Source organism: Numenius arquata, chromosome 29 (genome assembly GCF_964106895.1).
Source record: "Numenius arquata chromosome 29, bNumArq3.hap1.1, whole genome shotgun sequence".
NCBI lineage: Eukaryota > Metazoa > Chordata > Aves > Charadriiformes > Scolopacidae > Numenius > Numenius arquata.
This window is the reverse complement of record NC_133604.1, coordinates 634,347-702,104: the sequence shown is the minus strand read 5'-3', so window position 1 is coordinate 702,104 and position 67,758 is coordinate 634,347. Positions and strand designations below refer to the sequence as shown.

The following is a 67,758-nucleotide window of genomic DNA, read 5'->3' as shown; positions in this document are numbered from 1 at the left end:
AAGCAGCTCCCAGGGTCCCGGGAAGAGTCGTGTTGTGTCCTGCTCCTGAGCGCAGCCCTCAGCGCCTCATCCCATTCAATTCTAATTTCGTGACTCAGAGCGTTAGGCTTTGGTAAGAGGTCTGGGGGGGTGGGGTGGGAGGGGGGAGCTCCCTCACTCCGTTACTTTCTTGCCTGCAAACAATGCATTTTTCAGCGCCTCGCCGTAGCCTAGGTGTGTTTGACAAGGCAAGTTGCTGCAAGGCACGTCAAGTTCTGAATTCCCGTGCCAAGTTTTCCAAGCAGATAAAAGAGGAGGCTCCCAAGCTCTCCCATCACAGGGGTTTCTGTCTCCGTTGCCCTCTGCTCTTTTCCTGCCGCGCAGCTTTTATTCACCAGCCTAATTTTCCGCCCCCCCTCTCTCCTGCTCTTTGCATTTCCATTTGAACAAGCCACCATGAGTCGGATCTCTTTCAGATCATCTACCGGAGGGGGCATGAGGGGCTTTAGCTCAGGCTCTGCTATCGTAGGAGGTGGCAGTGGTACCAGAAGCAGTTTCAGCTCCGTCTCCGTCTCCAGAGTTGGAGGAGGAAGAGCCGGAGGTGGAGGAGGCTTCGGAGCTGGTGGTGGCTTCGGCAGCAGAAGTCTCTATAACCTAGGTGGAAGCAAAAGAATTTCCTACAGCTCAGTCGGTGGAGGTCTACGGAGCGGAGCCGCTGGTGGATATGGCTTTGGTGGAGGAGCTGGCTTTGGTCTTGGCTATAGTGGTGGAGCAGGCGCTGGTTTTGGCTTAGGAGGAGCTGGTGGTGGTGGTGGTGGCTATGGGCTGGGCAGCGGATTTGGGCTGGGAGGTCCTGGATTTGGTGGTCGAGGTGGCCCTGGGTTCCCTGTTTGCCCACCTGGTGGCATCCACGAAGTGACTGTCAACCAGAGCCTCCTGGCACCCCTCAAGCTGGACATCGACCCTGAAATCCAGAAGGTGCGAACACAGGAGCGGGAGCAAATCAAGACCCTCAACAATAAATTTGCCTCCTTCATCGACAAGGTGAGAATTTGGTCTTAAACATCAAGCCACGCTTGTTTGCAGCCGCCTCGGGAAAGAACAACAGGAAGAACCTTCCTTTGGATCTAGGGGCTTGTCTGAACTAATCCCAGCTGACAAACGGTGTGGGTTTGGCTGAAAACTAACTGTCTTATGTTGCCTCTTTGAAAGGATAATTTTTTTTTCAGTGCCTTATTTTATTAAAAAATTAAATCCCCCTCCTCCCTGTAAGAAACATCCTGGGGGCTGGATGGGCCTTCTACTGGTTGTGAAACGGCAAAGCCCTGCACAACTCAATGGGATAACACCAGTTTAACCCAGTAAGGTGGGCTGAGCATCTAGTAGAGGGGCAGAAACACCTAAAATTGCAAATACAGGTGTGGGGCATGCTTAATGGCGCTTGAAAAAATCTCACTTAACATCTCCACTGCTTTTGATACTTTTGAGAATCTGGTGCCCTAAATTAGGAAGATCCTGATAATTCCCCCCCCCATCTTCTCAGTGTCTCTTGAACTCTTCTCTCTGTGTTGAGTGATCTCTCCTTTTCCTGGTTTCTTGTGCATCGTTCGCATGGGCTTCAGCACGTGCTGGTCTGTGTTCCTTCCCCAGGTGCGCTTTTTGGAACAGCAGAACAAAGTGCTGGAGACCAAGTGGAGCCTCCTGCAAGAGCAAGGGCACACTGTCACCAGGAAGTCCCTGGATCCCCTCTTCGAAGCCTACATCAACAACCTCAGGAGGCAGCTGGACAGTCTCATGGGAGAGAGGGGACGTTTGGACTCTGAACTGAGGAACATGCAGGACATGGTGGAGGACTTCAAGAACAAGTAAGAAACTGTGAGCCACAGTGTGGGTGATTAACGGAGGGGGAAAATCACAGAATCACATGGGGTTGGAAGGGACCTCTGGAGATCATCTAGTCCAACCCCCCTGCCAAAGCAGGTCCACCCAGAGCAGGTTGCACAGGAACTTGTCCAGGTGGGTTTTGAATGTCTCCAGAGAAGGAGACTCCACCACCTCCCTGGGCAGCCTATAAATCAGGGCAGGGGGTTCATGCTGGATGGTCCACAGCTGGTGTTGGCACTGGGTTCCTCATCCAGTTTGTAAAATGAGTAAAAGCAAAATTTAGTCCCAGAATTACCTCTGGTTATGTCAGGGTTCTTATGCGCAGGGTCAGAATTCATGCTGTAACGGAGGCGATGGTCTGATCCCATGAGTCTCCCACAATAACACACCTGGGGACAGGAAAAACCTGTGATGATTATAATGGACATGCAAAAAGGGAATGAAACCCAGCGATAACCTGCCAGCTCCCCAAAATCCCCCGTTTCCCTTTTTGCAAAGGAGATCCTGGCCCTTCCAGAGGGCTCTGGGCAACGCACCTCTGCTCGCCCTGGCCCAGCGCTGAGCCGTGAGAGATGCTCAGCTCCTCTCGCTGACCCTCCTCAAAGAAACCGCCTTCCCCAGGGAGGGAATTAACCCCCACCAGAGATGGGGTGTCCAGAGTAGGTGGGAGGAATCGATCTAAGGACACGCCGGTTGGCGTCTGATGACAATAAGGGACATTTCGATGGAATTTTTAGGGCAAGGCCGTTCGTTTTCAGTTGGCCAAAGTCTGGTGAGATCAATCTTTCCCTTATTCAACCAGATCTGGCCAAATGCAAATTTGAGAAAAACACCCCGGAGGCCTGAAATACGTTTCTATTAGAGAGTTAAGCATGTGAAGAGACAGGTTTGGGGTTTTTTTTTTGGGAGGGAAGGACAGGGAGACAGCCCTTAGAGCTGACGGGATGGACAGACACAGCTTCTGGTGTTTGGTATTTGGGTGCATTTCAGCTCCTGATACGTATTGTAGGCTCTTAGAAATACTGATTAGGTCAAAAATGGTGAACGATATTGTCTGGATTTTGGATTTTGGAGCGACTGCCTCAGAAAGAGAATGCCTTTTTTTTTTTTTTCAAGTTTAGAGTCGGTTTAGAGATGGTTCCCAGTCCACTGGCTAATTTCCACTTCTTTCTGTGCCCGCTCGGAGATCCGTCTGCGGGGACGTTGCTGCCAATATTGGACTGGCATGAACCTGCCTCCAAGATCCAGGTCTTTGCCTCAAGAGCCTACATGTTTTGTCTACTTTCTAGCGAAGCCCTGCCCTGATTATCTGATGAGAGGATGTTGCTCAGAGCCATAAAAAGTTCCACAGAAACATAGTCTGAGGCGCAATGATCTGCTCTTGCACAATGAGGGCTGAAGATTCACAGACCTTTTTTTTTCTTTTTAATTAAATGCTGCAGCGGGTTGTTCAGAAGCCGTTAGCATTATTATAATATCAAATATCAAATTGTTACATCATTATATGTTTGTAGGAATTGCAGTGCAGCTTTGCTGAAAGCCTTTTGTGGAATTTTTCTTTGGACAAAGGTCACCAAGATTTTCTGCTCCTGCTTCCTACTAAAATGGGCTCTGATCCCTTGTGAGCTTGACTTTTCAGGGCAGTGATTAAAATCCATTAATTTTAGCTGGGATTACTCACCCCATGGGGTCTTGTGGGTTCAGGGTGAGGAATCATTTTCTCTGCGTCTGCTCTGGACTGTGAAGAGGTGGGAGTAAGGGACATACCTGTGACCCACAAGTGATGGCTTGGGGCTGGAGTGGCCCCATCTCTGCTTACCGTGCTGCCTTTGCTCTTCGTTCCCACCCAAACCCTCCCACTCGTTTATCCCAACAGATACGAAGATGAGATCAACCGGCGCACCGGTGCAGAGAACGAGTTTGTGGTGCTCAAGAAGGTGAGTGAACTGGGAGTTATGGGACAGGCAACAAAATTAACTTGGCAGGCACCCAGTCCAAGCAAAGCTGATGGGAGCTGGGGTTTTCCAACCCCATCGCTGGGTCAGGCTGCAATTCGGGCATGTCTAGGAGTAGGTATGGGCTGCGTCCTCCTGAGGCCACGAATGGGCATGACCTTCTCCATCCAATGGAGCTCCCCTCCAGCAGATACCTCCTCTGGTGGCAGTTGCAGGTCATCTGGCCTCTTGTGGCTCAGTTCAACTGTCTCGGGTCACACCCCCGGGAGTCAGAGCTTCACCTTCTGCCCAAGAACCTGGGTTTGGCTCACAAAAAATGTCGAACATTACATTAAAAAACCCCAAACCCCCTTGATCATAGCAATATGAAACCAAGCCTAAAGAATAACAGACCTGGAAGAAGAGTGATGGTCCCCCTGGTGTCCAGAAGCCCCTTTTGGTCTGTGGTTTCATCACAAGTCTTTGGCTTTCTTTTCTTTAGGATGTGGATGGTGCTTATATGAACAAGGTGGAGCTGCAGGCCAAAGCAGATGCACTGGCAGATGAAATCAACTTCCTGAGAGCTCTCTACGAAGCGGTAAGTAGTCAGTTGTCCCGGCGATAGCGTCCCCCACAGCTCCTTTCCGTACAGCTCTCCATGCCCAGGAGCTCCAGCCACCATGCTCAGTGCTGTGCACGTTGAAAGAGAAGGTGGTCACTGTCTTTTTAATATCATAATGCAGGCAGAAGATAGAAAAGGGTAGAAAGGTAGAAAAAGAGCAGGGGAAAATACGAGTAAATGGCTTGGCAGAAAGGGCACCCAAGGCACCTCTTGTCTCATGATTTCCACCCCAGATGCCAGACCATCAACTCAATTTTTTTTGCATCTTCTGCAGGAGTTGTCCCAGATGCAGCAGCAAGTATCCGACACCTCCGTGGTCCTGTCCATGGACAACAACCGTAACTTGGACCTCAACAGCATCATCGCTGAGGTCAAAGCGCAGTACGAGGACATCGCCAACCGCAGCCGGGCGGAGGCCGAGGCTTGGTACCAAAACAAGGTGGGTAACCAGAAGGACAGACTGATTTCGGCGACTCATGGGGCATCACACTGGCTGATGGGGGGCAGGACTAGAGGAGGAAAGATCCAGAATGGAAGGATCCATTGCACCAGAGATGAATTTATCTTTCTGTGCATGTTGCAATAGGCTCTTGCGTACAGATCCCCACCATGGGCTTGTGGACCACTACGCTTGACCAGCCTTATGTTCCTCACGATGAAACCAAGGGAGAAGATGCTTAAGTGCTTTAAGAGCCTTGACCCCAGGCTCACAAAGAGTGCCTGCTAGATCTGGCCTTAAACAAAGAGCACTCTCCTTTCTCTTCCAGGTTCTTAATAATAGGTGACAACCCAGAGGTGCTCTGCGCAATGCAATAGTTGCCTTCTTGGCATATATTAATAATTAAGGGCAAATGCTGTTATCCCACGGGCAGGTTGCTCAGAGGAATGTTGTCCCCCGCACCTTAACCTGCACCCAGACCTGCACTTTGTGCCCCGAAGTCCCCTTGCCCTTCCCTGAGCCCCGTAGTATCTAACCAGCGCTCTCCTCCTTTCTCCACATCAGTATGAGGAGCTCCAGGTCTCCGCTGGCCGCCACGGGGACGACCTGCGCAACACCAAGATAGAAATTTCGGAGATCAACCGGATGGTGCAGAGGCTGCGCAACGAGATTGAGAGCGTGAAGAAACAGGTAGGAGGGGGTGCTTCTCCATGGTGGGGGACAAGCGGGAGGTGACAGTGGCCAGGCATGGCACAAAGAGCCAGCTCCTGGCACTTAAGCAGGGCTGGAAGACCAGGCTTTCCCCCCTGCATGAAAGAGGGCACAGTCACCTCTGACTCTGCCCACCAGAGAAGCTCTCTCAGTGCGAGGGTGTGCTGTGACAGCCCCCCTTCTTGCTGGGGAAGCAAGTTGTGAGCTACTAAGCCACCCTCAACAAAGGTGGGTGGCAAAACAGAAAGATGTAGATGTCTCTCCTTTTCTTGGGGGACAGGATCATAGGATCATAGAATCATAGAATTGTCTAGGTTGGAAGGGACCTTTAAGATCATGTAGTCCAACCATCAACCTAACTCTGATAAAAACCATCACTAAACCATGTCTCTAAATGGATTATAGCTGCAGCTCCCCAGTTGCCCACCCCATGGCACCTTCCCAATGGCCCATCAGGAGCTCTCAGTGCCATGCTGAGAGCCACCAGCCAGTATCTAAAATACCATAGCAATACTCCAGAGAGCAGTTTGGGGTAGCTCAACTTAAACAACTACCTGTTTCCCTTGTTTTCAGTGTGCCAACCTCCAAGCTGCCATCGCCGAGGCAGAGGAGCGTGGAGAGATGGCCCTCAAAGATGCCAAAGCCAAACTGTCTGAGCTGGAAGATGCTCTGCAGAAGGCCAAGGCTGACCTGGCCCGGCAGCTCCGCGAGTACCAGGAGCTGATGAACGTCAAGCTGGCCCTGGACATCGAGATTGCGACCTACAGGAAGCTGCTGGAGGGCGAGGAGAGCAGGTGAGGACAAGCACACGGACCTGTTGGGTGCTGCTCTTCAGAGCAGGGCACATCTCCTTGGGCTCAAAGAGCTCACCTCAGCGGGCTGGAGGACCCAGCTGGTAAAGATGTAAAAGAGCAAACAAGGGCAGCAAGAGGAATACTTTAAATTATAAGCTTTCTAGGAAAAGATGAGTTTCTCCAGCTCTTGAACCTGGTGCACTATGAAAAATGAGCAATACCACCTTTCACCTGTGATGCAGACACACCCCACCAGCAGATAGTCCCTCCTGAAGGCCACAAAAGTCTAATTAGATGGTCCCAGTGGCTCATGTTGCATCTTTTCTGTCCTTTGCCATTATTACTTACTTTCCCCCTTCCCAACAGACTCGCCGGAGAGGGCGTCGGAGCCGTGAGCGTCTGTAAGTATCTCCCCCCCACCTTCCACCCTGGTGGTGCCGGTCCCCCCACCTCGGGCAGGACCCTACAGCAGGTGTTTGCTGTTGTCTCCCCATAGCCGTGGTCAGCAGCTCCAGCGGGATGGGCTACGGCGGCGGGAGCTGCCTGGGCATGGGCGGAGGTCTCGGCATGGGAGGCGGCGGTCTCGGCATGGGAGGCGGTGGTGGCGGCTACAGCATGAGCAGCAGCAGTGGTGGCTGCTTCGGAGGAGGCAGCGGAGGCTTCGGAGGAGGCAGCGGAGGCTTCGGCGGGGGGCTCAGCTACGGCGGAGGCAGCACCTTCAGCTCCGGGAGCAGCCGAGGGGTCAGCAGCAGCACGGGAGGCAGCATGAGGATCGTTTCCAAGACCACCACCAGCAAAAAGACCATCAGATAAGGATGCAAGGATGACGGCGTGTTCCCTGCCTTCCGAAAAAGCAAGTGCTGCCCTACGAAATCAATGGTGTAAATAGCTGCGCTAGAGCCTCTCCTTCCTCCGTCCTTCACCCTCCACCTTTGGGGCAGCGGGGGGAGACCAGGACCCCACCGCGAGTATCTGGAGCACCTTTGGCTAAAGCATAGGTTGTAACAGGTCATCGACAGGGCTTTGGAGAGCCCTTTGGATCCCCGTGGTGGCCCTTTCAGCACGGTCCTCGTTCTTCCCTTGTTCTCCCCCAGGAGTCATGCATCTAAAGTCAAATGGGAGCACTTTGTTGAACGGGGACAGCCGTGCTTGGCCATGCACCTTCCTTTTGCTCCTCCTAAAACAAGGGTGACAGCCTTGTGAAACCACAGTCCGGGGTCCTCAACCACCACGATGCTCTAAAAGCCTCTGCCATGTGTTACAACATCCAAATGTGGTTTGTTTATTTTTTTCTGCAACTCAAGATTTTATTTTCCAGCCCCTTCTGTTTTCTCAGGCACCTGTGGGAAAGGTTATTGCTTTCTGTGTATACGAATGGCCACACTGATTTCTAGCTCCTTGTCCTCACGGCTACAGCCTCTTCACTCTCAGACCTCACCCTACTGTATGGTCCAATAAAAAGCATTTGTCATTTTTAAAAAAAAATCTGCTGCTTTTTGGCTTTTTCTTCTCTGCTGACCTGGGTAGCGATGCGTGCTGTGCCCCAGCCGCGGTGGGGACTCTCCGTAGGCAGGTCATGAGAAAGGACCATCACCTTGAGGAAAAAAGCCCCTCAGTTTTAGGACTCTAGCCTGGGGAGGGTGGAAAGAAGGGTGGGATGGATGGAGAACTGAGGCACGGGGAGGAAAAGCTGTCTCAGGGCAGAGCTGGGTGAATCCCACTGCGGTGGTTGACTGCAAAGCTGCCCTTTCTGCCCATCACAGGAGCAAGAATGGGCAGGAAAGTGGGAAAAGGAAGGTGATTCCCACAGGTTTAGCTGGGATTCATGAGTTCACGTGTGGAACAGAGCTCAGTCCGGCCATTAGTTAACCGGAGGAAATCTTACGGCAGAGAACGTAAGATTTTGGAGAAGGCACGTCTCTCTCAGCACCGAGAACGGCCTCAAACAGGGAGGGGAACGGAGCAGCCCAACATCGCCCTAACCAGAAAGAGCAACCAGAGGGGGCAAAGAGGGGGGCACACAGTGAAAAGTGGCCAATTTCTGCCCAGGGAGTGTTCACACATCGAGGTTTCCCTGGCACATGCAAATATCTCACTTCATATCCCAGCTGCTCCCCTGGAAGGGCTGTTTTGGGGTCTCAGCTTCATTTTGAATGAATCCGAGGTCTTCTGAGCTCCCAGCCCCTCAGTTCCCACCCAGCCCCCCTGGGGCAGTTTCAAAGCTCTGCCTGGGCAGAGGGTTTCAGCCGGGGTCCCACGCTGTCTCCAGGCTCCCTCCCATGGATCCATGGGTATCCCCCGGCTTTTGCATCCTGCGAAGCTGTAGGACCAGGCACCAACCCATTGGGAAGCACAGAGAGAGGTGGGAACCCAGCCCCAAAGGCAGGAGCTGGAGCATGACCCAAGAGTGAGGAAAGGGGCCAGGGCAGGAGGGCAGCAGATGAGGAAGGGCCCACAGCCTGTTGAGGATGGTGGTCCCAAAAAGTACCAGGTTGTTGTCCACCAACCCACTCCTCAACCCCTGCAAACTCCAACTGGGGTGCACCCAGGCAGGACCCCAGGGAGTGAGAAGAGGGGGGGGCACCAGCCACCTCTGCAAGGCAAAAGCAGCTTGTGCACGGTGTGATGGAGTGCTCCCCGTGGGGAAACACCTCCGCGCTCCTCACCCTGCACACCCATCACGCTGCGCAGAGGCGTGCAAACACCGGCCAACCCAGCATGGTGTCTCCAGCAGGTGGGGACCCAGAGCAAGAGAAAGGCTTGGTGCCGCCCTGCCAGTGCTGGAAGCCCCGATGGTCCCACCATGGGCTGGGGCTGGGGCTCACACCCACAAGTGTCCTCCCTCTAGAGCATATGGTTGGACTCAATGGTCATGGTTGGACTTAATGACCTGAAAGGTCCCACCCAACCAAGAATTCTATGACTCTATGATCATGGTTGGACCAGAGGAGGTTTTGTGAAGGGTGAATAGGTTGGGCTTCATCCATTTAACAGTTTTCAAGCATCTGACCATGTTTCTTAGGCTGTCTTAAGGAAACAGAGTGAAGCTTGCAAAGCATTTGGAACAGGCAGGGCATCCCAACTGGGCAATTGCTGCAAAACTGTATTTTGTTCTGTCATGTGTTTTTTTTGTTTGTTTGTTTTTTAATTATTGAAAATGTCAAAAGTAAGTTTGGTTCGGTTTTTTATCAGAATTGTGGACAACACCTTGCTGTGCCATCAGCTGCATCAACACGCGGGTCAACACCAACACCGAACCCTCCATGAACCTTCTGTGAGCCACACTCCCAATCCCCATCCCTGCAGTACCTGGGCATCGTCGAGCCTCCATCAAGGCCAAGACTGTTGTCAGGTCCTTCTCCTGCCATCTGAGGGTGAGGATGCTACCAAGGCAAAACCAGCACTGAGGAGCCATCGGTCCCTTCTCTGTTTCCACGGGAGTGCTTTAAGAGGCCACCCTGGCACCTCTTCTCCATCAGCAGATGCAAAAATTCATCTTCTAGTTACCTTCTCCTGATCTGAAGACCTGGAAAATTCAAGTCAGACTTGACAAGTAATTTTTGCTGAGAACTTAAATCTTAGTTGAAATTTTTTTTAAAAAAAAAAAGGGTATTTCATTTCAACGGGAATGACCCTGTCCCTGGAATGCTGCAACATCTGCCCTTAATGCTTCCCAAATGAGACTTTGCAGCTTTTTGACTCAAAAGCAGAATCTTCATCAAAGAAAATGATTTTGTTTTAATTTGCAAACGGTTCACACAGCCTGAAAATGAAATAAGACACAAAATGGCTGCGGGGAAGGTAAGACGGGACGCAGCAAAACCAGCAGCAGAATGGTATTCCCAACTATGTCTGAGCGTTGGGATTTAAACAGGGCAGTGATATCCCCTTGCCCGGAGCAGCCGGTGGATGGCAGTGGGGACCTCCGGGCTCATATGGGGTGCTATATCGCACTGCATGGCAAATAAACATGAGATCCCATAAAATTGGTGCCCCACAACTGGATACACTTTCCAGGACATATGAATAATCCTTGTTTATCTCACCGGCTCTGGGACTGGGGTTGTGCGGATCCAGTTTGTTTAACAGGGAGAAACCAAACTTCCCAGAAGTTCTTTGCAAGGGAATTGGAACCAGGAGCAGAGCTTGACGCTGGATGGAGCTGGGGGACAGGCCACGTGTGAGCACAGAGCTGGTCCCAAATAATTTGGGGTTTTCCAGCAACTTCCAGGGCTGTGTTTTCTTTATCGGGAGAAAAGACGTCCCCTGGGGCCATGAGAAAGGAAGGGATGCTCTGGTACTGCTGCGATAACCTTCGGTGTTGGAAGGTCTCACTTTCCACGTGGAGGTCACAGCCCCAGCAGCTCTATTTGGGCATTAGAGATGGGCTCAGAAAGCACTACAAGGCAATTTGGGATATTTAGGTTTCTCTGGGCACCACCATCTAAGCACCAGTGCTGCACGCAGAGCAGGATAAAGGAATTATCAGCTAATGCCCACCTACGGCCAGAGGCTCCTTCAAGATGCTACAAGCCACAGGGGGAAATGAGATCTCCCCGCTCCGCATCCAACAACAGCAATAATGAAGGCGAAGTTATTCCAAAACCCTGGGCTGCATCGGTGTCTCTGCACTAGCCCAGAAAACAATTATCTGGGGAAAGCAGGTCACACCTACACTTCAAAGCCATCTCGTCGTTAGAGCTGACTGGCCTCCAGATACCGCCGGGAACAGGCTCAAAGGGCTGCAACACCCAGCGCCGGGCAACACCTATGGGAAAGCTTCTGAGGAGCCCATCCTAATTCATCCCTTCGGGAAATGAGATTCATGGACACTCACCTCCCGCTCCGGAGGTCTCTCGGAGGTCCCCATCCCTGTAGCACTGGGATGCTGTGAACTGCGTGGTCCCCCATGGAAAAAGCCCAGGGTGACCAGCAGGACTTCATTAACTTGGGATGAAATAGTAAATTACGGTCAAAATGAGTAGGGTTTGAATTTAGGTTAGCAGCCCAAGTTTAACCCAAAGGCTTTAATTTAAGCAATTAACCTAAATTACAGCCTTGACTTTACTGATAATTAAACTGAGATTAGGTAGCACAGGTGAACCAACCCAAGTTAGTAAGACGTGCTCTTATTTCACAAATACATGAATTTTTGCAAACAAAACACACAGAGGCACTTCTAAAAATCTGAGAAAGGGCACCCATCCTCAGACAAAGGCTTTCAAGGTGGATGCTGGGGAGGAGCTGCAGTGCCAAGGGATGGAGAGGAGGTGAGGAAAAGCTGCTGGAGGTATCTCCTGGTCAATGGCTACACAGAAAATGCTTCAGATTTCTCACTGAAGGGGCTGGAGTTGCCTTTATTGCCCTGAAAGGGTCAGAACTCACATTCCCACTCTCGAAGGAGAGTTATTACCTTGATACCAGCACGACGTCAGAACCAAACCCAGTCAAAGCTTTCCTCCCAGGTTTAGAGTGTTGTGCGAAGGGATTTCCTGCCTCTTGGCCTGGGACCTGCACCCTCTGCTCAGCCCGGAAGGGAGAAACGAGGAGGAGAAGGGAAGGAAAAGGCTTCGGAGCTGGCTCAGCCTCACAGATGGTCTCTGCCACATCAGGGGGGCTCTCACCCGGCGGGACCTGCCCCAACACGGCTCCCTTTGTTGGATGAGGAGGAAAAAACTACAGCCTCAGCGAGGGCAAGCATTATCCTCTGGTAGAGGAGGAAAAGGCCGTATCAGAGCAAGGTATCTGCACCAGAGCAGCAAATTCATTACATGCCTGGAGCTGCAGGGTGCACGGGAGGCACTCCCCCCGGGAGCTACCTGGAAACCCTGTGTTTCATCAACAGAGCAGGGTGGGGGCCCCCCCCTTGTCATCATCCCATACCCCAAACCTGTAGCTACAGCTCCTTTGTGCTCACAGCTCTGCCTTTTGTAATTATGTCTCAAATTCCTTCCAGATGAGTGACAACCACATCACCTCCACCCTGGTGCAAATGTGAAATGGAAAGAAATTAATTTCTTTTTACTTGGTTGGAGGAGCTGTATTATTACTATTATTAACAATGGACTCCAACGCAGTTGGCGTACTCTTTAGCCAAAAAAGACAAGTTTCATATGTAAAAGGAGCCTGAGGGGAAAAAGGAAAGTACTGACGCATCAGGCTGTTAGTAACCAAGGGTGGGTTTCAGCCTGGCCAACTCTGCACAGCCTGAGTCAGCCTTCTCCCTACCCACCTCCTGCTGGGGAAGGTAGAAAGACGTCTCCATGGGCTCCTCCATCCATCTCCCTCAAGATGGGAGAGTCTGCCATTGGGTGGCCATCTCCACTGATGACACAAGAACGCAGAAAAACTTTCAGGTAGAGTTGTGTGAGACGGAAAACACCCGAGAGAGCAATTCCCAAAGGGGCCACGGATATTCAAGAAGGCTGGAAATGTCCATCTGCCTTTGAATATCTTGCTCTCTGGGACTTGCATCCATATGAATCAAGCAGCCCATGTAGGGGGGAAACCAATCTCATGCATTCGAGCCATGACGTCTGTCAATTGGTGGGTAAAACCCCTAAGGCTGATCAATAACCCCCCACCTTTCGGACATGGACCTGTTGGTTGCCATCCATTTACTTCCAGTTCCCGATGGGTGCAAGTGTGGGGAGAGTCAGACCCAGGAGAGCCTCACCGGGCAAAAACTGCAGGGTTAAGCCCTTCCTTCCACTAAAAGCTCCGTCTTGTAATAGACACCAAAATAAACTAACAATGGCTATTTATTTCCCCCCCTTTTCATTTAAAAACTCAATTGCAAATAGAATCCATCTGAAAGAAAGCAGCTGAGGAACCAACGGGGACACGAAGCATTTCGGGGAGTCCCCTCTACGCAGCTGCCTGGCACGACAGGGGCAGATCGAAGGTGGCGATCCCTCAATATTCCATTATTATTGCAGCCAGGAGCTGCTTGGCCTCAGACAACACGGGAGGAAGCTCTTTGCGGGGGGGATGCATTTGCAAGTTCACCCTCTTCTATAAATAAATTATGTATGAATCATCTTTTCCTGAACAAGCCGAAAGGCAGCGAGGGCCAGAAACATTTGCTATCGCTCCAGATGAATTATTTTTCATATTTTTTTCCTATTTGCCTTGTTATTCAAACTGCCTGCACTGCTACATGCAAAGCAACGGGCTGCGGGGGTACCTGGGGTTGAGGAAGATCCAGCTTATCCTACTGTGTCCAGATTTCCATGGATCTGGGCAGAGGGAATCCTTCCTTGGTGGATTCAGGCAGGCACACTGTCAGAGGTGCAGCGCTGAAAGAGCTGATTAAATGGTTGGGAAACTACGTCGTGTTTATAAACCGGGAGTTGGGAACAGCCCCAGAGCACTCCATTTCCATAGAGCTACTGGATTCAAAGCAGTTCCCATTCCCACAATCTTTCCTCCTCTCTTTTTTTTTTTTTCTATTTTGTTTTTTGTTTGTTTGTTTGTTTCCCTCCTGTTGAAATACCGAGGCTCAAACCTTCCAAGCCGAGGTAGGAGCACAGCTATTTGTGATAGAGCTATGGAAACCCACACAGGAATAAAAAAAACCTTGTGAAAACGTTTCATTTTCATTCCTGTGTTATCATTTTTTCAGTGGAAGAAGCAGGATTTTCAGAAGAAATCTGGGCTTTTATAGGGATGGAGACGAAAATATTTCTGCAGAGGCACTGTGGTGGGGCAGAGGGGATGGTGGAGTGCGAATCACAAAACTCCAGGACAGACCAATTCACTGCAGGACCCACTGAGAAACACGGCTCTGCCCCACGCGGGTCCCTGCCCTAAAGCAGAAGGGACCGTAACTCCCCCGGACCCGCCTGCGAACGGACAAGGGGCGAAAGTGATCCCCGGGGATGAAGTTTTCAGCCGGGAGAGGTGTTGAGTGACAGGCACTCCGAACGGTGTTTTCCTCCCTCTGCCCAAACGTGACTCATCGCAACTTTCCAAGGCTTTGATATGGCCAAGAGCCCGGCTGGCTACAAAGCCGGCAGAAGGCGACAGTTATTCCCAAACAATACCAGCTCACAACCTGGCTATATTATTTCAGAAGGGCGTGTGTGCGGAGTGAGTTCGCTCTCCAGAATGCTGTTGGACATGCCAAGCCTAATTAATCAGAAAGACGATCCACCTCATCAAACCCATCCCAGTCTCATAAATGCATAAAAGGGCTCTCTTGAGCCCGTGGAGAGCACAGGTTCATCCCTCTTCTTTCCCTCCTACTCCTTGCTCCAGGCCAGCACCTTTGCTCCTTTCTTCTCGCTGTAGCATCCATCCCAATCCAAAAGCCAGCGATGTCTCGCCAGTCCACCGTGAGGATCCAGAGGGGAAGAAGTGGCTTCAGCGCCGCTTCGGCCGTCGTCCCGAACACGTGCCGCACCAGCTTCAGCTCACGCTCCGTCACCCGGGTCGGAAGCTGCAACGCTGGCAGTGGCTTTGCCAGGGTTGGTGGTGGTTTTGGAAGCAAAAGCCTCTACAATGTTGGTGGATGCAAGAGGATCTCTGTGGCTGGAAGGGGTGGTAGCTTCTATGGATCTGCAGGTTTCGGTGGTGGCGCTGGTAGCGTGTATGGTGGTGGCTTTGGCATGCCAGCTAACCTTGGCTATGGATACGGGGCATTTGGTGGTGGCATGGGTGGCCCTGGATTTCCTGCTGGGGGCATCCACGAAGTCTCAGTCAACCAGAGCCTTCTGAAACCTCTTAACCTGGAGATTGACCCCAGCATCCAAAGGATCCGGAAGGAGGAGAAGGAACAAATCAAAACCCTCAACAACAAATTTGCCTCCTTCATTGACAAGGTGAGACATGACCTTCCCTAAATACCTTGTCCTGACTTTTTTTGATGGGGACTCTTTTCTTAGGTGCTTTATGAGCAAATAAGTTGATCAAGAAGGAATAGAAGTGAGGAATGAGACTGGAAGATGCCCAGTCCCTGGAAACTCCAGGGAACGGTACCTGCTGCATAGTGGTTGCTATGAATTAATCATCCAGTATTCAAGGTCGTCTTCATTTGCTGCTTGACATCTCACAGGCAGTGGAGAGAGAGAAAGCTCTAAAAGACAATCCCATCCTTCTCGAGATGTTGGGCTCTCTCCACTGAGCATTATAGGAGCCTCGGTAACAGGTTTTTAGAGGGTGAAGGTGAGATACAAGCAACCCATCTAAAATGACCAAGAAAGGAGCCACGCAAAGTGGCACTAGGGAGAAGTTAGCTTGAATTCCTTGCTTGAATTTCCTCAAAGGCATTTAAATTTATACCTGTAACAGTTCCAGCGTGTTTGGACTGTTGGCTCAAAATAGCAAAATCTCCCGAAACTGCTCACTCCATTTCCTTGTTAACTGCATTGGAGGTACAGGAGCATCTGCTTGATTTCTGTTCCGGTCGAGCAGCTCCTCTTCAGTTTCAAGGAAAATGCTACACTATTTTGGACAGTTTTCGTGGGGTGGGGGAGCTACACTGAAGGGAAGGAGAAATGGCTCTTTACTGTTGTTTTCTTAGTAAGGGTGCAAACCCTGTTTTGCACTTCTCTGGTTTTTGCAACCACTTTTCACCCAAAATGCATGTACATTGTCTTGATTTAGCAAAGCGATGCAAAGTGCAAGAAAACCAGTAACCATTCCAGAGTCTGTTTGAAATAATAAGCAGGGTCCCTGCAGTCAAGCAGCAAATTCTTCCTTCTACCAGATGAGACTCTGGCTCCAAAAACCACCTGGAAAGAGCCTTTCACCACCTCAGCTGGGACTGAGATTTGCAAGGAAAGTTCTCCAGGAACCTCTGTTCTCTCCAAACATCTTCAGGACATTTGTACTTGCAGGTCCGGTTCCTTGAGCAACAAAACAAAGTGCTGGAAACCAAGTGGAGCCTGCTCCAGGAGCAGGGGATGAAAACAGTTAGGAACAACCTGGAGCCGCTTTTTGACACTTACATCAACAACCTGCGGATGCAGCTCAACAGTTTGCTGAGCGACAAGGGCAGGCTGGAGGGAGAGCTCGTCAACACCCAGTACATGGTGGAGGATTTCAAGAAGAAGTAAGTAGAAGAAGCAGAGTGAGGGGTTTTGCTTACCTGGGGAAGGTATTTGCTCCGTTCACCATCCTTAAGCCAACTGGGGGATCCGGGAGAGTCCGGGAAACAGGAATTCCCCACAGTGAAGGTTGTGACATTTTCTGGAGATAAACAGTAACGGAGTAACAGATCCAAATACACAAACATTTAGGGAATAATTTGGAATATGGTCAAAGACTTAGGAACTAAGTTACCTACTGAGAGAGAAAAAAACTAAAATTACATGGTAGGTCTGTGAGTTTCAGGACAACATGCTTCATTTGCTTAAGAGAGGCAGGAGGAGTATGACTAATGGCCAGAAATAGGGGAAAAAAAAAAAAAAAGAATAGATTATTTAACATTTTTTTGATGTACTTGTTTTAACTGGTTTAGCCCAGGAACACGCTCGTGGTCTCTTATTCAGATGCTCTGAAGGGGAAAAGAACATTGTATGCAAAATGCTCTTGAGGAAGTTCATTCCAGTAAACTAAAATCACCTCCGTCTGTTACTTGCCTAAACAAATGCTCCTTCTGCCTCCCTCCTTTAGGTACGAAGATGAAATCAACAGGCGCACGGTGGCGGAGAATGAATTTGTGACACTCAAGAAGGTGAGAGCAAACTCCAGAATCCCGCCTGACGATTACCTCTAAGGCTCTAATGCCCTGTTCATTCACAAATCCACCCATTCATATTCCAAAAGCTTTTTTTTACCGTTTCTTCCCCGGACTGCTATTGCAGAAATACGCCTGTTCCTGACTTGCTAATAAGAGTTTAAAACACGTTACTTAAATCTCTCATCCTCCAGGATGTAGATGCTTCCTACATGAACAAGGTGGAACTACAAGCCAAGGTAGATGCGTTGACTGAAGAAATTAATTTCCTGAGAGCCCTCTACGAAGCGGTGAGTGCAACCCCCACCCCCCAAGAGACTTCACCCCTCGGTTAAGAGCTTCCCTGCCTCCCTCCCTTCCTCAGAAATAATTTCTTCCCCCGGGAGATGCTAAATCCTTCACCTCTTTAGTGTTACACCAACTGTCTTAGCTGTTCAGATAAGGATCTGCAGCCTCTCCCAGGTCTGCTCGCTCCTCTGTCGGGATGAAACGGCATCTCCCGGGTGGATGAGCTCATCGAATTTCCCCCCGTGTGCTTTTGCAGGAGCTCTCTCAGATGCAGACCCAGATCTCCGACACCTCCGTTGTCCTCACCATGGACAACAACCGCAACCTGGACCTGGATGGGATTATCGCCGAGGTGAAGGCGCAGTACGAGGACATCGCCAACCGCAGCCGCGCTGAGGCTGAGTCCTGGTACCAAACCAAGGTGAAGAAACTGGGGGTTTCCGTGCCGTTATCTTCACATCTTGTCTTAAACAGATAAAGTCTGACTCTTCCAAGAAAGCCTTCTCACATATTCCCTCCTGCACAGCAGCTAGTCTGGGCTCGAGGAGGGACTCATGCTTTTAACACCCTTGTTACTCCAAAAATGATGGATTTTACCTTGACTGGTTGTTCCTCTCCCTGTGACAGTATGAGGAGCTTCAGGCTACAGCCGGCCGGCACGGGGACGACCTCCGCAACACCAAGCAGGAAATCTCCGAGCTCAACCGCCACGTCCAGCGCCTGCGCTCTGAGATTGACAGCGTGAAGAAACAGGTAAAAAGCGGCAAAACCCACATTCTTAACCAATTTACCCCCTGACTTGCAAAGGAGAGGAAGGGAAACATCAGAGGCAACCTAGGCAAGTTCTGCTCAGTTTGACCAGAACTGTCACTAAAACTGGTGAAGCTGATGGAGCTGGAGTAAGACCTTGTCGTTTCAGGGTAGACAAAGAACAAGTCCGGGTCCTTTCTGGGGAATTTGACTGGGGGGGTTCTCTTCTGCAGTGCGCAAATCTGAAAGCGGCCATCGCGGACGCTGAGGAGCGCGGGGAGCTGGCCCTCAAAGATGCCAAAGCCAAACTGGCCGAGCTGGAAGATGCTCTACAACAAGCCAAGGCCGACCTGGCCCGGCAGCTCCGCGAGTACCAGGAGCTGATGAACGTCAAGCTGGCCCTGGACATCGAGATTGCGACCTACAGGAAGCTGCTGGAGGGCGAGGAGTGCAGGTGGGTGGGAGACACAACCTCATCCTGATTTTGGAGGAGCAAAGCAACGTAGGCTGGAGATACTCAGCGTTTCAGAAACACTAAACAGGGCATTAGGGGCCACGGGGAGGGAAGGTTGTCCTTCCTAATGGAAATCAAATTGTGGGAAGCGTCCCTGAGCTACACTAAATTTTTTATTTTTCTCCCCAGAAATTGTCTAGGAAATGTACCCTGTTTTTTCACCCCCATTATCAACAGATTTCTTATCTTCTTACCTTGCTGTGTTCTGTCCCCTAACAGGCTGGCTGGAGATGGCGTCCCAGTGAATATCTGTAAGTCTCTCAAATATATGCAATGACCTGATCTAAGCATGAGCGTGTCTCTGCACCGAGAAGCCAATGCCCAGAGAAACTGAAAGCTTTTCCTTCTCCCTCTTGCAGCCGTGACCAGAACGACTGTGGGGACGGGATACGGAGGAGGGAGCAACCTCAGCATGGGAGGGGGAATCTGCAACCTGGGGAACAGCTTCAGCTGTGGAAGTGGTCCCGGGATGAGCAGCACCACCCTCGGAGGCGGCAGCAGCTCCAGCGTGAAGTTCGTCTCCACCTCCTCCACCAGAAGAAGTTACAGAAGCTAAAAGTCTTCCTTTCAGACACCTCCACTCGCCAGAAAAACATCTTCACACTGGTCTTTTAGTAAAGCGTAGTTGGGGTCAGCAGAATGAGGGCCACCTAAAGCCTATGTCTTGTCGCCCAGGAGCCTCACTCGAGGAGGTCTTGCCCAGCTGTGTTGTCCAGCATCGCCTTGTGTCGGGCTCTGCCACGGAACGCCAGTCTCCAGCTGGTTTAAATTTGCAACTTGGCTTGTTACAGCTCAGCATTTTTTTTTTTGGCCGGATTTTGTATATAAAATGTGTCCCATGACTGTTTGTCTCTCTTTACTTTCTGGTGTTTGTCTAATAAAAATGCACATGTAATTTATTCTATTGTGTGGACCTTTTAATTAAAAGGCATGGAACAGCAAATGCAAATGCAGATAACAAGCACTTTTCCTAGGGCCCTGCCCAATTAAAGGCGCAGATTTTTGCTCCTCATTCACATTTCTCCAATCTCTCCAAAACACACGGGCTCAGCGTAGCACCGAAGGCAGGTTTGCTGTTGATTTTCCGTGTTCTCCCCCTCATGCAAGCAAAACCCCTGGAAGCTAAACAGAGGGCACGCCAAGGCAGGAGTGGGGCACGGGGGAAAAGGTCTGAGACTCATTTAATATGCAGCTTCCAGCCAATACAACACCCAAGAGCCCAGCTCCCGGGGGGTACAGAGGGCAGTGCCAAGGGTGTGATGTACCTGCACAAACTCCTAACAATAGGGAACTAATTACCAGGGGAGTCAGAGCAACCACCCGACTTGTTCCAGTCTATCAGTCCATCTCCAAACCCCGTTTACTGTGAGGTCTCTCACCTAAACACAGGTGCCAGCACAGCAAAATATGCCTGAGCAGGTTGAAAACACTCTCTTTCTGCTCAGAGCACTGGCCAGGCTGGTTTAGGTGTCTATGTTGGGTCCTGATGCTGATGTTCCCTCTCTGCCTACAAGCAGGTGGAGGATCTGGTCCATAGGCATTCACATGCTCTGTGGAATGAGATGTTGCTCATCCAACAGCTGTAAAAACCATCCAAGAATGGGATACCCATTGGAAAGTGAAAGTCTTCAAGATCCAATGTTCCTTCACATTCCTAGAATACGGTGGAGACAAGATCTTGCGTTGAGAAGGTGGAGGAAAAAACAGAGGAGGCGTAGCAATTTCAGATGTGGTTCTGACTAATCGGGAGAAATTAATTGAGGAGTAAAAGCAGGGCACTGTCTGGCTGAGAGGTACAGAGCGACAGATCTCATTGCTGGGAGATGAGTTGTATAAATAGATGTGATTAGAAGAAGTCCCCACCCTCACGCCACATTTCAGGAAGTTCAAATTAGAGGAAAATACTCAAAGAGATGGGCAAAGAGAGAGGAACTGGCGATCCCTGGGAGACAGAATGTATTCAGATTGTCCTTTGAGACCAATGGTTTCCTATAATTTTCTAGGATGCTCTGAACTCTGCATGTTCCTCTCTGTATCCCTCAGGAAATCTCCTTCCCAAGCACCTGCAGGCTTGCCTATGGGTCTGCTGCAGTTTCTCCACCACCTCTCCCTGCTGAGCACTCGCAGCAGATTCCTGGGAAGGAGCAACATCCTCACCCTGAACAGCAGCCCGGGCAGGGTTAAGTAACGGTCTTCCTCATCACTGGCCAAACACATCTCTAACCAGAGAGGACACACCATGCCAAGAGGCACGTCAGACGGATGCCATCCATTGCATCAACACCCAGGTCACCACACCGAGATTACACAGCCCTTCATTTGGCATGGGAAAGGCTGGGGCCAGAGTATTTCTCCTCCTGGGGCATCCTTTTTTAAGAAAGATACAGAAAAAAGCCCTGGCAGAAGTTCTCACTTCCAGAAACATGACGGATGTACAACTGTCCTTGCACCAGTGCAAGGCTCTGGTCACCACCAATGTCTGCATCCCGTCCTGCTGGACAAGTCACACAGATGAGGGATGACCTGGGGCTTGTGCTTCAGTGGGAGGGGAAAGCCCTCATTAATTCTGGCACAGCCCAGATTAAAACCTTAGTCCTAATGAAACGAATGGTGCTTGCTCTCAGGGGCTCGAATTTGCGACGTGTGGAGGGAACTGATTGCTAATTGCTGCCCATAACATTTTCACAGCGTTCTTTAGGACAGACGGTCGGTGGCTGAGTCACAGAAGCTCCTTTCTCTTCAAAACTGCTGCTTGTTGTAACACACAGTAGTCGAAACACTCCCAGAACAGTTATTTTAGCTTTGTTCCAGGGTGTGTAATGGAAACATTAGAAGAACAGAGAGGAAAATAGAAAAGAAAATAAAAAGCGTGGCTGAAAGGCACAAAGAGATGACGGGCACCTGCAAATTACCCTCCGGGGACCTTCTGGTCAAACTCACTTGACTGCCCGGCCTCCATGTGTGAAACCAGCACAAGTGCGTGCTTGAAAGATGGAAGATGGATCCATGAACATCTCCACCATGCCCTGGTGCCTTTCTAATGGCTGGGGAAAGCCATGACTCCCCAGGCACGCTCTGCATGGGGCTGCTCTCTCCTCTGAGGAGCAGATATTCACCTTGGGAATGGGCATCCACAAGAGAGACAACCCAAAGGGTCCAAGAGAAGCATCTCCAGCCCTGGGCATCCAGACAAGACACTGGGAGCGACTTCCAAGCATCTTGCCTGCTCTGGGCTATCACCCGTGCGTACGGCGCTGCCACACAGCACACATGGGGAGAGTGGAGCCAACACTTGTCTTTCACCAGAGAAATGCACTATTTGACTTCTCCTGGGTGCTAAGGAATGAGGGGAGAGGGAGTTGTCTGTGAACAGTGTTGTAAGCACAGATCCCAAGCGCTGCATTTCCTTGTGAGTAAGAGATATCAGAGGGGAAATACAACAGAGGTGGGGAGGGCAGCCTGGGAACCGTGTAGAGACAAGGTCACCCCATGAGTCAGGAAACAGCCCCAAAGAAAAAAATCTGTGCAGGTGAAGCCCTGAGAAATCGCCAACTCGAGTTTTGTGCCGTCACAGCCAACGGGAACTCCCTCCCAGCTCGGCATCTCATGGTTTCTGTCAGACTGAATCAGGATGAAATGTAGACACATTCCAGGGAAAGAAAAGGTCTGAAAATACCATTCATAAAACTACCTTACACCCCCTTACACATCCCCAACCATTTTTTGATAGTTGATGGTCTAAGACGTCCATTAACACACCACCACCACCCTGGCTTTCCCTCCATCACCTCTTTCTCCCTTTTTGTACCAGTTTGGGTTTAAATGGCTCTTTGTTTGGGCACGAGAACGAGAGTCCAGACTTTCCGACAAGTTGGGGCCTGAGGTGCTGCTGCCCCACTGGGCTTTGCTCAAAACCACAGCAGCAGGAAAACACGGACCCGCAACAACGGATTTCTCAGCCCTCGGACCACCGCAGCGTGAAATAACGCGCCTTTACGCAACAGAGGGGTTGATTCATCCATGAAATAGAGATGAGCGAGCGCTTGCCCAACACGAGGAACCATCTCCTGCGGAGGTGAAAGGAGGGACGGCTGCGACCAGGAGGTGAGCAGGCAGCATTTAGTGTTTCCTCAGATATTTCGACAGCCGGATCATGACGGTCACCAAAAAAAAAAAATGCAACTCCTGCACTTTGTGGGTGCTTCAGACGTGCTGGTGCTCATGGTGAACTCACCGTCTGTCTGCTGCTGGGTGTGCCGAGCCCAGTTAATCAGTGAGATGAGCACCACGCCAGACCCATCCCCATCTTCTCAGGGTATAAAAGGGCCGGTCCCAGCCCAGGGGAGCACAGCTTCACCTCCCTGATCTTCCTCCACTCTTCCTCACTGCTTTAGTCTTCCTACCACCCTCACCCCGCTCACACCAGCTGCCATGTCTCGCCAGTGTGCTGCCAGGATCCAGTGCAGAACTGGCTTCAGCGCCGCCTCTGCCTTCTTCCCAAACGCCAGCAGCACCAGCTTCTGCTCACGTTCTGCATCCCAAGGTGGTGCCGCCGCTGGGAATGGAAGGTTTGGTGGAGGTTTTGGAAGCAGGAGCCTCTACAGTCTTGGTGGATGCAATAGAATCTCCGTGGCTGGAAGGGGTGGTGGCTTCTATGGACCTGCAGCTTTTGGTGCCAGCACTGGGATCTCCTGTGGATTTGCTGGTGCAACTGGTGGTGCCTTTGGGTTTGGTGGTGGCATGGGTGGCCCTGGATTTCCTGCTGGGGGCATCCATGAAGTCTCAGTCAACCAGAGCCTTCTGAAACCTCTCAATCTGGAGATTGACCCCAGCATCCAGAGCATCCGGAAGGAGGAGAAGGAGCAGATTCAAACCCTCAACAACAAATTTGCCTCCTTCATTGACAAGGTGAGACATAAGAAATCTCGGTTATGCTGGGTTGATTCTTCATGGGGGGAAGCACAAGCAAGGCTAAGTTGTATCTTTACCAGCAATTTTGCAGCTCTTATACTGCCATTTCTATCAGCATGTTCTGGGTTTGAGACCATTCATCCCTTGCGTTAATGCTGAGATGAAACCAGTCAAAAGGGGGAGAAATGGTGATGCAGGATGTAAAGAAGCAGAGTTTGCAGAGAGAGCAGGAATGTTAATTGATATTAGATGTGCAATAGTTGCTTACCCGTATAAACTGTCATCTGTTGCCCAAGGGCTGAGAGCTCCCACCTTCCAGCGAGCGAATCCTTGTGGGGTTGCACCTTGCCTCTCTTGGAAAACCATCCTAAAAATCACTCTTTCTGAAACATCTCCTTTCCCCACCCAGGTCCGTTTCCTTGAACAACAAAACAAGGTCCTGGAGACCAAGTGGGCCCTTCTGCAAGAACAAGGGAACAAAACAGTCAGAAATGACATCGAGCCCCTCTTCGAGACCTACATCAACAATCTCCGGAGGCAGCTGAATGGTTTGCTGACTGACAAGGAGAACCTGGGTGGGGAGCTGAACAAGGTGCAAAGTCTTGCCGAGGACTTCAAGAACAAGTAAGTCTCTCCATTTGCGGTCTGCCCGGAGAGCTCTGTTGCATTTCTGTGATCAGACAAGGAAAGAGGGGCTTTTTGCTTATATAATCTTCTGAGTAAGGCCCAGGTTAAGTTTAATATGAGCCACATTCAGCTACAGACTGAAAGTCACGGGCAGAAAATTATAGGGCTGAGAGATGAAGGTACAAAACTGTACATATACACACACAAAAAACCCATGAGAGTTTGGTCCCAAAAAGATGAAATAACTTTTGTACAAACCTAAAGCAACCCTCCGTCTCCATCCCGCAGGTATGAAGAGGAGATCAACAAGCACACGGCTGTCGAGAACGAATTTGTGATCCTGAAGAAGGTGGGTCCACGCACGCTATGACTCCCAAGAAAGACATTTTTCAGCTTTTTCTCTGCGTCTCCAAAACCACTTCATTTTTGTGACCTGTTTCCTCTTCCAGGAGGTGGACGCTGCCTACATGAACAAGACAGAGCTGCAAGCCAGGCTGGACTCCCTTATGGAGGAGATAGATTTCCTCAGAGCCCTCTATGAAGCTGTAAGCACCAGCATTTACGTCCTTCTCCCAGTTTCCTGGTGTTTTTCCATGCTGTTGCACTAAATAATTCATTCCTTTTCCCATTTCACCGTGCTGTCTCAACCCTGCGTGAAAATGGCTTGGAAAAACCACTTTGTCCACCCAGGTGTAACCAGGGGGGTGTTCCTCCCTCCGAGCAACAGTCGTGTCCCAAGCCTTCGACTCACCCAAATACCCACGGCTTTTGCAGGAGCTCTCTCAGATGCAGACCCAGATCTCTGACACCTCAGTCATCCTCACCATGGACAACAACCGCAGCCTGGACATGGACAGCATCATCGCTGAGGTGAAGGCACAGTATGAGGACATCGCCAACCGCAGCCGGGCAGAGGCCGAGTCCTGGTACCAGTCCAGGGTGAGTGCCCAGAAAGGTTTCTGCAACATGAAAACCACACTCCACCCCACAAATACAGGCTGGGTGGTGGGTACCACTGTGATTTTATAACACAAGATGTGTTGGAGACCCCGCCTGGAGTCCTGTGTCCAGCTCTGGAGCCCCCAACACAAGAAAAATGTGGAGCTGTTGGAGCGGGGCCAGAGGAGGCCATGGAGATGCTGGGAGGGCTGGAGCCACTCTGCTGGGAGGACAGGCTGAGAGAGTTGGGGGGGTTCAGCCTGGAGAAGAGAAGGCTCCGCAGAGACCTTGGAGCCCCTTCCAGTCCCTCAAGGGGCTCTAGGAAAGCTGGGGGGGAACTCCTGATCAGGGAGGGGAGCCATGGGACGAGGGGGAAGGGTTTGACACTGAAAGAGGGGAGATTGAGCTGAGATCTGGGGAAGAACTTCTTTGGTGTGAGGGTGGTGAGAGCCTGGCCCAGGTTGCCCAGAGAAGCTGTGGCTGCCCCATCCCTGGAGGGGTTCAAGGCCAGGTTGGAGGGGGCTTGGAGCAACCTGGGCTGGTGGGAGGTGTCCCTGCCCAGGGAAAGGGGGTGGGACTGGATGGTCTTTAAGATCCCTTCCAACCCAAACCGTTCTATGACTCTATGATGTCTTCAGATTTAATAATCCTATCAAGTTTGGAAGTGCTAATTTGGGATTGAGACATATGGATACTTCTGAGTGCAAACACCCACACACCCACATTCTGCTCGGCTCTAAAATCAATATCTTTTACCTTGACTGGTTGTTCCTCTCCCTGTGAAAGTATGAGGAGCTTCAGGCTACAGCCGGCCGGCACGGGGATGACCTCCGCAACACCAAGCAGGAGATCTCTGAGCTCAACCGCCACGTCCAGCGCCTGCGCTCTGAGATCGACAGCGTGAAGAAACAGGTAAAGGACAGCATGAATGCATGTCTTCACTCTTGCCATGGTCTAACCTCTTGGGTGTCCACCCAACTCCCAGGAATAAAAATAAATGCATCTGAGTGTATTCTGCTGGATCAAGAATGAACATGATACTATTTATCTCAGAGCAACAACATCACTAAGAGTAACTTAACACAATATCAGTAAATCTAAGGAGCTGTAAAGAGGAGTTAGATTAAATCCAGGTTGTGACCTGGCTCAGAACATGGATCAATTCAATGATCGTTAAGATCACACCTAAAGATGTTAACCCAAAGCCTGTCTAGACCAGGCATCGTGACCTCAGGGTGCAAAGAATTGGTCTACGCTCTAGATAAGGGATGAAACCACTATTTTTGCCCCACAGTGCGCCAGTTTGCAGACGGCCATTGCGGACGCCGAGCAGCGCGGGGAGATGGCCATCAAGGATGCCCGGGCCAAATTGGACGAGCTGGAGACAGCCCTGCAGAAGGCCAAGACAGACCTGGCCCGGCAGCTCCGCGAGTACCAGGAGCTGATGAACGTCAAGCTGGCCCTGGACATCGAGATCGCGACCTACAGGAAGCTGCTGGAGGGCGAGGAGTGCAGGTGGGGGTAGTTTATATCCCCATTTCCAGAGGTGCAATGGAATCACAGACCCTTGTCAGGTTTAGACTTCCCACATTTCGAAGACCTGAAACCCATTTAAAGGCAAACAAGTGCCCATATAATTATGAGTTATTTGGGAAGATGGCAGCCTTTCACACAAACTTTCCAACTTCCACCAAAATTATCCCAAGGAAATTCTCCTGCCTTTTCAACCAGCTCCTGTTCCTGGGTTCCCCTTGAATTCTTACTGGCTCCTTTTGCTCCCCAACAGGCTCTCTGGAGAAGGTGCCGGCACAGTGAATATCTGTAAGTAACTTTTAAAGATTGTTTGGCAACTTTTACCCTTGTCTCCCGGCCACGCAGAGCCCGCTCTTGGTGGATGCCTCTAAAGAGCATGTTTTCCTCTCACAGCTGTGACCAGAACCGCTGTGGGGACGGGATATGGAAGTGGGAAGTGTCTGAGCTTCGGCGGCAGCAGCGGCATCGGGGGTGGGGTCTGTGCTGGAGGAATGGGCTTCAGCTCGGGAAGCGGACAAGGTGCAGCCGGGTCATGTGTGGTTGGCGGAAGCAGCTCCAGCACGAAGTACGTCTCCACCACCTCTTCAACCAAGAGATGCTATTGAAGCCAGACACCAAGGTTCCTCTCACGTTGTGTGCTATCCTTACCCTGTCACCTGCAAAAGATTTGGAAGTCAAAGGTGCCTGTCCTTATTTATATAAAAGATGCCATGCTCCTCTTTGTTCTTTGATTCTTTGAAACCCTCATTTCCTGGTATTTGTCTAATAAAAGGCACGTGGAATTAATTCTGTCGCCTCCTCCTTTGAATTCCAACTACTTTCTGGGACCTTGGGGGAAAGAGCGGTTGAGAGAGCAGAGTAGAGCTGGGGGTAAATGAGAGTCACACAGACACGAGTTGAGACCTTTCCTTCCTCCGCAATCACTACAGCTCCACGGACACCTCTTATTCCCAACAGGAACCGAGCAGTTGGATGTTCCGTTCCCATTGGTGCAAGGAAAGTTTTTTAGCATCAGTATCTTCCACAGGATGGGAAAATACCTATTCTTCCCCGGAGGTGCTAGAGAAAGCATCCTTTTATCATAATTTTTTACATTACAGCATCTCAGCACTTTTATGCCACCTTGATCATGCCCAAACCTCTCTAATTTTTCAAGGTGATGACTCACGTAGGGATATAAATCTAGTTTTTCCCAAGAAAGCAAGTACTTCAGCTCACACTGTTCTGTACATGAAGTAGCTGCAGAGGCCAATAAAATGCCGTCACTGCCATCAGCATAATTAGACATGGAAAAGACCCATTAAACCCCCAAATTCAGCCTCTTTGGGAAGAGTAACGTCCCCAGACATTGGCTGTGAGATCGTGAAACACCCTGGCGGGGAGGAAGGTTTAGCTCCCCTTCCCTGACCTCTGGAACAGCAGAAACGAGACAAACCCCAAAAGCAGCAGAGCTGAGATTGTCCCGGTTCCGTCTCTGACACAACCCTGTTGAGAGACTAAAGCACTAGAGGGAAACTTGACACACGTCAAGTGGATGCTGATGCCTGGCCTAAAAAAAAAAAATGTGATATAACACACACACCCACACCCACCCCCCAGTTTTTCATTAATCCTCCAGATCTAAGCACAATAGCATTCTATTGGAAAGGAAACAGCTCGTCCTCTCCAACACCTTCTTTCTCTGGCATCTCTGGAGCATATTTCCATGGACACCAGCAGAACTGGTACTTGGTCCAGCATCAAACAGGCATCTGATGATCTGGACTTCCACTATTCAGGCTGATTTCTCTCTGGGGGACCATGTATTTTTAGCTGTCTCATCATCCAGCACTTCAGCTCAGCAGAGCATCCAAGCTCCATCCTTTGTAGCCAACACAAAGGCTGCAGGTGCCTCCCAAAATACCACCTTTACCAGAAAGTCCTCCATGCAGATGAAGTGCTGCCCGCAAAGCTGAGGGGTGCAGACCAAGACACCTACTTCTTACCTAGATCAGGACAGGTTGCTCCTACCCCAAGCCAGCTGGAGAACAAAGTCAGGTTTTATTTTAGCAAAGCACATCAACCTGGCATCTTCAACATCTCTAGATTCCCTCTTGTGGCAACTTCAGTCCCATCAGCTTTAAATTAAACGGGCACGGACACCAAGCTAAAAGCCAGCCCAAAGGGAACTTCCAGACATATAGATGATTTTTCTTTTTTTTTTTTTTTTTCCCCACCAGTAATCCCTGCTGTGAAAAATACAGGTTAGAAAATCTGGGTAGCTTTATGAGCCTGGAGGTTGCCAGGCCATTGCATTAGTGAGTCGCTTGATTAACGGGTTGGGAAGGGTGGCCACGTGCCAGCATTCCAAACCCATTACCTCAGCCAACTGAGCCCGCAGTCCTCTGCGGACGAGCCCAGCTCTCCAAAAGGATAAAAGGCAGAGGGGCCTCCTGATCCAAACTCTCCTCAAAGATTTCCACTCATCTCACCTCGTTGTTCTCCGCTCTCGCCCGGGCACAGAAGTTAGTCGGTGTCAGGTCGGGAGGACTCATGATGAGTTTCAGTGCTGCTTCTGCCACAATGCCCATCAACCGGCGCAGCTTCAGCTCCATCTCCATGTCCCGCAGCAGCAGTGGAGGCACGGGACGGGTCAGCGGAGGCTTTGGCAGCAGGAGCCTCCATAATCTAGGGGCAAACAAGAGGATTTCCATGAGCGGAGGGTATTGTTCTGCCAGACCAGGATACAGTTATGGGCCAGGTCACGGGGGGTTTGCATATCGGGTTGGTGGAGCTGGGTTTGGGTTCGGAGGAGGATGTGGCCCTGGAGGTATTCAAGAGGTCACAGTCAACCACCACCTCTTGGTACCTCTTAACCTGGAGATTGACCCCAACATGCAGAGAGTGCGGATGGAGGAGAAGGATCAGATCAAATCCCTCAACAACAAATTTGCCTCCTTCATCGACAAGGTAAGGCATGTCCTACTTCATCCAGCCTGGTGTGTTTGGCTTTGCCTGTAGAGCAGCATCAAGATTGCTCTCAACACCATAAATTCGCTCCTAATCCCTTAATGGACAGAGTTAAGGATTTTATTCAGGTTATTATCTCCACGAATATACCTTTGCTTTGTAAGAGCTCTATAGACACTCCGGATATGGTGTAAATTACTTTTTCAGGTTTCTTTGCAGTTCAATATTGCTCCTGTTTCCAAATCTTCCTACCAAAGAACTGTCCATGACATGCCCATCTAAAGCCCACTTTAAATTACATTAAAAAAAACCAAAGTCCCCTGATATTAAAGCCCCCACCTCATGAAAAATGAGGCAGGTTTTAAGTTGATGATCCCAAATTATTTAAATTGTCCTGATGGGTTTTAGGTGCGGTTCCTGGAGCAACAAAATAAAGTACTGGAGACCAAATGGAGCCTCTTGAAAGACCAAAAAATTGTGAAAAAAACCCTGGAACCTATGTTTGAGGCATACATCAGCAACATGAGGAGGCAGCTGGAGACTCTGGGAGGGGACAGGATGCGGCTCAGCTCCGAGCTGAAGGCCATGCAGGATGCAGTCGAAGACTTCAAGATCAGGTAAGAAACACACCCCCAAAGAATACCATCCCGTTGTTCTTCACTCTGTCTTCTTCCTGGATGAGTTAAAAGACCCAAAGCAACCCTAAAATTGGGAGAGCTCAGAAAGGACTCATTTCCCCTCACTTTAGATGAGATCTGGGGAAGAACTTTGCTGTGAGGGTGGTGAGAGCCTGGCCCAGGTTGCCCAGAGAAGCTGTGGCTGCCCCATCCCTAGAGGGGTTCAAGACCGGGTTGGACAGGGCTTGGAGCAACCTGGGCTGGTGGGAAGTGTCCCTGCCCAGGGCAGGGGGTGGAAATCGATGATCTTTAAGGTCCCTTCCAACCCAAACCATTCTATGAGTCTACGACTTTAGCTCCTCTCTAAACACCAGCAGCAACACCCTACCCAATAGAAGACATTTTCTTTGCAGGGACAGGGGGGCTTTTCCAAGGGCTCATATGGTCAGACATCCACAGGACTTTGGGAGCAGCTTCTCAAAAGCCCAACCTCTCCAGAACCTTTAGTTTTCCAAACGGTTTCACCTCCTGTGTGGTCATTTTAATAGGGATCAGGATGAAATCTCAATCTTTCCAAGTCTATTGAGCATTCTGAACACTCACTGATGTGGGTTCCCTCCCAGGAGAGAAATGATGTCTAAAAAGAAATATTAATTTGAAGTGTGTATTTAAGTGTTTTCCTTTGGTTTTATTCTTCCCCTTCTCCTTTTAATTATTATCACGTCCCTTAATACCGCTGTATTGGGTAGTTTTAGCACTTTTGAAAGTCAGGACTTCGCTTCTGCCCCGTGGAAAGTCACTGAAATCTTGGGTGAGGGTTTCAGCTTGGCTGATTAACTCTTTAGGCTGTGAAGAGGAGGAGTGTTCCCTCCCCCATCCACCCTTTGCACTTTGGAAAAACATCTATCGAGCATTAGTGTCTGCTCCCGTGCCCACGAGGGATACGCTGCTTAATGGACAGGAATAAGTTAAGGAGCTTAAACTGTCAATCTGGAACCAGAAAAACAAGAGCTGAGAGGCAGGAGGCGGCTGCACTTCACAACAAGGACACGCGCGTTCTGCCAAAAACCCTCCGCTCTCCTTTTCTCGGGAGATCATGTGCCTGACACTTGCTGCCACCTCTACCAACAGCGCCTCTGGCCCCAAAGCAGCATCGGAACAGAAAAGACTGCCTTGGGGAAGAGAAATCATCACCCACAGTCTGCTTTGTGCCTTCTTTTTTAGGGTTCTCTGTGCCTTCAGAAAAGAAACATTTAAGAGAGGGAAAAAAAAAAAAATCTGTCCCGTGTAGGTTTGGGCATTTAAGACCTCAGGGTCTGCTCCAGGTCAACCACCTGGAACTCCTTAACTCATTTTAGGATGGGACAAATGACATTCTGGAGATAAATATCCTTCTCCATCAGCTACAGAAGAAAAACCCAAAGAACAGAGCTTAACCAAAATAGTCAAGTTCCAGGTGGCCAACTTGAGATGAACCCCCGCCATAAGCACCATCCTGCTACTGATTCACTGGGTCCAAGAGTGTCCTCTCCTGTTCTCGTCACAGGTCCATGGTGAAAGCCACTTTAAATTTGGAGAATCAATGTCTGACGTTAGCGCAATCTGGAGCAGTGAAGCAGCAGCAGAGATTTTTCTCAGCTCGGCTGAGAAAAGACCCTTGGGTGTGCCATGACTTCAGCCAAGAAATCCTTTGACAACCAAAGGTCGCATCATAGAAGAGGTTCTGACTTTAATCCTCCGCCTGCATCTAACATAAAGTGGCAAATATTCCTTCTGGCTCCAGATCAGAGAATCTTTGGGCAAAAGCTCAATTACATCATATGCATTGCTGGGCAGGGACCGTCATCTTGTGTTGGGGCAACGATGCCTGCACTTACAAAGGACGTCACTGCTTCTTGCCCTTTTCCTAGGAATCCCTTCTTCTTACCTTTATGGGTAAAACTTTGTGGGTCCCAAAGTATTCTTCTTAATGCTTTGCTCTTCCGAGTCAAATACTAATCCATACGGCAATTAGAAAGTAGACAAATGCCAAATTAGTTTTCCTCTTGTACCTGGCTTAGAGCTTAGAGACCCACAAATCTATATAGGCTAGGACTCTCTATAAAGGCTAGGACGTTACTTAATGCACATTATTTTAAGGGTTGGACATTCCTGATGCAAAGAAATCTTCCCCCATGAGATGGTCAGGAAAGGCTAATGTTTTATTAGCCTCACGGACTCTTCCCTTTGAACCCCTGTCTTTCATCTCCCCCATTTAATCATCCCATTTGAACTGGGCATCGGTCCACAGCTATTGCTGGTTTTTATCCTTTTCCAAGAGTGGGACTGGGTGCTGCTGCTGATCCAGACCTTGGCTCTCCTTGCCCAGACCATCGTCCTCCCTCCTTCCTGGCCATCCCCAGCTCTCCCGAAGCCACGGCAGGAGCTGGCGTCAGGGATCCCGGCTCTTGTGACTAACCCAGGTGTGGCGGCAATGAGCTCAGCCCCGGCTCCACCCAGCCCTCCCGGCCTGAGAAAATGCAGAGAGTACAAGGCTCCCATTCATGGCCAAAACTTCTGAGAGGATAAAACGTGCCTTTAATGAAGGCCTGCAGCTTTTCTCGATGGCCTCCTCCCACCACCTAGCCCAAGGGTGCTGTCTTTCTATCATAATCGGTGATATATATATATATATCTAATAACCCCGTGTATAATAGATGCACTGACAGAGCAAGGACAGACGTGCATTGTTTGGTAGCTATTTCTGTTGCTTCCTCCGAAGACATATCATAGGATAGTTTGGGTAGAAAGGGACCTTTGAAGGTCATCTAGACCAACATCTATGGTGGGAACCGACTCTTTAGTCTCTCCACAAGCCCCCTGTGTGGAGAAGGGATGTCCACATGCCCACGGTGGATGGGTGGGTTGCAGTAAGGAAGCTGTAAAGGGATGTTCATCTCCCCTTCCCAACAGGTATGAAGAGGAGATCAACAAGCGCACGACTGCCGAGAATGACTTCGTGTTGCTGAAGAAGGTGAGGCGCCAACAACAAAGAAGGGACACACTTTTTCGAGGCAAAATGCATTTGAATGCAAATAACCCTTTTTATCCGGCGGTGCCAAGCTGGGCAAAGCACTTAGCAAAGGTGTAGTCATCCCTCCTTGAAGCACAAACACCCAGTTGTGCCAGTGTGTCAGGCCCTGACAATAGCTCATCCTTGTTTTAGGCCCCTCGTCCAAAATTCAGGTGATTTCCCCCAGGTACCAGATCAGAGCTGGGTCATACCTCGTAGTCACTCCTCTGGATGCTCTGCCACTTCTGCAACCTTTCTGTACCTTTCTGTACCCATCCACCCTCCACAGCTCCCCTGGTCCCAACTGCAGGAGAAACAGTGAGAAACTTCCACTAGTTCAAACGTCATCCCAAATATCTGCCTGTGCACTAACAAAAAAAAGGGACATTCAGTGGCTTTTAACATGTCAAAAATTCTTAGATCTATGGACATCATCCTTCCTTCCTCCAAAAAAAGGTGGAGGGAAGAAACCAGTTCACTCTTGGCTCTGTTTAAAGGCAGAGAGGTCAAGAAAGTCCTCCGTTCTGGTTCGTATTAAATGACAACTGGTCTTTGCACAAGGATGCAGAGAGGCAAGGTTGGTTCACTACCTCTGTTGTCATGATTCCAGGATGCAGATGCCGCCTACATGAACAAGGTGGACCTGGGGACCAAGGTGGAAGCACTGACAGATGAGATTAACTTCCTGCGAGCCCTCTATGAAGCAGTAAGAATCCCCCAAATTTACCCATTTGGCTTTTTCTCCATTTTCCTGGTAACACCAGGACCGAACCAGTTCCCATTCCCACCCTTCCACCACACTCCATCTCTGGGACAAGCACAACAGTGAAAGGTTTGGGACTGAGAACGGGTTGGTTTGACTTACAGGAGCTGTCCCAGATGCAGTCCCAGATCTCCGACACCTCCGTGGTCCTCTCCATGGACAACAACCGAAACCTGGACATGCGCAGCATCATCGCCGAGGTCAAAGCGCAGTACGAGGACATCGCCAACCGGAGCCGGGCGGAGGCTGAGTCCTGGTACCAGAGCAAGGTGAGGATGTGAAAATTAACCTGGTGAGCTAGGAAAATTGTTGTTTAGCATTTCCCAAAGGCTATTTTATGGTGGAGAGTGCAAACAGAGAGGACAGGACAGTAGAGTGTAAAATCAAGTTGATTTGGACAGAATTTCATTTGGTTTCTTGGACACGTGAAAATGCCATTGTGACAATGAGAGAGGGAGGAGCACGAGGAGAGAGAGGGAAGAAGGACATATGGTAAAGTCATAAGGAAGAGCTTGGATTTAGTGTAGAAAGAGACAAAAGACCTGGTCAGGAGAGGACCAGAGCAGGGTCAATGTCTACCAGTGAGTTCAAGCTCCAGCCCAGGTCTGAGTGTGCACTGGTGTCTCCTCTCCCTGCTCATCCCAGTACGAGGAGCTGCAGCTCACGGCTGGCCGGCACGGGCACGACCTCCAGAACACCAAGATGGAGATCTCGGAGATGAATCGCATGGTCCAGCGGCTCCACTCAGAAATTGATAGCGTAAAGAAACAGGTATGGCACACAAGACCCCTCCAAACATGGGGACACCTCCATCCCCACGACCTTGCTGCACCCTCCTTGCAAGGATGCCTGGAAATCGGGGTCCAAACCCGCTGGGCAGTCAACCAGACCCATTTCCACCTCTTGCAGTGTGCAAGTTTGCAGACGGCCATCGCTAATGCTGAGCAGCGCGGGGAGATGGCCATCAAGGATGCCAAGGCCAAACTGGCTGAGCTGGAAGATGCTCTGCAGAAGGCCAAGGCTGACCTGGCCCGGCAGCTCCGCGAGTACCAGGAGCTGATGAACGTCAAACTGGCCCTGGACATCGAGATCGCGACCTACAGGAAGCTGCTGGAGGGCGAGGAGTGCAGGTGAGTGGCTCCCCCTCCAAACCAAATAATGTCCAAACCCATAAGTGTTTTCACCTTTGCCTTGCAATAAGAGACGGAAGGGCCACAAGAGCTTGCAGAGAAAACACACCCCTGTCCTACGCTGTTACAGGGGTTATTTCAATCCCTGTTGGATGCTCACGATCAGACCTTAACACCACAGAGCATTCTGTCACCCAGTGTCCCCAGTCCCAAACTCTTGCTTGAATTTGTCCTAAATAACAAGCCCTTTCTTCTCTGTCCTCTCTTTCTTCCAGGATGGCTGGAGAAGGCGTTGGTGCAGTGAATATTTGTAAGTAATCTGGCTCTCAAGCAATAGATTAATAATTGAATTATTCCTTAAATGTACCTGGAACTGTGGATGTAACAATGAAAATGAGCTCTGCAGCTAGTAGTTACCAGCACAAAAACGGAGTATACTGAGGGTTTTTCAGGGCCTGATACATGTTTTCTCTGACCAGCTCTGAACTGGAAAGGTTTTGTACGTTAAGACTGTCCCCAGGAGACTCAGCTGTCTCAGATCACAGACTCAGCTGTGGCCAGATCTGCCACAGGATGGGGAGAAAAGCCAGAGAATAAGATGTGTGAGATACAGGCAGTGGTAGATTGTCCAAGAAAAACCCCATGAATGTATGAAACTAGAGGCTGAAATCTCTCTGTGCTGTTCCCAATGCACTAACCCTCTGCCCATGGTTTCCCATCACAGCTGTGGTCTCGTCCGGGAGCAGCTTCGGAGCCGGGAACGCACTGGGGCTGGGGTCAGGCTTCGGCAGCAGGCTCAGCATGGGGGGAGGCGGCAGCGGGAGCTGCCTGCCCGGGGGATTCTGCTCCAGCACGGGAAGCAGCTCCAGCGTGAGGTTCGTATCGAAAAGCAGCAGCAAGAAGAGCTATCGGAGCTAAACCACGGCAGCCCCCAGCTCTCCCGGAGCAGAAGAGGTTGAGCACCCCCTCCTGCTGCCAGCACGAAGCCAATTAACACCAGCCAAAGTGTTATCACGCTTATCACCTTCCCATTAGGGGAAAACGTATTCCCAGCGCTACTTATCGGCTTGGGAGAGACGCCTCTCCACGGCCAAGTAATCCCTCTGCCTAAAGCCTCATCCAGCTGACCCAACGCTACCTGTCAATGAGAAATCAGCCGTCCCATTAACGGGGCGCCATCCTTAGAGCCCAGCTTGCAGCTTCCCCAGTGCCCCGGCGCTAATCCAGAGCAGAGGCAGGACTTGGGATTTACACCAGAATAGATGAAAGCAGAAGGGGATGACAGAAAGCGGGAGGTGCGTTGAGACCAGGGTCTCCTGTGCCCCCTCCTGACCAGCCCCGCTCCCCACTTGCTCTCCCCAAAGGCTCAAAAATAAAACATCTTTCAATATAGGGGCAGTTGCCCTGTTTCCCAGTTCCTCCTGCACTCCAGGGCTCTCCAGCTCCCCCTACACCCAAAAATGCAGCCTTCACTCTCCATAGGGGAAAGGGGTTGGATCTCCATAACATCTAATTCCTCACCCACCCAGTATGTATAATTTAAGACAAAAGACCACGTAGCCTACAGGACCTTGTCTCAGCAAACCCTTCTCCTTTCCACCAGCCAGAGTGAGTTTAAGGTAGAGAGAGGGGTTAAAAATACAAGAAAAACAAAAAGGAGGCTTTGGTAACATAGATTTGACATAACCTGGAAAAATATCTCTGGTTTAAGTGCCTTTGTTCTTAGCTTGGTGGTTGCTTTTTTTCTTCTTCTTCCTCTCTTTCTACAGAAGGAGGAGGGAGGCAAAGAGGGATTGGAGAATTCTGTGCCAAAAATGTAACTAACTAGCTCGTTTCCTCTCATCTTCTGCTCCCGTTGAACTGTACGAGTTCTATGAAATTCCTTCAATAAACTACAATTAAACTTTTCATGAGCAAATGTGGGTTTTCTGTGCCATTACGAAATTCACCTAAAAGTGTAATTTCAGAACCAGGTTTAGATGATTTGCCACCTGCGCTCGCTGTCACTCGGAGCCTTCCCATCTCCTCCTCCTCCTCCCCATCCCACTAGCTATGGGGGTACTGGGATGAGGAACCCATCCCAGAGAAAATGACGTGTACTGGAGACGGGGGTCACCGAGCAGCAATAGCCAAGCACTTTGGGAGGTTTCTCCCAGAGCACCAGCAGAAGGTGGGGCTGGTTTCACCTGGCCATAAACACTTCCATCCGAGCCAGTCACGAGACAGAAAAAAAGACTTTTGGGTCAAGCGATTCGTTCCCCAGTAACACCTCCCTTCTTCCTCCCTCTGCGGGACCGAAAGCGCTGCAGGCACTTGGCTGAAGGTGTCTGCATTGAGGGATTGCTCCAAAAGGTGTCTGAAAGTCAGGAAAGATGGATCCCATGCACCTAAACTTCTGGAAAGGCTGGTTCCAGACCTGCAGCTCGTGCAGGGACCAGAACATCTCTCCTGTGAGGAAAGGCTGAGGGACTTGGGTCTTCTTAATCTGGAAAAGAGAAGACTGAGGGGGGATCTCATCAAAGGATGGGTGTCAGGAGGATGGGGTCAGACTCTTCCCAGTGGTGCCCAGTGACAGGACAAGGGGTAACGGGCATAAACGTGGACACAGGAAGTTCCAGCTCAACATGAGGAGGAACGTCTTTCCTGTGAGGGTGGCAGAGCCCTGGAAGAGGCTGCCCAGAGAGGGTGTGGGGTCTCCATCTCTGGAGAGATTCCAAACCCTCCTGGATGAATCCAACCTGCTCTGGATGGGACCTGCTCTGGCCGGGGGCTGGGGGAGATGATCTCCAGAGGTTCCTTCCCACCCCTACCATCTTGTGATTCTGTGAAAACATGAGGGATTTATCTCCATCCTCTCTCCAAAGCGGCCAACAGAGCCATCAAGCCAAGTCATTCTAAAGAAGGATGCAGTCCCAGGGCAGAACAATGCTCCTGAGCAGAGGTTTTTGTTGGGTTTTGTTGGGTTTTGTCGGGTCAGCAGATGGAAGCCGGGCTGGCTCAGACAAGCTGACGGTACTGAGCTCTGCCCAGGTCTGTAATTAAAAACCCAAGAGAGAGAAAGTGAGAAAAGAAGCCAAGGCAACTTCTTGCATTTCCAACTAACACACGGAGCAGTTGTTTTCCAGCATCCAGGGCCCAATCATGGAGGATGCCGAGCTCTCTGAACTCCTTTTAGGCTGCCTCCCAAAAAGCACTTTGCACTCACAACTCCCACACAGCTTTACCCTAAAACGTTGCGTGGCGAAATAAGGCAGGCAGCTTTGGGGCTTGCATGCAGGAACTTCTCTCTCTTCATGGAGCAGAACATGTTCTTGGGCCACGGTGAATGCCAAGGAAAAAAAAAAAAATCACATAAAAGCAAACGCACCTTTAAAAAAAAAAAAAAAAAGGCTGAGATTTTCAGGGCTAAGCCCTCAGTGTTATCCCACCGCAGGCAAAAGAATTAAGAGGGTTTCCACCCACGGCACAAAGCCTTTTCGATATTTCAGCAAAGACGGGACTGAAAAATCACCTATTTCATTTTCTAGGGAAGACTTCTCTGCCTTTCCCGCAGAAAAGAGCACTTTGCTCTTTCATTTCATACACCCCCTATGCCCTTCAGGACGCAGATTGTGCCTACGTGAACAAAGCTGAGCTGGAAGCCCAGGTGAGTCCCTCACCCAAGGGATCAACTGCCCGAGGAGCCTCTATAAAGCCGTGATGGCTTTTCCTTCTCTGCTCCCTTTTCCTCCACCCCCGGCCTCTTTAGGGGGTAGGAGTTTGGCTCCCACAACCCAGCACTTTAGAGATTTTTTGGTGTTTCCTGCGTTGATCTCTCCGGATTTCCCAGGTGTTACTCTTGCACTGCGTGGGCAAGACCCTAAGGAATCTGTTTCGGCTTGATGGGGAAGGTAAAATCCAGAGATTAAACCAGAAAATCCATTTTCGGGTTTTCTGCAGTGAGCCTGATGTCATGGCACACGGAGGACACCCTGTCTTCTCCTTGTCTCCACGCTGTGGGGAGCAGCAGGGTCGTCCCCCCCCCGCCAGAGCAGAGGACTGAGAATCCGCTGTCCCCAGGAAACCACCCAGCTCCATCCATCCATCCCAGCACCTCCGTCATTGTGCCAACGGACAAGAGCTGAAGCCTGGACATGGATGACATCATCGCTGACATCACGGCTCAGTATGACAACATCATACCAGAAGAAGCCAGGCTGATGCAGATCCTGGCCCTCACTCAAGCAGTTATGCCCCACTCCAGCTACGGGCTCTGCTTCAGATTTCCTAATTTGGGTTGAATTGGCTTTTTTAAAGGTCTGTTTTCTCACCCACCTGCTGCGTTCTCCCTGTGTGTGACACATCCCCTGCTAACGTCTTCACACACAGAGACACCCCTCACTGACACTCTGTCACCAAGTCACTTGTGTCCCCCAGTGACAATGGTTTTTGCCTTAAAGCTCAAGATCGGGGACTTTCCTAAACTCCTCTGATAGAGCACGGGGGTAATAAAGCCAGTTTTGATGAAACACACGCCAGCTGCTCAGCTCCAAGACTCGACCGTAACCCTGAGGTCTATAACGACTAATTACTGAACTGCCATCAGCGGAGACCTGCGGCGAGAAGACACCGCAGACACCGAAGGCTCATCCCGGCAGAGAGAATGGTCCTAGAGATAGAGCTTCACCTACAGAGTCTGAAAACACAACAAAGCACAGGTGGATGAACACACAGACAGGCAGATTCAAGAGCCCTGAACTATGCAAAGCAGATGCAAATAAGGCACGGTAATGAAAATCTCCCACCTGCAGAGATGCCAAGTGGAGGGAGCTGTTGCCCAGGCTGGGGAGCGCGGGGAAGGTGTGGGCAAGGATGCAAAGGGCAACTTCTCCGAGCTGGATCCCTGCGAAGGCAAAGCAGGACGTGGCCCATGAGCATCAGGAGCTGGCCCTGAATGTGGAGACTGTGACCTACAGGGAGCTGCTGGAAGGCGAGGAGAGCAGTGGGTGCTGGTACAACCCTGTAAGATGCTCAGAAGGAAGAAGCAGGAACACATCTAACCCCACAATCACCTTTCTCAGTGGCTGATGAGCCAACACCTCTGTAATTGTAGCAAGTCCCACCGAGACCCAACGTCCATGGGGCTGACACTTCCCAAAGCATTTTCCAGCATTTATGGACCCAAACACCTTACAAAGCCAAAAGCTCCTGATGCACTCAGGCAGTCAGGTTTTCCCCCCAAAATGGAAGACCTTGCATCAACAAAGACCACGTCTTGCGTAGCCTCAGGTCCTATCAAGCAGCTCATCAAAAAGTTTTTCTGAAATAAAACTTTTTTTTTTTTTAAATTGATTTTTTTACATTAAAAAAAAAAAAAAAGTAGCACCAAAACCTCTCACTCCCAACATGCTCAACTCAATTTAAACTATTTGGCTTAATTGAGGCAGCTCAAAAGATTTTGGGTTTTTTTTTTTGGAGTCAGTTCAACATCATACTCAGCTGCCTGCCCCTCTTGCATTGGGGAACCTGCAGCTTTATCCACCGTCCCTCTCTCCTTCTGGGTCAGGCCCAGCCTCCTGCAACCTCCGTCCTCAGGTTTCTGTCCAAAAGTGCTCTACAGTTGCCTTCGGTGTCACTCGTCCCATCAGAAGCAGAAGGTGTTAACTGGGATGAGTGCGGAGAGAAGAGATGGAGCCACAGAGCCATAAAACACAACGAGAGCCTGGGGCAACGTGGTCCGACACCCGAGGATTGGGGACAACCCCAAGATTAACCCTAGATCTTCTTGTGCCAGACGCCTGCGAGTCCTGGAGCCGGAGTGTCCAAGAGCTCCCAGATCTCAACACCAAAACAGGTAATTTTGGCTTCCAATTGTCACCAACCGCTGAAGAGGGAAGGAGGAAGAAGTGCAGTCAACAAAACCAAAACCATCAGTTTGAAACTTCCACCCTGCCCCTACGAAACACGCCGCCCTCCCACACGCCAACGCTGTCCCTGCCGAGGACCTGGGCACACGCGCGTGTGAGCAGCAAAGAGTCGCAGCCCCGACGCCGCAATGAGGGCACTCGCCCAACGTAGGAGGCGAAAGGACCAAGCCTGGCCCTGCCCCAAACCAGGTGGGAAAACCCAACCTTCAATTTGAGGGAGGAGGGGAGGAGGAGACGCCGGTTTTCTGGGGATTTGGCCAATGAGAGCATCTGCAAACGCCACCGTGTTCCAAGCGCCGGTTTCAATTTCAACTCATCAGCAATTCCCCCACCAAAATAAATTACCACGTTGGAAAACACTGGTATCAGCAACCTGCTGAAAAATCACCTTGAGAAACAGATTTTCCCCCACAGATGTTTCCCTGCCATTTAAACACGTTGCCTTTCTACAGGCAGAACCAACAAAACACGGTCATTTCCCATGAACCCGCCCGCGAGACTTTCTTAATTCTCAATAAATTCCCATTTATCACTGACAGGTTTTCTTAAACATCAAGTTGGGTCACGTTCTCCTCCAAAGCTCTTACCTGCAAGCTGAGCTACCAGCGAAACGTAACGATCACCTTTGCCAGAAAAGCATTTTACATTTTCAAAGGCTCCGTTCCACTTCGTCCAACCCATAAAAAGTGGAAGGTGCAATTTTTACCACCAGAAAAAACTCCCCTTGTCTTTGTTGCTATTACACGAGACCTCAACGTGACCCCTCTGACTTAAGAGTGTTTTCCAAACCTTTGTGGGGCAAATATGGTTTCTCCGCTGGCGAGCACAATATATGCTAAATAGTTCACATTCTTTGCATCCTAAACATTTTGTGGAAGTTTCATGTGGCCTCGCCCCGTTTTCCATGCAAATAAAAGGAAGAAGGTGCTCCACCGCTCTCAGAGGAAGCTGCTCCCAGCACATCACCTGCACCAGTCCCTCGCCCACCAGTCACCATGTCCTGCTGCTCCCACAGCACCAGGTCCAGCTGCCCCATTGGGAATTTCAGCTCTTCCTCGGTGGCTCTTCCAAGGAATCCATGTCGTTTCAGCACGGCCTCGTGTCTCTGGGGTGGTGGCATGGGCTACCGTGGCTTGGGTCACTTCAGCAGCAGAAGCCTCAATGTTGTGGCCTTCTCCAGGCCCAGAATAGCTCTTGGAAGATGTCCTCCTCCTCCAAGACACGGATATGGCTTCAGTGCAGCCAGCATAGGGTTCGGCTACCGAGGTGCTGGCTTTAGCTACAGGGTTTGTGAAGTCTCCAGGCCGTGCACCATCACACCCATCACCATCAATGAGCAACTGCTCCAGCCGCCCAGACTGGACCTTGATCCCAACGTGCAAATGGTGAAGAACCAAGAGAAGGAGCAGATCAAGACCCTCAACAACAAATTTGCTTCTTTCATTGACAAGGTGAGCCCAGAACCTCCCCCCCGAGAGCCCAGACAAGGTGCCTGGTGTGGAAAGGGCACAAAATCCTTGTGAGACCACACATTTTAGACACTGAGGACAACTTGCACAAGGGTCCCCATCGAGCACCAAGGTGTTCACGAGCCACCGGGGAGGGTTCAGTGCCCAGGCACCGCTGAGCTGATCTTAGGCCTGGGTGCAGGGAGGGAACAAGCTAAACCCACGTTCATCAGCCTTCCAGCTCCTTCCCATTCTTCCCTGCACATCCCTGCCCAGAAAAACCACATGGATTAGGATTAGGAAACAGGTCGTTTCCATGTACCTAGAGCAGGAAAACCCACTTCCCCATCTTTCACAAGCCCTTCATCCTCATCCCGTTTCCTATTTTGCTTCCTGGGATTCAGGTTCGACTCCTGGAACAGCAGAACAAGGTGCTGGAGACCGAGTGGAACCTTCTACGGGGTCAAAACCCCTCCAAGAACACCATCAGGCCCATGTTAGAGGCTTATACTGGTAACTTGAGGAAGCAGCTGGAAGCGCTGGGGTGCAAGAGAGCCCAGTTGGTAGCAGAGCTGAAAGCAGCACAGCAGGTTTTGGAAACCAACAAGAAAATGTAAGTAAAAAAATCAGAGAAATGTGAGCAAAGGGCTCAAAATGTTCAAGATTTACAAACAGGCAGAGACTGTGAACTTTTCATGGTAGTAAATGGTTCCCAGAGAACCAGTAGGGAGACGGAGAGACCTACGAGGATCTCAGTATATAAAATAAGGTCCCAATTTACAGAGAGATGGAGGAAACGGAGGACGTCCCTCTTCCAGGTTCTCTTTCTCTCCTTCCTAATTCAAGGAATTAACATTTAGAAATGTTCAGCAGCTATTTCTTGCTGCAGAGGTCAAACGAAAACACTTTCTCCTGCAAATTCGGAGACGCAGAAACCTCTCTGAAAGCATGTTTGCTTCCCCATGGGCTACGAAACAAGACCAAAGCATCCCCAAAACATTGTCTGGGGAGAAGTAAAAAAAAAAAAAAAAATAATTAGGAGTGTCACTTGTTGAAAGAAGGCCTGAAGACACCCAGGCAAAGGTGTAATTGCGCTGAACTCAACCAAAATCTCCCATTTTCCCACGCAGGTACAAGGACGAAGGCAGCCAGCGGACGTGCACCGAGAGGGAGCTCATTGCCCTGAAGAAGGTGAGCAAGGGGCTGTTTGAACTCAGCTCCCCGGGTTCAGGTCTCTGGGGTGCAGGTGGTGATTTATTGCCCAAAAGCGGCACCAAAAAACAAGCCCGAGCAGGAGCTGGTGCTTGGCTTTGCTGGAACTCAAATCAGCAGCAGCTGCGTAACCGGGTCCCGGTTCCAGAGCTCAAAGTCCCTCAGCCCAAGGGCAGCCCTGAGTCTGCTCTCGCTAAAAAACTTCCTTCTTCCATCCCCAACGCGTCTCCAGGACGCAAACTGCTTTTCCTTAAACAAAGAAGAGCTGGAAGCCAAGGTGGAAAGCCTGGAAGAGGAGCTGGAATCCCTGAGAATGTTCTACGAGGAGGTAAGAACCCTCCCCACATGGCTCCAGCCATCCATTGCTTTTCCCAGCTGGATTTTGAAGCTGCTTATCCCGAAGGAGAGGGGGAGAGGGGGCACCACGGGGCAGTGGGCATCGGGGAGACAGTGTGGGTGACACCAGCTTGGGGCTGGACTGGGAGCACAGCGGGGACCAGCATCTCTCTGACCAGCTCAACCTCGTGTCGCCGGCAGGAAACCCACCAGCTGCGGGCCCAGATCTCAGGCGCTTCGGTGGTGATGCAGATGGACAACAGCCGGGATCTCCACCTGGATGGCACGGTGGCGGACGTCAAGGCTCGGTACGAGGACATTGTCCACAGGAGGCGGGCAGAGGCACAGACCTGGTATGAAACCAAGGTGAGAAAACCTGGCAGAGGGAGGGTTTGGGCACAGTTTCTCTCTTCAACTTCAAACCCAGAAAAAACACCCCCCAACTCTCCTGATTTGCTCTGATTTAACTCAAAATGTGTTTTTTGGGGGATACGCGACAACCATCTTCTGGGTTTTTTTAGTTTGAGGAGCTGCGAGTCACCGCAGGCAGAAACGCGGAGAGCCTGAGAGAGATGAAAACCAAGGTCTCCGAGCTGAGCCGGAGAGTCCAGAGCCTGAACAGAGAAGTGGGGAGCGCCAAGACCCAGGTGAGCACAGCCCGGTCGGGTGGTTCCAGCAGGGCAGAGAGGGAATTGCTGTTCCCATAAACTCCCACAATTAAATTAACCGGTGCTGCAGCACCCTTGCAAAGGGTGTTCATGAGCTGCTGCTCCAACCAGGGCTGGGGTAAAGCCCGAATCACACAGTGCCCGAAGGAGGATACGGTCACAGCATCCCATCCCCTGCGACCAACACAAGGGACCACCGAAAACGCCCACCCAGCTCCCTCAAACCCCTGCTAGGGGGGGAGGGCAGAAACTGCGTGTCCATCCGACTGCTGGATGCTCAACCACGTTTGAAACCCATCTCTTGGTAATTCCGTACGTTTGAAGGCAGCAAGGGACAGCTAAGGCTCACCATGTCTCGCTCCTCGCAGCGCTGCAACCTGGAAGCCGCCGTGGCCGATGCCGAGCAGCGCGGGGAAACCAACGTCAGGGATGCAAAGCACAAACTGGCCGAGCTGGAAGATGCTCTACAACAAGGCAAGGCTGACCTGGCCCGGCAGCTCCGCGAGTACCAGGAGCTGATGAACGTCAAGCTGGCCCTGGACATCGAGATCGTCACCTACAGGAAGCTGCTGGAGGGCGAGGAGTGCAGGTGGGTGGCAGATCCCAGGAGGGTGACAGATCCCAGTGGGGCTGCGTGAGCTGCTGTAGGTGCACATATTGGGAGGGAAAAACAAACTGGCCCGTGCTGTTTTGGGGCTGCAAGTCACCTACACGGTCCTGATGCTGATCAGTTCCTCCCATCAGTCCTAAAAGACCTCCACCAGTGCAACCCACAGGGTGAGGGAGGTGATTCCACCCCTCTGCTCTGCTCTGCTCTGGTGGGACCTCACCTGGAGTCCTGAGTCCAGTTCTGGAATCCTCAGCACAAGAAGGACACGGAGCTGTTGGAGTAAGTCCAGAGGAGGCCATGGAGATGCTGGGAGGGCTGGAGCCCCTCTGCTGGGAGGACAGGCTGAGAGAGTTGGGGGGGTTCAGCCTGGAGAAGAGAAGGCTCCGGGGAGACCTTGGAGCCCCTTCCAGTCCCTAAAGGGGCTCCAGGAAAGCTGGGGGGGGACTCTTGATCAGGGAGGGGAGCAATGGGACAAGGGGGAAGGGTTTGACACTGAAAGAGGGGAGATTGAGCTGAGATGTGGGGAAGAACTTCTTTGGTGTGAGGGTGGTGAGAGCCTGGCCCAGGTTGCCCAGAGAAGCTGTGGCTGCCCCATCCCTGGAGGGGTTCAAGGCCAGGTTGGAGGGGGCTTGGGGCAACCTGGTCTGGTGGGAGGTGTCCCTGCCCAGGGCAGGGGGTGGCACTGGGTGGGCTTTAAGGTCCCTTCCAACCAAAACCATTCTACGATAATCCCACCCAAACAGCCACCCTACGGCCTCCTACCCGCGACAGACAGGCTGGAGAAGGTCAGGCTCCCGTTTGAGGAGAAAGGGCTTTGCATTTAAGACAGGTTGATAATGTGCCACCTTTTCCTGTTCTCTCCAGGCTCCGTGCTGAAGGTAACACCTTCCCTGCCAACACCCGTAAGTTGGAGTATTCACCTTCTACCACATTTGGGCACCTTCTGCCTTTTCTCCAGGGAAATCACCCTAGTTTTACTCATCTCTCCAATAAATTGACATAGTAACTCCATTGCCTTCATTCGATACCTTCATTTGGGGAAAAGGAGGGTAAATTCTTGTCTCTGCCCCAGGATCTCAACGCCAAAGCCCACGGGGCTCTAAACCAGAGCCCTCTCCATCTGCCGGGAGCTCTTCCTTCCCACACCCCGCACCTCGAGGGTCCCCCAGTGATCTCTTCTCCAAGCACACGAGCAGCTCTGCGAGGAGAGGAGCTATAACCTGTCTCCAGAGCCCCGCTGAGCTGGAAGCACAGCCCTCCTCTTCCTCACACGAGGAGCAGGATCCATTCTGCCCGGCGCTGAGTGCCCGTGGCACAGCCGGCTGCCAGCAGAGCAGGATCAAGGGGTGCTGCCCAGGTTAGATGTCTTCATCAGGACGGGGGGGAGCCCCAAATGATTCTTCCCCCAGGAAAAACACATTTAGAGGGCACTGACTAAGCGCTGACTGGTAAAACCACACTCAGACACGAGGACCGATGGGGTCCGGGCAGTGCAGGGGTGGGTAAAGCATCCTTTGAGGCCCCCCGCATCCGCATCACCATCCTCATCCTTGGAGAAAACGGCTTTTCTCAGTGACTCCAAACCCCCTGGTCGGCCCCATCCCTTGTGCGACGGCAGCTCCAGCGAGGGCTCGTGGCCCTGAGAGGGTGGGAACAAGCCCAGATTCCCCCGGGGTGAGCCCTTCTCGCCCCACGCTGCCCCAAAAGGAGCAGGAACGAGTTGTCCTCACGCGGCAAAGCCCAGATTCCCCTCTCCAAGCTCTGGCCACCTGCAAGAGAGGTGTTCCCCCCGCGGCGTTTAGCTCCTCTCGGCTCAGCGGGGGAAGATGGTGCTGGGAGGGATTGGTCTCGCCAGTTCCAGTCCCGATGAGGGGCTGGGCTGAAGCCAAGCGCTTGAACAAAACCCAGTCCCACCGTCCCACTGCCCAGACTGGGTAGAATTCACCCAGGAATGACAGACTGAGCCGGCAGCAAACCCTAAATCCTTACCCTGGGCACGGCGTGGCCCCGTTCCAGGGGACACAGCCAGGAGCAAGGTCTGGGGACAGCAGGAAGGTGACAACACGGGATGTTTCCCAGAGCTCCTGGGCAGCCAGGGCAGCAAGGAAGACCGGGACGGAAGAAGCACGCAATAGGGAAACTTTATTAATGGCCTCAAGACAAGGTCTCAGACCACAAAAGACATAAAACGTCAAACCAAAGAGACACTGCTGGGACAGGGCTGAGCAGGCGGCACAATTCCGTGCAGTTTGAGTTATTTACCTAACGACTCTTCCTACTGCAGTAACGACCTAACGATCTTCCCCGGGCGTGTTTCAGTTGAAGACACATTTTGGCAGGAACAAGTAGTTATTGCAAGGATGCAGCAACAAAACATGCTTTTTCCCTGGCTGTAGTAAAGCCATGGGATATCACTATATATATATATATATATATAAGGTGGCAATCAGAGACACCCAAGGACGGGGAATCTTATCTCCCATTTTAGTGAGCTACTCCTAATTTTAAGCAACTTCATATCCCTTAAGCTTTGGGCTTCTTTTAAGGAGAAGGAAGCGGGTAGAGGAGCTTGTTTATGAGTTACTTGGCTTTAAAGGACCTGAAAGCAAATCTGTCTGCGTTGCCTTCAGGAAGAAACCCGCTTCATTCAGAGGAGAACTGTCGAATTCCATTTCTGAGCCCATTTCCAAAGAAAATAAGGAGAGAACCCAGCACAGTTTCACTGTTTTCTTCTCGGTATACTTTAGGAAAACAAACCCAGGCCCGAATCTTAACAAGGGTTAGCATTTTCTGAGGAGCTCAAGGGAACAACGTCTTCCAAATGATATTAAGAGGGAGATAATCTTCGGGTCTCTTTTGCAAAACCGCAGCAGAAACGTGGAACGATTTGCCGCTCAAATGATTGCTTTGCCCTTCAAAGGGTGAAATCCAGCCCTGAGCAGGGGGTACCAAGCACACAAATAACAAAAGCCTTATACCGCCTGCTCCCCTGGATAAATGCCCCCCCCCCCCAGGGCTTGGACCTGCTCTCGGTGGGACGGTTCCCACCAGGTTCAACAGCGCAGGGTCAAGCCTCAGGCGGGACGTGGCAGGGGCGGGTGCTCGGGGATCTCTTATTCCAATTCATTCATCACCGCTGCGATTTTGCAGCCAATTTGTCCTATAAAAGGCAACGAAACTTTTCTCTCTCTGGTTTCCCTCCTCCCGTGGCCTGGGTGCTGCTGACCTCCGTTCCCGTCGTTACTTTCTGAAGCTTCTCCTGCTGGACGAGGTTGTGGTGACGGTGTAGGATTTGGAGCCCCCCCCCGAGGAGAAGCCGAGGGCCCCGCTGCCCATCCCTGCTCCCAGCCCGAAGCCTCCTCCGATTCCTCCGCTCAGGAACCCGCTGGAACCGGCGTAGCCGCCTCCACCGCTGGAGCTGACCACAGCTGTGGCAGAGAGAAGCAAACCAAACGTGAGCTCCAGGGACTCCGAACCCAGTTGGGCACCTCACAAAAAAAGGGCATTGCTAACTGGGGGCAACCAGATGAAAACTCTCTACGATCTCCTGCAGAACGCAGGGCCCGGGATACTCATCCCCGGTTACGTTTTGGCCCAGAGGGTTTTATTCTCAGGTGCGTGTGAGGGCTGAGCAGCCCAGTTCCATCTCCATCACTCGCTCTGGGACCCCCCGGGGCACGGAGAACCCCGTATCACAACCATCCAGCTCATCTCCTGGTGCACCAAAGAGGCTGCGGGCACGCGGTTCACCTCATCAGCGGCAATTAAGGGGATGAAAGGTAAAACCACTGGTTTAGAGCTGTAAACAGCACCTCCGAGACACCAGCATGTGTTCAATCCAGGCAAGGTGAGGACACAACGCTTCCCAAGCTGGAAAGCCACCCTCTAACGTCACCCTTGCTCCAACTTCCAACCCAGGCAACGGATTTCTCATTAGCGCACTTTCTTCTCCATAGAAAAATGGGAGGGAGGAAGGAACAATCAATACTCCCCCAAGTTTTAATTTCATACAGATGAGTTAGAGCTGAGTTCTCCGTGGAGCCACCAGCACCACCAACTTCTGTCTCGGGGGGCTGCCATTTAAGAAAAAGGGGTGAACTGGGCTGCAGAAGCCAAGGCAGGGCACTATGGGGTTCCTGCACAGACCCAGCTGGTCCCCATTTTCCACAGGCACACGGCTGCGTGTAACGATTATAAATTATAAAAATCAACTCACAGATGTTGACGTTGCCGACTCCATCCCCAGCCAACCTGTTGGGGAAGAAAAACACAAAGGCAGAGGAGGGGTGAGACTCGGCGTTACTCAGTGTTCCCCCAGGGCCTCCGCGCCGGGGAGGAAGGCAGTGGCAGTGAGTTATTACTGCTGTTGTAAATAATTCAGACAAGATAAGTGTGCCATCCAGCGCTTTGTTCCGGCCCTACATTTACAAGCTCTGTTATCACCTGCGGGGGCTGAAAGAGCACAGAGGCTCTGTCCTAATTCCACGGGGATTTGAGCTACCTGGAAATTTTCTGCCACAGCATCCAACACATGATGGAAAACAACTTTGCGTATTTTCACCAAAAGGATCAACTTTTCCCCAGCACTTGCCGGTTTGGCTCTTCAGCCAAAGCATTTTCAGGACCAAAAACCGGTTTAAAATGCAAGGTTTTCTCTTCTGTATTTCCCTGCAGAAACTGGGACTGGGCCCTCATGATGTCCCCAGGCAAAGGGACCCACCTGCTCTCCTCGCCCTCCAGCAGCTTCCTGTAGGTCGCGATCTCGATGTCCAGGGCCAGCTTGACGTTCATCAGCTCCTGGTACTCACGGAGCTGCCGGGCCATGTCCTGCTTGGCCTTCTGCAGGGCGGCCTCCAGCTCCTCCAGCTTTGCCTTGGCATCTTTGATGGCCAATTCCCCACGTTCCTCAGCTTCGGCAATGGCTGCTTCCATCTTGGCGCGCTGCAGGGATGGAGCAGGGTACGTCAGTGGTGGAGGACACTACTGCCCATGGACTTTTGGCATCTACTGGCCAGACCTGTAGAGCCCCGGAGCCATCTGCTCAACTTAGATCCCTAGAAGTTGATGCCTACAAATTATTTTGGTCACTGGATGGAGACGAGTCTGCAAAGGAAGCTCATCTCATCCCCAAGATTCGTTTCTCCAAAGGGCAGACCCTATTTCTCTCCACCGGCTACATTTTCAGGAGACTTTCTTCAGGCAATGCTCAGGTTCTCAGCCCACCCACACCCCACACAACAGCCCAATGCTTAAGGTTAATGCCAGCTCAGGGTTTCTCTCCTATTACTACGATTCCATGATTACGCCCCAGAGCTTGTTGAGAGCCAGTTGGTCTCCAGCAACCTTTGATGTGAGGCAAGCGTGGACTGGAGCAGACCTGCAGTCAACAAACAACGAAAACCTACCCCAAAAGCATCCCTGGGGGGGCCACACCAAGCTGTCAGTCTAATATACACCCCCAACCGTGTCCCCTGTACCCCCAAAAAACGCCCCAGGTTTGGCAGGAAGGGCTCACACCGAGCACATGTGCTTTATGCTCTCATTCATTATTCAAAGGAGCTGCTCTGGGTCAGCTCTTTGCTTGTAAGTGTGTGTTGAAGCCTCCCTGCCCTGAAACCAAATAAACACAAACGGATGAGTCACAATGGCTTATCTCCAGCTTTTGTGCACCTTGGTTATTCAGAGCCAGTTTTCAGCCCCGAACGAACACGGGTCTGAACCACTCACTGGTCTGGATTTCACCGGTCGTTTGATAAAGCGATAACAGCCCCTGCAGAAAGCAAACGGAACTCCCCTACAGCTGAAAAATTCTTTTGTGTGCTCAAACATGGTGTTCCCTTCTGCAACAAAAAAAAAAAAAAAAAAAAAAGGGAGTGGACAAAGATCCCAGAAGCAAGAGGGTATGAGGAATGTGTGTGGTCGGAAGGGAGGCCACACACAGCCTTGTGTCCTTTGGAAACAGCCCTGTGTCCCCCCCGCTTCTGCGTTCCCAGGACGCTGGAGGACGTGTCCTCCCCTACAGTCCAGCCACCCCCAAACTGCTCCTACAGGCGCCGTGTTCTCCCTGACACGCTGTGCTGCTGCTAAACCCGCCGCTCTGCCGCAGGAGAACAAGGGCAGCTCCTCACCTGGGCCTTGGCGTTCTCGATTTCCCCCTGCAGCCGCTGGATCATGCGGTTTATCTCCGAGATCTCGTTCTTGGTGTTGCGCAGATCATCTCCGTGTTTGCCAGCCGTGACCTGCAGCGCCTCGTACTGTGACATAAACCAGCGGAAGAGACAGGGACGGGGTCAGGCTGGCAATCAATCATCCCTCTAAAATCTCTCCCACCCATGCCACGCGGGCACAGGCACTAAGAGAAGCTCTAAATGCCTTCCTCTCTCCCGTAACTCACCTTGCTCTGGTACCAGGACTCGGCCTCCGCCCGGCTCCGGTTGGCGATCTCCTCGTACTGCGCTTTGACCTCGGCGATGATGCTGTCCAGGTCCAGGTTTCGACTGTTATCCATGGAGAGGACCACGGAGGTGTCGGAGATCTGGGCCTGCAGCTCATTAAGCTCCTGCCAGTTGCATTAAAAACAATACCATTAATGACTGCCTCTCTTTTGGAATCCAATCAAAGAGAGAATCGGAGAAGAGAAAGGGAAAAAGGGAGGCTGATAAGAAGAACTCGATCAAAACGTTCATTAATTAGAAGGAAAGCGACTGAATCACATCAGCCTTGCAAAACACCAAGTAACAAACGCCAGCAGAAACGGAGCTGCTTCTTATCACCCTCATTTTGACAGCAAGGTTAGCTCACCCCACGCCGGAGATAAGAACCCAGCAGGAAACGCTGTTCCAAGCAGCGTCAGCTTCACAGCAAAGGGAGGGCCAAATTCCACCACCCCACCCAAGGATGCGACCAGTTCAATCAAGCTCTTATCTCGCAAATAACGGCTAAGAAAAAGGTGGGACAAGGAGCTTTCCTTTCTCTCTCTCACACACCAGCACCGGCTCTAATACACTGATTTTCCTTCCTTTCACATTAGCGGCATCAAAAAAAAAAAATAATAATGCATGTCCTGGGTGCGTTTGCAATAAATCCATCTCGCATCCCAGGTGACAATTCCCAGGACGTGCCCTTTACTCGGGGGCTTATTTCTGCTTGGGCAAGGGAAGACCCCATGTCTCCATCACCCTTCTCGGCTCTGGAAACAGCACATTAATGCTCTCGGTCGCCACTCGCCGTCCTTCACCCACTGGTGGTGCTACACAGCAGCAGCCACAAGAAGCAGAAAGGACCTTACCGCCTCGTAGAGAGACCTCAGGAAGTTAATCTCATCCGTCAGCGCATCCACCTTGGCCTCCAGCTCCACTTTGTTCATGTAGGCGGCATCCACATCCTAAAAAAAGAGCAATAATCCATCCAGATTGCCGTAGCTTTGATGACGAAATCCACTCAGCCTTTGATGGCTTCAAAAGCAGCCACGAGCTCATCAAGTTCCACAAAATTCCCCGTGTCTGCTCTCCACATCCATCTGCCCAGTGACCCACCACATCCTAAAAGTTATCCACCAGTGCATTAAACCTCGCTGGTGTGCAGGAGCCCACAAGGTATGTAGGGTCCCCTGGACCTGTCTTTGCAAGTTGGACAGTTTGGACAGTGGGGGAGGTTTTAGGAAACGTCCCAAAGAAAGACAGAGCCATAATCTGTGACATTCATGGAATCTGGCACTCCTTCCCAGCTTATGGAATCATAGAATGGTTGGGGTTGGAAGGAACCTTAAAGCCCATCGAGTTCCAACCCCCCTGCCCTGGGCAGGGACACCTCCCACCAGAACAGGTTGCTCCAAGCCCCCTCCAACCTGGCCTTGAACCCCTCCAGGGATGGGGCAGCCACAGCTTCTCAGGGCAACCTGGGCCAGGCTCTCACCACCCTCACACCAAAGAAGTTCTTCCCCACATCTCATCTCCATCTCCCCTCTTTCAGTGTCAAACTCTTCCCCCTCATCCCATCGCTCCCCTCCCTGATCAAGAGTCCCTCCCCAGCTTTCCTGGAGCCCCTTGAGGGACCGGAAGGGGCTCCAAGCTCTCCCCGGAGCCTTCTCTTCTCCAGGCTGAACCCCCCCAACTCTCTCAGCCTGTCCTCCCAGCAGAGGGGCTCCAGAGCTCCAGCCTCCCCACACTGAGGCAGAATTGCTGTAATTCTGGCTCTGAGGCCCAGCTGCAGCAAAGAGAGTGAGGGGGCAAAAGGGGGAGAAGGGCTGCAAACGTGGATCACCAGCCCCGGGTCATCTCCACAGCACCCACCTTCTTGAGCACCACGAACTCGTTCTCTGCTGCCGTGCGCCTGTTGATTTCGTCTTCGTACCTGCCAGGTAAAAAAGGGGTTGGTGGGAAGTTAGAGCCTGGGTAAAAGGGAAAAAAACATCCCAGTGAAGAGTTACCCCCATTCCCTTCTCTCTCCCTCCGTTTCTCTCTCTGAAACACCCCGGCCCAGCCTGTGACCTCCCCCCGACAGCCCCAGGTGGGTTTGCTGCACCACGGCACCACCAGTGGTGTTTGCACGAGAGGTACCAGCTGAACCCCCCCAGGTCCAGGGTCCATCCTGTTGGGATGAGGTGATGCCCTGAAAGCTGTTCTGGTCCACACCGCCACGACCACTCCCCCGGAAAGCTGTTCCCACCCACGCTTTCCCACATTCCTCAAAATTCCCTGCACTTGAGGAGATTTCTGCTCCTCATCCTCAGCCGGGGAGAGCTGCGGGACGGCAGCCTGTGTCCTCAGCGTCTCAGCTCTTCCACTTGCCCCTTGAGAGGGCAAATCCAAACGCAGAACAGATTCAAGCAGGTTCAACAAACTCCTCTATGCTGACCAAAGCACCTGCTAAAGCTGCTTTCCACGTGCGCTTCCCCCTTCCAGATATTTGAGAGGACCACAAAGATGCTGAGGGGCCTGGAGCATCTCTCAGAAGGAAAGGCTGAGGGACTTGGGGCTGTTTAGTCTGGAGAAGAGAAGACTGAGGGGGGATCTGATCAATGCCTAGAAATACTTAAAGGGGGGGGGTCAGGAGGATGGGGCCAGTCTTTTTCCAGTGGTGCCCAGTGACAGGACAAGAGGAAACGAGCACAAACTTGAACTTAGGAAGTTCCAGCTCAACATGAGGAGGAACCTCTTTACTTTGAGGGCAGCAGAGCCCTGGGAGAGGCTGCCCAGAGAGGTGGTGGGGTCTCCTTCTCTGGAGACATTCCAAACCCCTGTGGATGAATCCAACCTGCTCTGGGTGGGACCTGCCCTGGCCGGGGGGTTGGATTGGATGATCTCCAGAGGTCCCTTCCTACCCCATAGCATTCTGTGACTCTGTGAAAGCATTTTGCAGGTGCCAATCTCCCGCCACCCAAGAACCGAGTATAATTACTCTCATTCTGCACAAAGTGATGCTTCAGAGTCACACAAACATCTCCTCCCGGCTGCATCCCTTCCGGAGGCGTTCTCCTGTGGCTGTAACGAGCCAGATCCTCAGCAGATAAAAATCACGAGCAGATAAAAACTCACGAGTTCAGGGATTTGTCCCATTTGCGAGCCTGGATTCAGAGCCTGCCCTTACACCACTCCGTGAGTGGCGTACGAAACCTGTATGAAACCTGTATGAAACCTGTATGAAACCTGACAGTCACCCGAGGAACCACTTTTCTCTGGTTGTTTTGGAACGGCTGTTGCCAAAGCACAGCACAACAAGAAAACGGCTGTTTATTCACCCGGTCCCTGGACGGTTAGCGCCGTAATTTGCCTTCCAAAGCGTGAAGTACTTCACTCTCAACAGCCTTTGTGTCCCTCCCCTCCTGCTCCAAGCTGGAGCCGTGCCCGGCCACACCGGCGGGGACGGACCGTTGTCCCTTTTGAGGTCAATAAACAGCATCCGTTGCTATTGCAGAGTCATACACGACCTGGAAATTACGGAATGGTGCCTGCGGCGCTGAACGGATCATCCGAGCTGGGTAAAAAGCCTGAATTATTCTAGAAGGGTTTGTCAGATCTCTTATTTTCTGGGCGAAACTCCACCATACTGGTCAAAGAGCTGAGAAATCACCGATTATTCCCCAGCGGCTCCCGAGGCGCCTGGGGACGCCCGGTGTCCCCTCACACCTTGGCGTGCCCCGCACCCAGCCACACGGACAGAGCCAGCACCGGCTGCTCCGGCCCTTCCTTCCTCTGAACCGCACCCTCCGTCAAGGCACCTACGGAACCGGGGACCAAATTTCATCCCCTGGAGCCTCAGGCATAGAAATCCCCTCCCCTACCCTAGATGTGAACTGAGAATTACCGTGGAAATTGGGACATACGGAAAAGAGGCAACAGACGCTCATCTTTTAGATATTCTACTTAGAAAATGAGATTTTCTTCATATAAAAGGGGAGAAGCAGGTTATTAACTCCACTTACTACGTCCTCACCCCCTCCGCTGCGCTGGCACCTTTGGCTCCTAATTCCTGTGCCCCTTCTCTTGGGGTTTGGTTTTACGTGAAGCCGGAGGGATGAACATGCCCCTGCGCACCCTGCATTCGTGGGACACGCCACCCAAATTCGGGCTGTAAACCCTCTGGGTGCAGACCAGCCCCTCGCCGCTGCCTCGCAGAGACGCAGGGCAGGAGCGTGGGTGAGAACGGAGCAGAAACAATCCAGCAGGGCTGGGGGAAACATCATCCCCGTGCACCTCCTTGGGAATCACTGGCCGCTGACTTCCCTTAAACACACCCTGGGGATTATCAGAGCTGTTTGTTTTCAGTTCCTGCTCGATCCAGTTTGCCAGCTCCCTCTTTCCTTTCTTTTTTTTAATTTTTTTTTTTTTTTTTTTTATTAAAGGCATTTTCCTGTACAGCCGGGTTGGGCACAGGCGGGGACAAAGGCTACTTTCTTCACGGGACTCCTCCCAAGCCACACCATTTGGAGTGAAAAGGCATTTAAAAATTGCAGGTTTCCTGCTGCGTTACCCACCCACAGACCAAGAAGCAGCTTCACCCACCGCCTGCCGACCTGCTGGGCTCCCCTGGTCTCCCTCCAGACCCCAACGGCCACCTCCAACCCAAGGAGAAGGCCCCAAAGCAAAGCCAGGAGGATGGAGCCACTGAGGGGACAAGGTGCCAGGAAGAACGAGCGACCCAGGCAAGAAGAATCCAGGTCCAGATGGATTCTAGACCATCTTCCCTGGACCAGGCACCTAAGTCACTTAGGGGAAGGTGGCTGGAAAAACCACCTCCTTCCCCAGCAGAAAAGCTAGGGACATCTCTGCCAACCTGCCAGCTCAACCACACCGTTAGACGGGAAGATGATACGTTACTTGGTCTTGAAATCCTCAACAAGATCCTGCATGTTCTTCAGTTCGCCCTCCAAACGCCCTTTGTCACCCAACAGCCCGTCCAGCTGCCGGCGCAGGTTGCTGATGTACGTCTCGAACATGGGAGCGATGTTGCTCCGGGCGGTTTTCTGGTCCTGGAGGAGGCTCCATTTGGTCTCCAGCATTTTGTTTTGCTGCTCCAGGAACCGGACCTGGAAAGCAACCAAAGGGTCATTTGTGAAAGCGGGAGGAAGGGGGAACTGTCACTACGGAGCTGGGATCCTGGGAGATGGCACCTGAAGAATTTACGTCGTTCATAGGAAGCACCTGAACCCTGGAGGGTGATACAGACCACGAGGGAGCACCCCTGCTCTGGGGCTTGGTTTGTGTCTTTAAGGCTTTGCAGGAATTAAAGATAAGGAGGTTCTGACACTTGACAGAAACCATCCACAGACCTCAAAGTTACGCAAACCCCAGGTCTGGATTCCTTGCATTTTGAGGATGCCAGAGCCGAAGTTTACACAGGACACGGGATCAATTAGTGGGAGAGACAGAGGCACAGGGCAGCGCAAACACACGCAGCAAGCTCTGACCTACGTCAAGCTCTGCTCTACTGGGGCCATTCCTCCCCCAGAAGCCCCCTCCTCCCCGAGTCTGGAGGTGGTGTGTTGGGTGCAGAATCGATCTTTAAAGCCTGCACCCACATCCTGGGCAACGTCAGTTAAATAAAGGGGGTACAACGCCGGCCTAAGGAGGGAAAAACCCTTTGCTGACGGCAACGCCAGCAGGGCTTTAATAAGAGTTATTGGATTGCATCAGGCAAATCACACCGTGCTCTCCAGGACCTGATCCTGCACCCATTTGTGACCTCCCCCCCGTCCCCCACCGGGTTAAACGAGCTTTGGGTCAGAGCTGCTTTTAATCAGCAGGTCCACAGAGCTGTCAGTCATTCCAACATCTCACCTTGTCGATGAAGGAGGCGAATCTGTTGTTGAGGGTCTTGATCTGCTCCTTCTCCTCTTTGCGCACCCGCTGGATGCTGGGGTCGATCTCCAGGTTGAGGGGGGTCAGGAGGCTCTGGTTGATGGTGACCTCCTGGATGCCCCCGGGGCTGAGCGCCCCCCCGAATCCCATGCCCCCGTAGCCGTATCCAGAGCGAACGCTGTAGGAGCTGCCACCTCCAAGGGAGATCCGCTTGTTGGCGGAGCCGAGGTTGTAGAGGCTGGAGCTGCCAAAGCCGCCGGCTCTGCTCAAGCCGGCACCTCCTCCGACCCCCCGGGTGGAGGAGACGGTGCTGACCCGCACTTGGCTGATGCCTGGGACGGCCACCGAGCGAGAGCTGAAACTCACGGACCGGGACATGGCGTTTTCAGTGTCTCCCACCCTTCAAAAGCTCTGGGAAGCTGCGCTGGAGATCTGGGGCGAGTGAGCCAGTTCCCGACTGCTTCTCCTTTTATCCGTTAGAAGAGCTGGGCTTGGCCCAAGGGTAAAACAGGGATCATTTTACTGCCGGGGAGGGCTGGGTGCGCCTGGACGCCTTCCCACCCCCCCCTCCCCGACAACCTGCTGAATCGGAGCAGGCGAGGAGGGAAGGGCCAGGGAAGGGCCAGGACACACCTGGCGCCGTGTCCCCGCGCTCAGACCCGGCTTTGTTCCCACCTCCCTTGGCCCCTGCCACATCTGCAGCACCCTGGGGACCTGAAGGACAGGCTCTGCTGGGCTCCCGCGGCAGAGGGGTACAACAGGACAGGTCCCAGCTCCATCTCCTCAAGGCTTCTCTCCACTCCTCCCCTGCTTTGTCTAAACAGATGCTGAAATGAGAAAAAGGGGGGATATACATTGATTTTTAACCCTGCTCGGGTACCTCCCCCGTGCAACAGCAGAAAAGAGATCTGAGCTTCAGCTGAGCACCAGGTCCAGCCCAGTTTCATAGAATCACAGACTGGTTTGGTTGGGTTGGAAGGGACACTAAAGCCCCCCCAGTGCCACCCCCTGCCCTGGGTAGGGACACCTCCCACCAGAACAGGTTGCTCCAAGCCCCCTCCAACCTGGCCTTGAGCCCCTCCAGGGATGGGGCAGCCACAGCTTCTCTGGGCAACCTGGGCCAGGCTCTCACCACCCTCACACCAAAGAAGTTCTCCCTCAGATCTCAGCTCAATCTCCCATTTTTTGGTTGAAAACTCTTCCCCCTCATCCTATGGCTCCACTCCCCAAACACCATCCCTGGAGGGATCTAAAAGCCGGTGCTGAGGGACATGGGTCAGTGGTGGGTTGATGGTTGGTCTTGATGAACTTCAAGGTCCCCTCCAACCCAGGGAAGTGGTGGAATCACCATAGAATCCCAGAACGTTTTGGGTTGGAAGGGACCTTAAAGCTCACCCAGTTCCATCCTTCTAGTGGCTGGGACATCTTCAATGAGACCAAGTTGCTCCAAGCCCCCTCCAACCTGGCCTTGAACCCCTCCAGGGATGGGGCAGCCACAGCTTCTCGGGGCAACCTGGGCCAGGCTCTCACCACCCTCACACCAAAGTTGTTCTTCCCCACATCTCAGCTCAATCTCCCCTCTTTCAGTGTCAAACCCTTCCCCCTTGTCCCATGGCTCCCCTCCCTGACCAAGAGTCCCCCCCCAGCTTTCCTGTAGACCTCCCCAGTTTAATGCCACCCAAAGCCAGTGTCAGCCCTGGACACACGCTGTGCTCTGCCAGCAGCACCCAGGGTAACAGGAGATGCCACAGGTAGCCCTGGACACCACGGTTTTGCCTCCTCTCTCCTGTTAGTGCTAAAATAAAGGTGGCTTAGGTGGGTCTCACCCCGCACATGGAAATACCCAACGTGGGAGTCCACCCTCAAAACGCAACAGGAGAAGTTTCTGCCTCGATTTCTGGGTTCCTGTGCAGAAGAGACAGAGATAAAAGTTAGTTTGATGGGATTTCTGCGTTTATCTTGGAGGGACAGATCTTTTTACTATAGGGTCATAAATTCTCCATGAGATTTCGGCGTCTGGCCTGAATGCGTCATCCCTCCCTCCGGCTCTGCCCCTCGTCAGGGCAGCGAGACAGCGCCGGCTGCGCGTTCTGGGCCACAGCCCCTTCAAAACATGCACTTCCTTCTCCGCGGGAAGAACAAGAGTTGGCTGGAGAGCCTGGCTACTACAAGGAAATTCTCTTTTCGAAGGAGGGAAAGGGGGAGATTGAGCCGGGCAGAGACATAGGAGGCGAGATTCCTCCCGGCTCGGCTTTCACCAGCAAAAAAAAAAATAAAAAAATAAAAAAAAAATTAATAATCTATTGAGTGTAAAGCAAATTTGCGCGTTGTGCACGCCCAGCTGTACTTGACCTGGCGGCTGATGTGGACAGGCTGGGGTTCATTTCATCCACGCACAGCCTCCAGGTCCTTCCGAGATCGGAGAAAGAGAGAGGCTGCTCTCTTAGCACAGCTCTGGGGTGTCTTGGGAAGTCAGGGGTTGAAGCTGGAAGTGGGATTTCAGCCTTAGTCACACAAAAATAACTCCCACCAAAGCAAGACCCGGCGGCTGAATTTTATCAGGTTGTTGCTTTGTTGTTTTTTTTTTTTTTTTTTAAATCAGATTTTCCAGCCTCAACTCCTTTCTATCAGCGGACAGGGATATTTACAGGGATATTTTTTTTTTTATTATTATTATTTTTTTTTTGGCAACCCAGCCAGGTAAAACAGACGCCTGCTGTGGGATAAACCACCATAAAGGCAACGCTGTTCCCTGCAGCCCCGGCAGAAACACCAGTTCAGCGCTAAGAGAACTGAACTTCACCCTGCTCTGCGCTATCAGGGACCGGATCAATGAAAAGCCGTTTTTCTAATCTTAATTGCCGCCGTGCAGCACCGCTGATTTTAGTTAAGGATGAGTCTGTCTCCCGTTCAAAGTCCAGCCTTTCCATTCCGTGCCAGGATGGGAGAGACACAGGAAAGCCTCATCCACCTTCTCCCTACGGGCTCCCCAGCTCCCAGTCTCGCCGCTCCCCACTTTGGACCCCTTCACTTTGGACAACGGATCCTGCAGAGTGAAAATTCCCCTTTTAAATAATCCAGTTTCAAGTCAGGTTAAGCCACAGCAGGATCCGGTCACCCAGAGGTGTCCCCAGCAGAGTTTGCTGGTGTTGTTGGGATGCCATGGTAACCCCGCATAGTTTCACAACCACAGGGACGGGTAAATACCTCCAAGCCCACGTGAGTGTCCTGCAGGGCTTCAGAAGACACCGTATCACTTGGGGAAGTGATGGCTTTGATATCCCCCTGCTGTGCTCTGCGTCACAGCCCCGTCCCTGCCCACCCAGGAGCAGCCCCAAGGCTCACAAAGACAGCAAAGGGTCTGCAAATGCTAAACCCCTCCATAAACCCTTGGGAAAAGGATCCGAGCTCTCAATTCCAGCCCAGAAATTGGAAAAAAAAAAAAAAAAAAAAAAATGGTCATGACATATTGGAAGCCGGCAAAGGGTCTACAAATGCTAAACCCCTCCATAAACCCTTGGGAAAAGGATCTGAGCTCTCAATTCCAGCCCAGAAATTGGAAAAAAAAAAATAAAAAATAATGGTCATGATGTAGTGGAAGCCGGCAAAGGGTCTACAAATGCTAAACCCCTCCATAAACCCTTGGGAAAAGGATCCAAGCTCTCAATTCCAGCCCAGAAATTGGGAAAATAATTACAGAATAATGGTCATGACGTAGTGGAAGCCGGCAAAGGGTCTATAAATGATAAACCCCTTCTTAAGCCTTGGGAAAAGGATCTGAGCTCTCAATTCCAGCCCAGAAATTGGAAAAAAAAATAAAAAAATAATGGCCATGACGTAGTGGAAGCCGGCAAAGGGTCTGCAAATGCTAAACCCCTCCATAAACCCTTGGGAAAAGGATCCGAGCTCTCAATACCAGCCCAGAAAGTGGGGAAAAAAATAAAATAACGGTCATGATGTAGTGGAAGAGGAAGAAATTTTTGCAGACGAGCAAAATTGTGCATTTAGAACATAGAATCGTAGAATTGCCCAGGGTAGAAGGGACCTTTCAGATCATCGGTCTCCTGTTTCCATGTCCTCCCTCGCTATCCCGTGGGCTCTCTCTCGTGCCGTGTGTTTGGAATGCGATGTTTGGACTCAAAGCTTTCTGGAGCAGGGAGTGCCCCCAGGTTTTGTGTTTGCACAGCACGGTCCCGGTTGGCGAGCGCTGCTCCAAAGTGCTTCCCCACCGAGTCATAAATTCATTAGCGTCCTAACGACGAGCGGTGTTTTGGGGGTCTCGTGACTGGGGTATTGCAAGAGGAGGACGGGGCACTCAGGGGGTGCTCAGGATGACACCGTCAAGCTGTTTTGCTTGATAACACCACCCACAAGCAAGGTTAACACAAGCAGCACTCGCACCCACACCTGCAGCTGAAGATCCCCCCCCCCCACTGCGATCGCAGCTCCCCCTTTCCCCCTTTAGGGCTACAAAGATGCTGAGGGGCCTGGAGCATCTCTCTCAGGAGGAAAGGCTGAGGGACTTGGGGCTTTTGAGTCTGGAGAAGAGAAGACTGAGGGGGGATCTGATCAACGCCTAGAAATACTTAAAGGGGGGGGGTCAGGAGGATGGGGCCAGTCTTTTTCCAGTGGTGCCCAGTGACAGAACAAGAGGAAACGGGCACAAACTTGAACATATGAAGTTCCACCTAAACATGAGGAGGAACTTCTTTCCTTTGAGGGTGGCAGAGCCCTGGGAGAGGCTGCCCAGAGAGGTGGTGGGGTCTCCTTCTCTGGAGACATTCCAAACCCCCCCTGGACACGTTCCTGTGGGACCTGCTCTGGGTGGGACCTGCTCTGGCAGGGGGTTGGACTAGATGATCTCCAGAGGTCCCTTCCAACACCATATCATGCTGTGATTCCATGATTCAGGATCTAAGGAGTCTCATTAATAACAATTTCCAGCTCCTCAATAAGTCCTGCGAATACAGAGACCGCTCCAGAGGGAATCTGTTCTCTTCCTGCCCCGAATGCAGGCACCGAATGCCAACGCCTGATGCAGGAACGAGCCAGACGAGGATGAGGTGGTTATCTATGGAGAAGTTTTATGGATTTGTTTAGTCCTACTTCCTGTGTCACTGGGATTGTAAAGCTCAAGAGAATGACGCAGCTCTTCAGCCTTCTATCTCAACGATGGGATCGTGGCTCCTCCAGCAAGGCGAGGGCTGGCTGATCCGACGGATTCACTTGTTCCAAAGGTTGGCACCTCGGCACAGTTTGTTCCCTTGCAACAGGAACCCTCCTGCTATATCTCGGGGCCTTACCTCTAATTTGAAGTTGTTTAATTGGCGTCTTTAGTCTTCTGCCACTGCCCACTTCCGAAGCTCTTAAACAGCTCTCCTGAACCTGGTGACCCCTCTATTAATGTTAAATCACCACCCTCTGAGTCTTACATTGGATAAACTGAACGGGCTGAAATCCTCACTTCTTTCCTAAACAAACGGCTTTTCTGAGGATTTGACATCACTCCTGTGGGCTCTCTCTGCTCCAGCGCCCTTGGCACACACCTCCGTATTGTTCCTGCTGCAAACTCCGTGCAGCTTCACTCAGAGAAACCGCATTTTCCTCCCCAGAATGTGGCCCCGCAGTCTCTGTCGGTGCTCAGGGCTGTTACAATGGGTCTCACCTAAACCACGCTGTGATTTCCAGCTCCACCTCTCCTTTCTCCAACCAAGCAGAGCAGCCTTCAGCCTGGAGACGAGATGGCTCCGGGGAGACCTTAGAGCCCCTTCCAGTCCCTAAAGGGGCTCCAGGAAAGCTGGGGGGGGGGACTCTTGATCAGGGAGGGGAGCGATGGGATGAGGGGGAAGGGTTTGACACTGAAAGAGGGGAGATTGAGCTGAGATGTGGGGAAGAACTTCTTTGGTGTGAGGGTGGTGAGAGCCTGGCCCAGGTTGCCCAGAGAAGCTGTGGCTGCCCCATCCCTGGAGGGGTTCAAGGCCAGGTTGGAGGGGGCTTGGAGCAACCTGTTCTGGTGGGAGGTGTCCCTGTCCAGGGCAGGGGGTGGCACTGGGGGGGCTTTAAGGTCCCTTCCAACCAAAACCATTCTATGATTCTATTAAAGGGGCATCACGGGACCAGCAGGAATTGCTGGGGGCAGCTCGGGCTGACAGAGCCAGCTCCACATTAACAACAAGGCTTCCACCAAGCTCCCAGCCCTCCAGGAGCCACATCTCACCTTTCCTCCTCCCTCTGCCTGCGCTGCCGGGGCCAGGGAGCCCTGGGTTTGGCTCTTTGCTGCCTGGTCGCCCCTGGAAAGCTGCCTTCTGCTGGTGGCATCACCCACTGCTGCGAAACACCTCCTCCAGCTCCCAACTGGCCACGCTTGTTCTGTTTGCTGAAACCCAAAAAGAGCATCATCAGTCTAAACCCCCAGGTGTTTAGAAAACAGCACAAAACCACTCACCAGCACCTCCCGTGCGGTGGAGCAACCCCCCCCCCCCCTTAGACCATTTGGCATCATTTCTCCCCACCCGGGCCACGTAACAACCCAACGTAAACTGGGAAAGAATGCCAAGGGCAACGGACCAGAAGGTCACGGCAACTCCTTGGTGCACCCGGTTCCTACGTCCCCTCTCGCTTGGAAACAGTCGATAATCGATCACCCCCTGACAGTACCTGGATCCTGGCCCAAAGAGGGTGGTGGGGGTGGGGGGCGGTGATGCCAAAACTTCAAGATCTGGCAAGTTCTGGGTTTGGACAACTGGTGGAAAGTACCAGAATATCCCATTGTCTGAGCTGGGCCAGACTGGAAAAGCACCTGAGGGAAGTCAATTATTTTGGACCTTATTCCAGCGAGACCCTTTGAGCTCTCCTGGATCGCAGTGGGGCTGGGACCAGCATCTCCCCTGAGCTGGGACGCCGGGGCTGACACCTGGAGGGTTAACGGGCCAGGACGAGCCAACCTGCTCAATTATCGACCAAGGAATGCCCACGGACCGGGAGTATTTACTCTAAACTCCAGAAGAGGGAAATTTTAACTATAGGCTATTCTTATAACTATAGGCCATCCTCACCCCATCCCTGTCTGTGCCTGTCTGATACAGACATTAGCTTTTACAAATGGGTGTTCATGTATTTTACTGGATCCAAATATTTTCTCTCTCCTCCACTGTGTATTTATATGGTTTTATGTTCATACACATATATACAGATTTATAAAAGGGGCACTGGAGTCACCCGCTGCTCCGAGCAGTTCAAGGCTGGTGTGTGTGTGTGTGTGACTCAGTAAATGGGGTGTGTTTATAAATTTTGGTGTTTATTTCCAATATATTGATTTGGATACCTTATAGTAAGTCAGTGTGAATCTTGTCCTTTTCGAACCTGTAATTAAGACGCTGTTCAATTATTTGGTTAAGCCCAGCCCAGGGAGGGGACCCTTCCCGGGCTCATCAGAGCCGCTCTCTGCGCCTGACACACAGTGGAGACATCCAAGCTACGGACTTTCCCCCTCCTCCAGCCTGTTTTACACTCACCTAAAGCTGGTTGGCTTTTTTTTTTCCCCTCTCCCCCAAATTACAAGATCTTATGATTACAAGAAATCATGATGGATTAACTATAAATATAGTTGTAATTATGTATAATCATAATTACCCGGATAATTTTTACATGAAAGCGGAGAGTCACTCCCACGGCTGAAGCCTTAAGGAAAAACAAACAAACAAACAAATTAAAACATCACAATTCTCAGAGCCGATGAAATCGCCAGCCCTGGTAACGCCGGGCTCAGTTTTTCTGGAAACGGTACGTCTCAGAAGAGAAGGGAAAATACACATTTTGTCCCCACAAAGATCACTTTTGCGTGACTTTTGAGCCCGGGCTGCTGAAGCCATTGGTCTGTTCAGATTCTCAAGAACGGATCCGATCTCAGGTCTGCAGATACTCCCACAGGTCCCACCAGAGCCCATCTATCTCGAGCCATTAAAACACCCTGGCCAGCCCCAAAATACAGGGTGATTATAAAGTCATCCTTCTTCTGGCCATATTTTTCCAGCCACCAGCAGTTTAACCCACCCCAAACTGGAATTTGCCCCCTGACCAGCACCTTTAACCACTGCTGATGGTCCTCTCTCCCCACTCCTCGGTTAAACCCATCCCTGCTCGTTACAGCCCGCGGCGACGAGATTGCACGTGGCGTGAGAAGATCCTCCTCCGCTCCCGTTTTAATTAACTCAATTGCAAACTAATGCGCCCCATTCAGAGCAGAGGGAAAGCGTGAGGTCATCTCAGTCGAGGCAACGCCACCGGTTTACAGGAGCTGAAGTAAAACCAGTGCGACAGTTTGCGGTGTTATTACAGCTCTGAGGAAAAAGACCTGGGAGTCCTGATGGACACCAGGAGGCCCATGAGCCAGCAATGTGCCCTTGTGGCCAAGAAGGCCAATGGCATCCTGGGGGCCCTCAGGAAGAGTGTGACCAGCAGGTGGAGGGAGGTCATCCTTCCCCTTTGCTCTGCCCTGGGGAGGCCCCAGCTGGAGCACTGGGACCAGTTCTGGGCTCCCCAGTGTCAGAAGGACAGGGAACTGCTGGAGAGGGCACAGCAGAGGGCTGCAAAGATGCTGAGGGGCCTGGAGCATCTCTCTTAGGAGGAAAGGCTGAGGGACTTGGGGCTGTTTAGTCTGGAGAAGAGAAGACTGAGGGGGGATCTGATCAACGCCTAGAAATACTTAAAGGGGGGGGGGGTCAGGAGGATGGGGCCAGGCTTTTTCCAGTGGTGCCCAGTGACAGAACAAGAGGAAACGGGCACAAACTTGAACATATGAAGTTCCACCTAAACATGAGGAGGAACTTCTTCCCTTTGAGGGTGGCAGAGCCCTCGGAGAGGCTGCCCAGAGAGGTGGTGGAATCTCCTTCTCTGGAGACATTCCAAACCCCCCTGGACACGTTCCTGTGCGACCTGCTCTGGGTGGGACCTGCTCTGGCAGGGGGTTGGACTAGATGATCTCCAGAGGTCCCTTCCAACCCCATAGCAGTCTGTGATTCTGTGACATGGGACTTCGTGGGGCTGATCCATGCCTGGGCTAAAGGATAACGCTGCAAAGCAAGCGGAGCAAGGAAGGAGAGAAACGACCTCACGCAGTCATCAAGGAGAAATGCTCTTATCAGCATTTCATCTCATCTGAGACAGACTGGGCAGAGCCAATGGCACGGTTACACCACGAAGTCATCCTTCATCTCCACATCCAGGAAGGATTAAAGTCTTACTTCCCCCCCCCCCAAAATAAGCATCCAACATGGCAGCCATCCTAATTTGTCGTGTTTGTACAGCCCTTGGCGCAACGTAATTGGGGACAACGACTGGGTTTCCTAATTCTTACCACAAGACAAATAAGCATCCTCACCCCGGTGACGACACGGGAACAAAGCTGCTCCACAGGCTCGGGCCCCAATTACGAATTCCAAGATCTTTTGCAAAATCCAAGCTGTCCAAACAAATCTGTTGCCCAATAAATGCTCCTACGGAAGAAGAACAACAAAGAAAAACAGAGAACTGTATGGGGTGGTTTAGAGATAAACCGTCCCGCGGGTGGGACGGAGGTGGGAGAGGCAGGAGGAAAACCTGTGTCGCCTCCCTCCACCCCCGCGCACGGAGCGACACGTTACCCAACACGCGGCTGCAAAGAGTCACTGGAATTTTCGGGCCGTTGGATGGAAAAAACTCCATCGGATTCGGCGTAAACTGTCCTTCTGCTGCAGAGGGTGGTTTGTACCCACCGGGGTTTCCAGAGATGGTCTCTCCGGGCATGTTTTCCACGTGCAACTGCGGGAATGCAATACATTCAACTTGTAAAAATGGGATTTTGTGGGATCTACCCGAAACAGCTCAACCTGTGACCACACGAACCATTCTGTGGAAGGCAGAGAAGCAGGAAGGCAATGGCAGAGGGGCTGAACCAAAGGGGTGCAGGGCTTCCAGGCTGAACCAAAGGGGTGCAAGGCTTCCAGGATGAACCAAAGGGGCGCAGAGACTTCCAGGATGAACCAAAGGGGTGCAGAGACTTCCAGGATGAAGCCAAAGGGGTGCAAGGCTTCCAGGATGAAGCCAAAGGGGTGCAAGGCTTCCAGGATGAACCAAAGGGGTGCAGAGACTTCCAGGCTGAAACCAGAGGGGTGCAGAGACTTCC

General features: G+C 51.6%; 6 protein-coding genes across 6 annotated transcripts; 5 read left to right on the top strand and 1 right to left on the bottom strand.

Annotated features, from left to right (window-relative positions):
- The first annotated feature begins 435 nt into the window (after nt 1-435).
- LOC141476247 (keratin, type II cytoskeletal 5-like) lies at nt 436-7,176 on the top strand. The gene is made up of 9 exons (XM_074164882.1): nt 436-1,023; nt 1,630-1,844; nt 3,740-3,800; nt 4,300-4,395; nt 4,694-4,858; nt 5,423-5,548; nt 6,143-6,363; nt 6,730-6,764; nt 6,860-7,176. The coding sequence occupies exons 1-9, from the start codon at nt 436-438 to the stop codon at nt 7,174-7,176; spliced, it is 1,824 nt and encodes a 607-aa protein (XP_074020983.1).
- Nucleotides 7,177-14,681: 7,505 nt separating this feature from the next.
- On the top strand, nt 14,682-19,152 carry LOC141476249 (keratin, type II cytoskeletal 75-like). Its single transcript, XM_074164884.1, has 9 exons — nt 14,682-15,185; nt 16,203-16,417; nt 16,981-17,041; nt 17,239-17,334; nt 17,589-17,753; nt 17,960-18,085; nt 18,316-18,536; nt 18,816-18,847; nt 18,956-19,152. Exons 1-9 carry the CDS (start codon nt 14,682-14,684, stop codon nt 19,150-19,152), a joined length of 1,617 nt encoding a protein of 538 aa, XP_074020985.1.
- A 3,875-nt stretch (nt 19,153-23,027) lies between these two features.
- Nucleotides 23,028-27,211, top strand: LOC141476250 (keratin, type II cytoskeletal 75-like). Its single transcript, XM_074164885.1, has 9 exons — nt 23,028-23,504; nt 23,917-24,131; nt 24,423-24,483; nt 24,584-24,679; nt 24,909-25,073; nt 25,860-25,985; nt 26,368-26,588; nt 26,860-26,894; nt 27,000-27,211. The coding sequence occupies exons 1-9, from the start codon at nt 23,028-23,030 to the stop codon at nt 27,209-27,211; spliced, it is 1,608 nt and encodes a 535-aa protein (XP_074020986.1).
- A 1,930-nt stretch (nt 27,212-29,141) lies between these two features.
- On the top strand, nt 29,142-36,035 carry LOC141476256 (keratin, type II cytoskeletal 75-like). The gene is made up of 9 exons (XM_074164895.1): nt 29,142-29,555; nt 29,964-30,172; nt 33,125-33,185; nt 33,835-33,930; nt 34,092-34,256; nt 34,633-34,758; nt 34,897-35,117; nt 35,393-35,427; nt 35,872-36,035. The coding sequence occupies exons 1-9, from the start codon at nt 29,142-29,144 to the stop codon at nt 36,033-36,035; spliced, it is 1,491 nt and encodes a 496-aa protein (XP_074020996.1).
- Nucleotides 36,036-42,018: 5,983 nt separating this feature from the next.
- Nucleotides 42,019-46,873, top strand: LOC141476221 (keratin, type II cuticular Hb4-like). The gene is made up of 8 exons (XM_074164835.1): nt 42,019-42,474; nt 42,876-43,084; nt 43,602-43,662; nt 43,916-44,011; nt 44,221-44,385; nt 44,541-44,666; nt 45,056-45,276; nt 46,762-46,873. Exons 1-8 carry the CDS (start codon nt 42,019-42,021, stop codon nt 46,871-46,873), a joined length of 1,446 nt encoding a protein of 481 aa, XP_074020936.1.
- Nucleotides 46,874-48,010: 1,137 nt separating this feature from the next.
- LOC141476255 (keratin, type II cytoskeletal cochleal) lies at nt 48,011-57,974 on the bottom strand. The gene is made up of 9 exons (XM_074164894.1): nt 57,576-57,974; nt 56,616-56,824; nt 53,589-53,649; nt 52,586-52,681; nt 51,692-51,856; nt 51,426-51,551; nt 50,018-50,238; nt 49,514-49,548; nt 48,011-48,725 (listed from the first exon to the last, which is right to left on the bottom strand). The coding sequence occupies exons 1-9, from the start codon at nt 57,972-57,974 to the stop codon at nt 48,538-48,540; spliced, it is 1,500 nt and encodes a 499-aa protein (XP_074020995.1). The 3' UTR covers nt 48,011-48,537.
- Nucleotides 57,975-67,758: the final 9,784 nt, after the last annotated feature.

Bases quoted from the DNA above. Each gene is read 5' to 3' on its own strand.
- LOC141476256 (XM_074164895.1), top strand. From the start codon at position 29,142: ATGAGTTTCAGTGCTGCTTCTGCCACAATGCCCATCAACCGGCGCAGC. The intron at 34,759-34,896 runs GTATGGCACACA...CACCTCTTGCAG, and splicing joins TTGATAGCGTAAAGAAACAG to TGTGCAAGTTTGCAGACGGC. The intron at 35,118-35,392 runs GTGAGTGGCTCC...TCTTTCTTCCAG, and splicing joins CTGGAGGGCGAGGAGTGCAG to GATGGCTGGAGAAGGCGTTG.
- LOC141476250 (XM_074164885.1), top strand. From the start codon at position 23,028: ATGTCTCGCCAGTGTGCTGCCAGGATCCAGTGCAGAACTGGCTTCAGC. The intron at 23,505-23,916 runs GTGAGACATAAG...TTCCCCACCCAG, and splicing joins TTGCCTCCTTCATTGACAAG to GTCCGTTTCCTTGAACAACA. The intron at 24,680-24,908 runs GTAAGCACCAGC...CGGCTTTTGCAG, and splicing joins TCAGAGCCCTCTATGAAGCT to GAGCTCTCTCAGATGCAGAC.
- LOC141476221 (XM_074164835.1), top strand. From the start codon at position 42,019: ATGTCCTGCTGCTCCCACAGCACCAGGTCCAGCTGCCCCATTGGGAAT. The intron at 43,085-43,601 runs GTAAGTAAAAAA...TTTCCCACGCAG, and splicing joins TTGGAAACCAACAAGAAAAT to GTACAAGGACGAAGGCAGCC. The intron at 45,277-46,761 runs GTGGGTGGCAGA...AACCACACTCAG, and splicing joins CTGGAGGGCGAGGAGTGCAG to ACACGAGGACCGATGGGGTC.
- LOC141476249 (XM_074164884.1), top strand. From the start codon at position 14,682: ATGTCTCGCCAGTCCACCGTGAGGATCCAGAGGGGAAGAAGTGGCTTC. The intron at 15,186-16,202 runs GTGAGACATGAC...TTGTACTTGCAG, and splicing joins TTGCCTCCTTCATTGACAAG to GTCCGGTTCCTTGAGCAACA. The intron at 16,418-16,980 runs GTAAGTAGAAGA...TCCCTCCTTTAG, and splicing joins GTGGAGGATTTCAAGAAGAA to GTACGAAGATGAAATCAACA.
- LOC141476255 (XM_074164894.1), bottom strand. From the start codon at position 57,974: ATGTCCCGGTCCGTGAGTTTCAGCTCTCGCTCGGTGGCCGTCCCAGGC. The intron at 52,682-53,588 runs GTGGGTGCTGTG...CTCTTTTTTTAG, and splicing joins AGTTCGTGGTGCTCAAGAAG to GATGTGGATGCCGCCTACAT. The intron at 51,552-51,691 runs GTGAGTTACGGG...TTTATGTCACAG, and splicing joins AGTCCTGGTACCAGAGCAAG to TACGAGGCGCTGCAGGTCAC.
- LOC141476247 (XM_074164882.1), top strand. From the start codon at position 436: ATGAGTCGGATCTCTTTCAGATCATCTACCGGAGGGGGCATGAGGGGC. The intron at 4,859-5,422 runs GTGGGTAACCAG...TCTCCACATCAG, and splicing joins AGGCTTGGTACCAAAACAAG to TATGAGGAGCTCCAGGTCTC. The intron at 6,364-6,729 runs GTGAGGACAAGC...CCTTCCCAACAG, and splicing joins CTGGAGGGCGAGGAGAGCAG to ACTCGCCGGAGAGGGCGTCG.